Genomic DNA, 52,875 nt, shown 5'->3' with positions numbered 1-52,875 from the left:
AGGTTGGTATGGTCCTTTTTGTTTGGTAATCATTTGTTTTTTGGTTTTTGAAAATTGATTCTATGAACATTTGTATCGTTTATTGGTATATATGTTTGGTTGGATTTTAAAAGTGGTCATCCAATTTAGTACTACTCTTAACTGCAGAGTTCTGATGGGATCCAATCTTCCAACTTAATACTACTCTCGCCAAAGTATGCTTAACTGCGGAGTTTTGATAGGATTCAGTGTATTAGTGCTGTTATGGTCGCACCTGAATTTTAAGAGTGTTTTCTTGAAATCAAAATAAACTTTTTGAAAACTAAGAGAAGTAGCTAAATTTCAAATACTTGGAATTCAAATGTTTATAGGTATGAAATGTGGAAACCATGAATAAGAAATAGTAATAGTGTACAATTTTTTTTTTTTTTAATTGCAATGATGTTTCTAATATCTCACTAAATTAGAAGGAGTTCTCTAGAGCTCATCTCCAAATCTCTTCTTTGTATATATATTCTATGTTAATACAACTCAAATTAAACCACTTTGATTTTAAATTTTATGGACACAAATTGATTTTATAGTTTAAAGAGCAGTGAATATTATCAAGAATTCACAACATAAATTGTCATAAAGTATTTTTACTATCACAACAGAGAACTAATAAAAATAATAATAATAATGAGAGATGTCAGTAAAAAAAAAAAAAAAAAAACATTAAGCAAAGGACAAAAATTTAATGGCATGTGGAGTGATTTTTCTTTAGTTTTTGAAGGGAAGAGAAAGTTTTACGTAATAATATATATATTTATAATATTAAGAGTGAGATATGATTTGCAGAGTGTGGTAATGTTGGGCTTTGAGGAGTCATAATTTATGATATCAAGAAACGGGAGTTCCAATATTCCAACTTGGTAACATATAACATATAAATATATATTGGATTTTTCCAGTTGGATTTGAGGATTTGTCTTAGTATATCAATCTCAACTTTATCATATATTTTTATAATAAGCTTTTTAGGATGTCACACACATACACACACTCGTGTTATTTCTTTATATATCAAATCTCTTCTCTTCAACTATGTATTATTATAATATGATTTTCATTGCTTTGGAAAGGGTAAGTTTAGACCATCCTAGAAGGGGTGGTGACGAGGAACATTTTCTTTTCTTTTTCTTTTTAAAAGATATATATATATATATATGTTTGTTATATATTAATTAATTTAATACTTTGTATCTTTCCAAAACTTTTCTTTTTAGTCTCTTCATCTTCCTTATTAACTTTTAACTCTGTCTCCTGAAATACATGCTTCTCTTCTGAACTTCTACACACAAAACTTCTTCTTCTTCTTTTTCTTTTTTTTTTTTTTTTTTCTTAAGAAAAAACCCTAATTTCTTTGAAAGGGTATAGCCCTAGTCCTTTGTAATTTTATGTCCGTCATCTTTGGTTTCTATTTAATGAATTTCTATTCTTACTATTTTGCAGGACTGAAGAAGAAGAAGAAGAAGAAGAAGATTATGGGATCCATGAATTCAAACAATTGGCTTTCGTTTCCACTTTCACCCACCAATCCTTCTTTGCCACCACATCTTCAAACCACAACTCATCATTCCCATCATTTCTCTTTGGGAAATTTGGAGAATGATCATAATATGGATATCCCATTTCAAACCCATGGTAAATAATACAATTTATTTTATTTTAATTTTTTTCTCCAATTAATTAAATTCAAATTCTCATCTTCGAATTTTTGTTTTTGTGTTTGTTTGTGTGTTTTAGAGTGGAATCTGATAAGTAATCAAGGTGGTGGTGAAGTTCCAAAAATAGCAGATTTTTTAGGAGTAAGCAAAGCAGAAAATGAAACAGATCTCATTGGGTTTAATGAAATTCATCATCAAAGTAATGATACAGATTATTTGTTCCCAATCACAAGATTAGTTCCTCTTCATCAACAACAACAACAACAAACACTTACTCCTCCTCCTCCTTCTAATATAAATCTTGACTCTTCTTCTTCTTCTAACTTTGACCTTCAAGATAATTCCAACTGTTTACAATCTTTGACTCTCTCGATGGGTAGTGGTAAACCCTCTACTTGTGAAACAACCTCCACCCCTGATAATAACACCACATCCAACAACAGCAACAACAGCAATAATACCACTCTCGACGTCACCCCTCGAAGAACTTTGGACACTTTTGGTCAAAGAACTTCCATTTATCGTGGTGTAACCAGGTATTCATATATATACGTTTTTTATTATTACCTCTGGTACCATTTTAGAAATATTCATCTTGTGTGTTATTGTAGGCATAGATGGACCGGAAGGTATGAAGCGCATTTGTGGGATAATAGTTGTAGAAGGGAAGGACAGTCAAGGAAGGGTAGGCAAGGTGTGTGTAATATAACCATTTTTAATTTTCATTTTCATTTTCATTTTCATTTTTTCTAGGGTTATCGTTAGGGTTTTTTTTTTTTTTTTTTTTTTGGTTTAATTTAATTTGTTAATTCATTTGATTAATTTAAGATTTAAAGCTGCAAAGTAATTGACTTTGTTTGACTTTTTATTACATGTTGGAATGATCTTTGTCTCTCTGCCATGATCTCTCGAGCAGTCTATTTGGGTGAGTATTACTTTTCTTAATACTTGATCATCTCCTGATCCTTATCAATGTCTTTATATATAAATATTAAGTTCTTTCTTTTAAAATAATTCTTTCTTTTTGTTTGTTTGTAAATGAGGAATATTAATTAAATTATTGTTTGTTTGTGAATGATGGAACAGGTGGGTATGATAAAGAAGAGAAAGCTGCTAGGGCTTATGATCTTGCTGCATTGAAATATTGGGGAACATCCACCACCACAAATTTTCCTGTAATTTTACAAAATTTGAATTCCTATATACAAATTTTATTATAAGATTGTAAATTTATGCATACAAATTCAAATACGATGAAGTTATATATTATTTTTTGCAGATCAGTAACTATGAGAAGGAAGTGGAGGAAATGAAGCACATGACCAGACAAGAATTTGTGGCTGCCATTAGAAGGTTAATTATTTCATTCATAGAAGTTAACTAATAGCTAGAAATTAAACAACAATCAATTTTTTTTCTTTTCTAAATTGGGTCGTTTAATTTTCTTACAAGTTCTCTATATTTTGATTTCAGGAAAAGCAGTGGATTTTCAAGGGGTGCATCAATGTATCGTGGAGTTACAAGGTTTCTTATTTTTTAAATATTTTTCTTGAGAGGATGTGTATTATTTATATATAATTATATTTATATATACATATATATATAAACGTGTATGTGTGTGTGTTTGTGGGGTAAAATAAAAATAGGCACCACCAACATGGAAGATGGCAGGCTAGGATTGGGAGAGTAGCAGGAAACAAAGATCTTTATTTGGGAACTTTCAGTAAGTGTGTTTTGTTGACTTTAAATTTATTGCCCATGTTTTGCTCCTTGTTTTTCTCTCTAATGTTCTCCCATTTTTCAATCTCATTTTTAGTTTTTTTTTTTTTCTTTTGAATATTAAGTTTATTCCTTACTTTTATAAGAAAAGAAATGAGTGTTTTTGATCAACTACGTAAGTGTGATATGGGAGTATAAATGTACGTAGTTATGATTGATGGATGATATGATATGGGGTTGTAGGTACAGAAGAGGAAGCAGCAGAAGCATACGACATAGCGGCTATAAAATTCAGAGGGCTAAATGCAGTAACAAACTTCGATATGAGTCGTTACGATGTGAAAAGCATATTAGAGAGCAACACACTCCCAATTGGTGGTGGTGCTGCAAAGCGACTAAAGGAAGCTCAAGCCGTGGAATCGTCTCGAAAGCGAGACGAAATGATTGCATTAGGTTCCTCTTCGTCCTCCTCTTCTTGCTTCCAATATGGAACTTCTTCCTCTTCCACAACTAACTCTTCCCATTACCCTAATTTACTCCAACAACCAAATCTCAATATAGACCATCACCATCTTCAAACCCAACCTTTGCTCTCTCTTCAAAACCACCACGACATTTCTCATTACGCTCACCATCCTTCCTCGTTCCACAACCCTTCTTCTTCTTACATCCACCATTCATCTGATCATTCCTCTTACCCTAACAACAACAACAACAATCATCCATTTTACGGTGCCGGGTATCTTCATAATCATCCCGCTTTGCTTCACGGGATGATTAACATGAGCGGCGGAGGTGGTGGCGGAGGAGGAGGAGGAGCTTCTAGTTTGGACAATAACAACAATACTAATGCATTGAGTCATTATGAGAGTAATAGTAATGGAGGGGGAGGGTATCTTGGGAATGCATTTGGGATTGGTTCTGCATCCGGCAGTGCAGCGGAGGAATATGCCCTCGTTAAGGTTGACTATGACATGCCTAATTCCGGTGGGTACGGCGGTTGGACCGGGGATTCTGTCCAAGGTTCTAACGCTGGGGTTTTCTCCATGTGGAATGATTGATACATGTGATTCAAAAGTTAACTAATTATGGGGAAATTTGATGGGTTTTTTTTTCTCTTTCTTTCTTTCTTTTTTGGTTGGATTAGGAATGTGGGATTTGCCATTTGGGATTTGATTTTGGAAATGTAAACTTGGATTAGGGTGAAGTTTAATGGAGAAGAACATAAACACAGCAACAACGGCAACTAACGACGGAGAATATTTGTGAATCAAAGAACAAAGTGTTGTTTGTAATGACTGTAACCATCGCTCCCATATATTATATTATTTTAACCTTTCTTTTTTATTATTCTTTTGTTCTTTTTAATTTTCATCTCTCCATTATATTTCAACTCTTTTCTTCTCTTCCTAACAGTAAACTTTCATTAGTTATTGTTCTTGTGTTCAAGTTTGGTTTAGGGTTTTTACGTCCTCCACACATCATCATGATCATAACTCTAAAAGAAGTGAGTCTTTGTGATTCAAATTTGGCATCAGCACTTTGAAAGTATATTATTTTCTTTAGCAAGATACTAGAAGAAAGAAGGGATCGAGATGTCGCACTAGAATACTTCAACTAACTTAACACATCTTTAGCATCATTGACATATTTTGATCCACACGTTAATGATATCTTCTTTGAGTAATAGAAAGGGATCTCTCTATATGCACTTTGGAAAGGACACTCGAACCATAGACATTGAGATTATTATCGAATAGTTTTATTTTTTGTTACACACTCGAATCACTGACCCCATAAATATCCAGACACAAATTATATTAATTAATTAAGACATCTAAAAACCAAACATTTAAATCTTAGATATTTAATGTTCATACCCATAAAACAATAAAGATATTATTCGATCCAAATGGATTGTACATATGAAAGGGTATAAATTAGATACTATGGGTGTGTTTGGGGGAAGGAAAGAGTTATGGAGGAAAAGGATTATAATAATCCTAGGATTATGATAATCCTAGTGTTATGATAATATGTGTTTGGGGAATAGATTATTATTGGTAGTGTTATGGTAATATGTGTTTGGGAGAGAAAATATGAAAGGTAGTGTTATGATGGTATGTGTTTGGAGGAGGGATTATGATAGTAGTGTTATGGTAATATGTGTTTGGGAGAAGAGTTATGATTGTAGTAATTTAAAAAACAATAATAAATTTTTGATTGGATTGTTTGGGTAGGGTAATGTAGGGTTGTAAAAAAGTAAAAATAGGATAAGATAGGGTTATTTAGGGATTAGGATATCCTAATCCCCCTTTATCATAACCCTTGGGCCAAACACGGTTTGGCCCAATTTCCTAATCCTTTTCCTCCTAAAACCTCACCCCAAACATACCCTATATGTTTCTTTTATTTGATTTTAGCCAAGGATTTCTCCATGTTCAAACCCAAGAAAATGTTTCATTTTTAAAAGTGTGTCGAAAGTGATAAAATGTATAGGTTTTGGAATATTTAACAAAAGTTGTAGATTCATCAAAGTAAGTATAATTCAACCTAAATTGACATACATTTATTCTTTCGAAGGTGAATAATCAAAAATTTTATGCTCCAACTTAATATTCGAGGAAAAATATTTGTTTTTTAACATGTAAAATATTCATCGATAATTATTAACGTTTGTATTTACGTAAGCATAACTTTAGCAATATCAACATGAACATAACTCAATATTTATGAAACAAATATTATCAATTAAGAAAGATACCTTCGAGGTTTAAATCTTCCAATACATATTATGTTAAACTAACAAAGATAGAAGATTTTTTTTTTTAAAAAAAGGATAGTTGCAAAACAAATATAGTAATTAGATTTAAAATATTTATAAATATATATAACAACATTTGAAAAAGAATTACAAATGTTATAAAATTTATCAAAATCATCTATCACTTTGTTCTATTTGGATTGGGCCAATGCTTTCTGGTGGCCCAAAACTAATAATGTGGGCTTCAATATAATCCATCAATACATTCTTAATCTTTTACCACCTTGGAAGAAAAGTAATACAAATTAGAATTGAGCTATACTCGTTTTAACAAAAAAAAAATCTTTATAAATATTCTTTCTATTGTATTTCAAAAATATCCATTCAAAAAATAAACGTTGAATCGAAACCACTAAATCCGTAAGATTTTTCTTTTACGTACAGATGTGTTTTTTTTTTTACAATAATAAATTTGGTTAATTATTAGTCATGTGTCTTCTGAAACTTACCCTAAGCTTCTTTATAATTTTTCGAACTACATCTAAATTCTATTTGCTCTCCTTCATGAATTCTTTGACAAATCACGTATCATACGAATTGTCTCTAAACTTTCTCATAGATATTCTAAGTTCTTTTTATATTGAAATGCACTCGTAGCCTATACAATATACTCAAAAGATCAATAAGTTAAAACTTAGTTGTCATTGATACCTCATTGTCATTATTATTATTGGTGAGATTTTGAGAGATGAGATTGTTGGGCAACCTTAATCTTTCTTCAAAGCAAATTCAAATATATGTTTTCTCTTCAAGAAAAAGATATAAAATTTATGGTCCTTGTTTTCCGATCCTTCTGCGTCTAAAATTTTGATTCGGTTTTGTTATATTTGAAATAGTCTAAAAAAACATTTCTTTAATCGAATCTGTCGGCAACTTTAATAACATGAAATTATGATATAAAAATGAAATAATCAATGAATTCATAACATAATTGGGTGATTAAAATGCAAATAATGCATGAATTATTAGTAATGTATAAATTTGAAATGAGTAAAATAACATATGGTGTTGGTGTAATGATGAGTCTGTGTTATTTGAAATACTATATAACAATTCAAAATTTATCATCCTACCCTTTGAATTCAATTGGTGTCATCAATGTTTTCATTCCTAATAATTACAATTTTCACAAAAAGTAAAAAGAAGAAAAGAAAGAAATCTGTAATTACATCCTCAACCTTTTAATAATAACAATTGAATCCATAAACTTTTAAAATCATTTTAATCAGATACTTTGTAAAAATTTAACTTAATTCAATAATAGAGAAATTATCTCAGATAACAAAAAAAATTAAAAAAAGAAAACTCATAGCAGATCTTTTTTTTGCATATTACAAATATAACAAATACGACAAGTAATTAATGATATCATAGAGTTATCACGAGGCTATTAAAAGGTTATAACTTTTAAATTTACTATTTTTGCAATTTAAAAAATATAGTAACATGAACCTTATTATCATAAATTCCTTTGCTATTTTTGCAAGTGCTTTTTAAAAATATATGCATAAACTCAGGGGCTTAATTTTTAATTTTTGAAAGTTTTAGGATATAATTCTGACCATCGTTATATTTTAGGGATGATTTTTGCGATTTGTTAAAAAAGAAGAGCTACTTTTAGGTCATTTCATTTCGGGCAGTGTAGGAGTATATGATTGTGACAATTACTACACAATTGCATATATATATATATTATATAGTCAAGCAAGTGGATGTAGTAATGATGGTGCCCGTGTGACACCATGGAAGAAAATATATATTATGTACCATATGTTATAAAAATAATTCGAATCATATCCTATAATCTCGGTAGAACCATGATTTAATTTGCACCAAAAATTCGAACAAGAAAATGAAATGTCGGATCATATTTTTGTATTTTTATTTAATGATTACAAAGTGTACCCAAATATTTGAAATTGATATAGTCAATCAAAACATATACATATATATATATATATATATATATATATATATATATATATATATATATATATATATATATATATATATATATATATATAGGAAATATATTGTGGAGGTTGGCCTTTGTGCTTCCCACTTATAACCCATTATCCAATAAGTTTCATTTTTCTTTTAATATAAGATATTATAAACTATATTCCATTTGTTTTCCATCTATCTCTATATATGCTTAATTAATTATTAAATGTTGTATAGTAATCTTATAGATTTTAAAGGTTTTGTGAAATTTATAAGGAAAGTATATATCTTTTATTTCTAAGTTTAAGGTTTAATTTTTACTTGGTTTATAAATTTGGAATTATTAAAAAATTAATATCAATGTCTTGAGTTTTTGTTTAAATTTGATTCCTAGGAATTTCAAGATTAAGGGTGTGGTTGGATTGGTTTTTGAAGTGTTTAATTTTTAAAACAATTCATTTTAAGATAAATTGATGTGTTTGACATTCATTTGAAATAATTTAAAGGAAAAATGAGATTATGAAATAAATCATTTTAGAGAAAACGCATGCAACTAAATTTTAAAATAAATTTTTATTTTATGTTTAACGAGAAATCCTTTCCAAATATCTATTTTTCTTCCTTTATTTTTTCTATTCCTTTTTACTATCTATTTTTTACTCCATCCTTCTTTTTGTTTTTTGTTTTTTGTTTTTTCTATTTTTAAATATTTTGAATATTTTTTTCAATGTATATGAACACACATTTAAATTAGAGATTAGCAAATGTTTCTCTCTCAGTCAAATCTATTTCGACTTAACATCTGTGAAAGAAATCATGAGGACGTCAATGAAGAACATGATCGTTCAGTTCGTGAAATAAAGATGAATGAAAAACGTGATCGAATTGCACATCTTTTTGTCTAATTGATATTATATTGTTTCGAAAAAAATTATTTATCTTATTTATATTTTTTCGATGGAAATCAATTTTTTTTTATGACTATATATTTACATTTCAAGATATTTGTGCTTTTAAAATTGAATTTTTTTTAAAAAATTAATACAGAAAATAAAATTAATGTTCAGTTTCAAGGAACTAAAAAATTAATAATTTCAAGATAACGTTGAATTAATTTTAATATATATTTGTGAAAAAAAGATTCAAAATGTATGTATTTTTTTATTAAATTTGTTCATAAATATAAACCAAAGCAAATACAATTTTGTATATAAACATTTATAAAGAGGTCAAATCAAATATGTGAGTATTTAGATTTTAATCTCATTTTACAAAAAATATTTTTTAAAAAATGTATTCCTAAAAAACTTTTTTTTTCATAGACAATCCAAACGGACCTTAATTAAACTTATAAATGTATTCCTAAAGAGGTTTAATTTTTTTTATATGACAAAATTACAGAGTAATTTACATAAATGTAACAAAATCTAAAATATTTACGGTCTATATAACAAAATAAGAAAGACTCATGACGTGCAATTATTTTTCATAAATTCCATATATGTCATTGCGATTTGTATCTTTTTTGCGATTGGCCATCTCGATGCAATTAAGGCTCAAGAACAAATAGTTAAAGACAAAAGTCTTTTATCCCGGGACATCTAAAGGCAATGTATGCCCAATATCGAATAAAATAAAGGTAGAATTCTTTATCTCGGGTCATCTTAGTGCGATTAAGGCAAGAGATCCAATAACTAAAAGAAGAATTCTTTCATCTCAGGCCATCTTGGAGCATGATATGCCCAAGATCGTGTATCAAAATCTACACGATTGTGTATCGCGCACATGTGGTCGATTTATCGCGTGCTGACTAGGGTAATTTTGGTATTTTACCCTAAATCTAATTGGGTAATAAAAAGGAAAAGAAAAAGAGAATTAAATTTGAGAGGGGGGGGTTTATAAGAAAATAGTATTTGAAGAACTCATAATTAGAAAACACAAAAAGGGGATATCATTTTGATGGTGAATAATGATGGCCGACCAAGTGCACATTTAACTTTTATCTTTAAAGTACATTTGTTTCAAACTTTGACATTTGGTTGAGTGGAACCAATATTATTACTCCATTTTCTTTTCTTTTCTTTTCTTTTCTTTTCTTTTCTTCTCTTCTTCTTCTTTTTTTCTTTTTCTCTTTTCAAAATTACTAAAATATTTTAAGAATATAAAAATTATAAAGTTCCTTTAATTTAAACTTTTGTTGTGATATATTTATTTAATGATAATAGGTGTGTGACTGTGAGAAGAAGGTGTTATATATATATATATATATATATATCTTTCGATTTGATGATGCCCCGACAGGAATACATTTTATGAGACTTCAAGAAAAGTACTTAAGTTAATTTAATTTACCTTTAATTTCATATATATATATATATCCTTTTTCCTAAAGTATAATTAAAGTGGGGTTTTTGTGTCCCCAAAATTGAATTACTTCCTTAACATCTTGTAACCTAAATTTCGAATCCGTGGGGTTTCTATCTTACTATTAAATTCAATGTTCTTTTCCTAAGTTTTTATCTAATATGTGTTGTGTGTGTGTTTCTCTCTCTCTCTCTCTCTCTCTATATATATATATATACACACACATGAAGTTGTATTGTCAATAATAATAATGTTAAGATATTTGAATTATAATATATAGTTCGGGAACATATCCTATGGGTTTTGAAATTGAAATTTAAGTTTTAAAGTGTTACGAGATATTTGAATTTTGTTTTGATTTGGTTTTTAATTATCTCAATTTTTTACTAAATACTTATTTTATGTCATAGGTTAATAAATTTACAATAATTAAAAGAATTAAGATTGGTTAAGTTTCACTATTTTTTATGATCACTTTTGAAATTAAATTTCGATGTTTGTAAGTGAGTATCGATTGAAATGTATACCATTTTGAAATCTAATGACTAAATGAAAACTTAGATTTCATTGCTATCTACGGTATACTAAATTATTTAAACCCCAAATCTTATGTCTACACATATACTCATAGGTGAACCGAGTTGATATCATTCTTTAGAGTATATATATATATATATAATATATATATTCACTCCTTCATACTTTATATTTAATATTTAAAAATTTAAAAAAAAAATACACATTTCACAAAGGATAAGAGAAGTAAACAATATGGGGTGTCAAATCAAAGCATATTTAAACATATAAAGTAATTAAAATTGCACTTAAGGACAACCTAATTAGAAATTGTGTATGTGATTAGAAAGCCAATTTGGTAGTCTCAAACTTTTATTATAGACCCCCTTTATATGTAGCTCACATTTAATTAATTTAATTAATTCAAAGTTGCTTTTGCTTACATAAATGCACTACTTTAATAATGTAATATACATTGGTGGTAATGGTGCACTTTTAATTTTAATTTGTCATGTGTTGGTTTTGGTTATGCTTAAAAGAAAATTACTATATGAATCTTCTCTTTCATCAACTAACCAAACTACTTCACCATATTAATAAATTAGAATTTATTATTATGTTGTATTATGTTTAATTAGTAGACATTTTAATTTACAAATTAATGTTATGTGGAACTAACAAATATACGAAGATATCAAATTTATGACTATGATAATATTATAACACATTGTGATATAATTAACTAAGATTTGTCATAATATATAGTTTTAGTTTTCATAGATATACCGAACTTAATGAACATTCAATAATTTTGTACTAATAAATTTTTTGACATTTCTTTTTAATATAACTATCGAATATTAAACTAAAATAAATTAGTTATTCAATTATTACACACATTTCATCGATTATTGATTATATACATAATTATTGCTTGTGGTTGTGAAGTTTGCATAAATAATTAAATTCATGTGATGTGTGATGTAATAATAGTTTGACACAATTGAACTATTATGGTTGTTAATTGTTGACATAAATTAATTTTACCATACAATAATTAAAAGATATAAACTTTTTACCTCAAAAAAAAAAAAAAAAACAACAACATGCATTAAATTATCGTTGAACTATACTCATTTTCGATAGGTTATACCAATTTACAAATAGATAATATTCTAATTGAAACATTAAATTGAAGGATGAATTAGAATATCATTTATTTTACTAGCACGAGATAGTTTAAATTTTTTTACGATAAAAAGTATATATTCGTATTGACATAACTTTAATGATAGTGTTTTCTCCCTCTGTCTTATTGACATAACTAACACTACAAGAAACGGGGGTACTCCCGACGCACAAATACGTCGGCGAAAATGCAAAGTACGTCGGAAAAGGATATCCCGACGTACAAAACGGCGTCGGGAAGCACGTCGGGAGAAATGCGTCGCGAGAGGCTTTCCCGACGCCGTACCAAAGCAGCGTCGGGAAAGGCTTTCCCGACGCCGGAATATGCGTCGGCATGACGGCGTCGGGAAAACCTTATTCCCGACGCCGTCTATGCCGACGCATATTCCGGCGTCGGGAAAACCTGTTTTCCGACGTTTTTTTCCCGACGTAATGAACGTCGGGAAATATTTTTTTATATATTTTTTAAAATATTTTATTTTTACTTTTTTCCTTATAATATTTTGCTCAAACATTCACAATGATGTTCGGATTGCTCAAAAAAATTTCGAGACGTTTTGGATTAAATTAAATAAATTAATAAATATACAAACACAAATTAAAAAAATAGAATTAAAATTAATAATACGAATAAGTTGACTACAACAAAATATAGTTCTTAATATAGAAAAAACATAAACATAATGAAGCTAGGGATCATGTGGTGGTCCCTGTTGTGCACGAGTTAGGTCTTCAATCATCTTTTTCATAGCTTCCACTTGTGAAGCTAATGCTTGGTGATTTCTATCTTGTACTTCAATCCGTTCCAAAGCTTCATGAAGTTTAGCTTGTAATTCAATCTCTTTTTGTGTGGACTGCGAACAAGATGTCGACGAACTGCTTGCACTTGCCGTTCTGCGGGCCTTCGGCTTGGGTCCCCAACCAAGGCCTTTTGAGTAGCCTGGTCGTCTACCCAACACCTGATCGCATATCTCATCCTCAGAGAGTGGCTGACTACCCTCTGGGATAGGCTGGGATTGGAGTTCCAGCATTTGATTCTGCAACAAATTTAAAAATTATGTTAGGTAACGCGCAAAAATATATAATAAAAGTGGATAATTAATAAGGGTATAACTTACATGCGCATCCTCGGCGGCTTGCGACACGAATGTCCCAGCTCGAACGTGTGTTTCCCGGAACAATTCCACACGATCGACCGGCTGCCCTCTTCTTTCAGCGAGCTCATGCTGTCGTTGTAGAAACGACTTGGACCCGCTACTATGATTGTAAGGCTGCTTCTGTCTAGCAGCCTTGTTTGTCCGTGATTGCTCCTGCATTAAAACAATTATATTGTTTATTTCTTATACATATAAAAACTTGTTATCATAATTAATCATGACAAATACCTGGAATGCACGGCTGATATAATGGTCGCAGAGGAAGTGCCAATCCTCATCACGTCCAACCAATGCGTTTGGTGGGTTGGCACGAGCCTCCTCCGGGTCGCTGTACTTTTTGAAATGTTTATGACAGTCGGCCCGGAACTCTTTAAAGGTCGTGAGCATCTGATGCTCAACAAACCTGTTCATTGCTTGATCATTGAAATCAAGCACAAAGAATCGCTGCACATTACAAACATAACACATTAGATTGGCTAAAGTTAGATATGTTTCAAATGAAATCATATATAAATGTGTAGTGCATTTAATTACCTGGAGGTCGCCCTTGACGACCTCAATGTATTCTCTCCCAACGTCCGTCCACTTAAGACAGCGGACGGGAAATGTCTTTCGCACGCACACGCCTATCGCCTGGCTGAAGCGAACGGCGTGTGGAGAAATAGGCTTCTCTGCTCCAGGGGCGATCGTCATCGGAATGCGCCCATTTATTGCAACGTGGCGCTCTAACTCCAAGAGTCGAGACTGCGCACGTCTCCTAGGAGTCGGAGTCGTTTGTTGAGAAGAAGACTCTGCTCAATAAATAGACAATAACATATAAAGTTAGAAAAAAGAACATGAAATATTTGTAAGTTAAAATGAAGAAAATTCTTAGACTCACCCGTATTGTCGCCCACAGATGATGACCCTCCCGCGATGTTATTATCTAAATCGTCCTCAAACTGGAGGAACATATCGTCCGTCTCCATAAAAGTTGATCGTCGATATGACATAATGGCTATGGACATAGAAAACAAACATTTTCAATTTAACTTAAACCTCCCTCTCCCCAGATAAGTAGTAATTCCATTTCATAATAATTACACGACCACTGTACACAAGATAATCTTCCCCATAGAATTTCTATCAGATCAAGAAACTCTTGCATTAAGCAAGTCTTAAATCTAGCTTTGCTTTAAATTATCTCTTTGCTCTAATATTTTCAGAAACTTAGCATTCTAACACATTCTCATAAATCTCATGTTTTAAGAAATATGTTGAGTAGACCCATTAAAACCATCCGTATATAAGATTGAAGAATGTTAAACATTTTGTATAAACACAAAATTAAAAGTTTATTAGGTATTTCTCAAAGTTCAAACGACTAAGTAATTGGAGATCCTAAATCACAATCTCAAATTCAATAAACACCCCCCCCCCCAATTCAATATAACCTCAAAAATCTCTACACATTCAAATTTTTTATCAATCTCAAATTCAATTTCAACTTCAATCTCAACGTCAATCTTAAATCCTAAAACCACTTCAAATTCAACACTAAAACCTAAAACTAATTCAAAATCTATATCCTAAAACTATTTCAAAATCTAAATTCTAAAACTAATCCTAAAACTAATTAACTAAAGCAAAACTAAAACAAAAACAAAAAAGAACTTTAAACAATTTCAATAATACATACATTTTTTTAACTTTGAAACAAAAAAAAAACAAAAAAACAAACAAACCCTAAACTAATTTTTATCAAAAAAAACTCTAAAAAAACTAAATAAATTTACATATTTCACTTACCTAAAGTGGCAGACGGCGACGAGGAACAACGGCGAGGCGGTCGGCGACGGACGGCGGCGGAACAAAAGGATGGCGGCGACTTCTTCTTCTTCTCCTTTCTTTTTCTCCTCCTCTCGGTTTCGGTTCTGTGAATACAGAACTGAAACGAATTTAAAGGGGATTTCCCGACGCAGTGACGTGGCGTCGGGAAATCCCTCAAAACGCGTCGGGAAAAGGGGAATTCCCGACGCTCATTAAACCCCTTTTCCCGACGTTTAACGCGGCGTCGGGAAAAACCCCTTTTGCCCGACGCTGCTCCCGACGCACTGTTCACGGCGTCGGGAAAAACCCCTTTTCCCGATTTACTTTTTGCCGACGCCTTCATGTTGCGTCGGCAAAAAAGGTTTTCCCGACGCCGCTCCCGACGCACTGTTCACGGCGTCGGGGAAAAACCCCTTTTCCCGATTTATTTTTTCCGACGCCTTCATGGTGCGTCGGGAAAGATGGTTTTCCCGACGCATCGCCCGACGCGTTGTTGAGGGCGTCGGGAAAGCCCTTATTCCCGACGTTCTTTATGCCGACGTGCTTTTCGGCGTCGGGAATTCGCCATTTTCTTGTAGTGTAATATGTTGTTAGTAAATTTCGCATATATCTGTCTATCAATCTTTTTCTATACCGTAATTCATGCTTGTGTAATAAAGTGGTACACGCTTTGCACGTGTTGGGTCAATTTTATTGTGTTTTTTTTAAAAAAGAAAAGAATTATTGAAGATTTGTTGTATAATTGTGTTTATTAGAACAATAAGGTTTAAATTATAGATTAGGAATAATCATAGCAAAAAGAAGAACCTAAAAAGATTTAAGGATATAAAATAAAGTAAAGCAATACCTACGCACCACATGCATCCACTCTATTATCTATCCTCAACATTGTTAATTTTACGCTTTACTTTTTACCTTTAATTATGGGGAGGTTTTTTAGAAAACAATATTAATAATCACTATTTATACTTTAGAGAGAAAAAAAAATCAAAAGACAAAATAATCTATTATATTTTATTTTTTTATGGAATATTTTGTTTATTTTGTTATTTTTGATAATTTTCTGTATTTACCCAAGTAAAAAAGTAATTGTTGGGATGTTGAGAATTTCACGTTGGAAAAACCAATGTGAGTCACTTTTCTTATAAGTTATATGAGTTGTTACTTTTCTCATTATCGATTAGTTTTGAGATAGGACTACATATTATCAAATATGAATTAGTTGAGTTTTAGCAAATGTGTATATAGATTTGTGTAGGTTGTTCAAAATTTTGAATAACGTAATTAGTTTGTGCTATTCTTGTTTTGATCTGGAGGTCTTAGCTAGATTTGATATAGAATAATTGAGAGACCCAAACATATAAAGTGAGCTAAGTGAATTGAACTATAATAACACATTCTCTGTTGAAGATAAGATTGTGGCCAAACGTTCCTAATAGTGTACGATCTCGTTTCTAAAAAAAAAAAAAAAAGAAAGCTTTGGCCATGCTAGTTTGGATTTTTTTAGAAAAATTTATCTCATTTAATTAATTAGCCCATGAACTTTTAACGTTATATTTATGTTTTAACTTATTTTTTAAAATATAGTAAAGCTGAGAGATTTTTAGGGTTGAAAAATTAGGGAAAATAGTCATACACTTGGATGCAACAACCTACGTTACACTCGTTTTCATGCATCCCATTACAACGAGAAAGATGGAAGAAAAGAAAAGGGTGATATTAAAAAGATGGGGTTGTTATATATAGCATTTGAGGAAAGTGGTTTTGTAGATAAAAGAATATGGGAAGGGATGGGGAGGATGGGGTTGGAAAGAATGATTGGAAGTGAGGTGGGGGAGTGGGTAATGTAAGGGAGCAATAGAGCAGCAAAAGCTGCTACGTAGGACCGAAATGCCAAAGCATGTTTTTTCTTTCTTACAAATCATCTCTGTGCGAATGGTTATAATATGTTGAAATGAAATCTCATCCCCCCATCCATCCTCTCCCCTTATTGCCCTTCGGATATATATATATATATATATATATATATATATATATATATATATATATATATATATATATATATATATATATATATATATCCACAACCAATCTCAGCTTTCTTTTCCACACAAATTCCAAAAACCTGTTTCTATCACACACAAAAACCCAGCGATAATCCACATCAATTTAGAATAGAAACAAAAAAGAAATTGAGAAAAAAAAAAGTAAATTGTATTCAGAGAGAGACCGTTTATGTCAAATTAAAGCTCAAGGCGTACATGCTCGACTTTAGCATCGACCAAAGATCAACCCTAGTAAAATAGCTAACATTCGGAACATGTTCCATGTATGCCCCAACCAAAGCATTATTTTTAGGATCAAAATGGGCGTAGGAAAAAAACGATAGGCATTGACCTTAGGCAAACACAAAACTAGGGCATGTCTCTCTTGCAACCTAATAGGTTGTGTGATTATCCTAAAACGACTTCAAAGTTGCCCCCCTCTCTCTCTCTATATATACATTAATATAGTTTCATATGATCGGTAATTTATATTCTATCCTCTAATTAACTCCCTATTGTATGTATCCATGTTTTTTCTTTTGGAGGTTACATTCTTTGTTTCTTTAAAACAATGATGTCGCGTGAAGTTTAAATGTATTTCCACTATTAAAATTTTGACTATCAACGATCAATATCTTAAATTTACCTTCAATAACGTTATTTAAGGAGCATATAACTAATAATTTACACATGCAATGGTTATTATATTAACAAAAACAATTAAACACATTGTACTATATAATAAGTGCCTCATTAAATAATCTAATTTTCTCCCTAAACTCTCCTAATTCCCCTATATTTCCGTAGTCTCAGTTATTTCCTTAACTTTGATGATTGAGATAGTTATTGATTTGTGGTTTGTGGATGATTAAGGTCGATCTACTCACTAATGACGCAATTTAGTTTTTGTATTTAGTGCTAAATCACATGCTAAGGTAGCTTTAATTAATTATTGAGCCCCAAAATAAATGGATCTCACTATAAAACCTTTATATATATATATATATATTCCTAATTTCATTTAAATGATCAATAAGCTAATTCAAATAAATCATAAAAACCAAAGTTCCAGCAACAAAAAAAATCCTTCATGGCACGTTCCCATTTTCCCTTGGATCATGGCTGTCTCCATGTGAGAATCGTACGACGCAGTTTCTTTCTCTCTTTCTCTCTTTTCTTTAAAATAAAATTATTTTATACATATAGTGAAATTTCATAAAATACATACATTATATATATATTTCCTTTTCCTTTTCCTTTTCCTTTTTTGTTTTTTTCCTTGTTTTATGGTCTACACGTGTGCCCCAGCATTTCTTTGATTCTCTTTAAAAATTGAATATCTTCACTTTAACCAGCTCATTACACTCATCACATCTATACTCCTTCGTTGGCTGTCTCCCTCCCATTCCTCTTACTAATTAATAATTACATTTACCAACACTACGAACAATCTAATACAAAAGCCTCGTTGTTCGATCAATGAGTTGAATGAGGTCTAGTGATGATGTATGTTGGCGGAGTTCAAGAGCTATTCAAAAGTCTCGTTTGTTCGATCAATTAGTTGATGAGATCTAGTCACGATGCATGTTGACAGGGTTCAAGAGCTATTCAATAATTTTCATAATGTACATATAGATTTATTTATGAGTTATTTACGAGTTTGACATTTTTAATATTATCGATTTATGTTTAGGAGGGTACATGGTGTACTTGGAATTCAAAATTAAAATTATTATTTGTTGTAAGATGATACCCAAGTGGCCCTTCTTTTTTTTAATTTTTATTAAGAATCTGCATCTATTTCGATATCCTGCCATTTCTTGGCATTATTATGTTACTAAATATAAATAAAACTGATCTAATCCCTTAATTAAAACAAGCTTAATTTATATGAATATGGTAAACTATATGGTGTAGTTTAACCAAAGTAGTAGTTCTTCTTTTGTGTTATTTTTACTTTTGGTTTGTAACAAAATTCGTTAAAGGTGTTGTATACGAATCGCTTTTGTGAAAAGCAACTAATTAACAACTTACAAGAGAGAATCGAGTAGTAACTGTTGGAAGAAAAAGAAGGACCAAAAGCATTTGTTAAAAAAGGCGCAAAATACGCTTCTAATACCAACAAATCCAAATTCTTTCCTATAAATTCCAAAAAACAACAACTCTCTTTCTTCAACCTTTGTTGTTGTTGTTGTTCTTCTTCTTTCTCTTGAAGGTTTTAGATATGGATTCGTCTCACCCATCGTCCCCACCGGAGCTTGATCTTCACAGTCTCAGACCCATCAAGGTGCTTGGAAAGGGAGCCATGGGGACTGTATTTCTCGTCCACGATCGAATTTCTGACGAGTCTGCTCATTTCCCCTTTGCTCTTAAGGTCGTTGAGAAATCCTCTTTTGCTTCCAAAGTCGACGCCGAGCGGCGAGCTCGTTGGGAGATTCAGGTTCTTTCTCGTTTGTCTTTCCCTAAACCTCACCCTTTTCTTCCCGACATTGTTGGTTCTTTCGAATCCGATGAGTTTTTGGGTTGGGCTGTTCCGTACTGTCCCGGGGGCGATCTTAATGTCTTGCGTTACCGTCAATTGGACCGGGTTTTCTCTCCGGCTGTCATTCGGTTTTATTTGGCGGAGATCGTTTGTGCGCTGGACCACCTTCATAGTATGGGTATCGTCTACCGAGATTTGAAGCCGGAGAATGTGTTGATTCAACAATCGGGTCACGTTACTCTCACCGACTTCGATCTCTCGCGTACTTTGACACGTAGAACAGTAAAAGACGTTGTCTCTCTTGAAAATTCCGGTCATGAGAAGCCGCCGATCGCCGTAAGACGAAAACCGGGGCGGAACTTGACACGGTGGATCATGTCGACCTCTAACGTTAAAAACGGGTCAAAAAAGGCTAAATCGGCTCGGGTTAGTCCGGTGAGTCGTCGGAAGTCGAGTTTCACCAATGGCGAACGGTCGAATTCGTTCGTCGGAACGGAGGAGTATGTCTCACCGGAAATTGTTCGAGGAGACGGACATGAATTCGCCGTCGATTGGTGGGCTCTAGGGATTCTCACATACGAGATGCTCTACGGGGCGACACCGTTCAAGGGGAAAAACCGGAAAGAGACGTTTCGAAACGTTTTGGTCAAAGCTCCGGAGTTGATCGGAAAGCGATCGGATTTAACGGATTTGATCGAAAGGTTGCTCGTAAAGGACCCCACGAAGCGGTTGGGGTACGTACGAGGCGCGTGCGAAATCAAAGAGCATGCGTTCTTTAACGGTGTTAAGTGGGACCTACTAACGGAAGTCACGCGACCGCCCTTTTTACCTCATCGTGAAGAAACGGAATGGACGGGGAATTTAACGCTCGGTTGTGAGAGTATTACGGAATACTTTCACAAACAAAGATCACCGCCTTCGTTTCCACCGTCGCCGTCGTCAACTACACCGTCGACGTCTTTCAGTTGGCAGAATGACATGTCTTTGACAGAGTTCTAACCCACACGTGCGGGGGTTGCACGTGTAAGAGTTCAATATTCTTTAGCCTCTTTGTGTAATTTTAATGTACATAAATGGAATAATCCCACCCGGCAGTAGGTTAATTGAGAAAATTGACAAAGATTAATGTGTTGTTAAGGTAATAATAGGTAGGATTAGTACTATAAACTCGGGATTAACTTGGTGACAATTAAATCATTAATGTTTCTTTTGTAATTGAATGGAATATCAAGCAGCGCTGGGGAGGCGTATGCGTTTCTTTCCTTATAAAAAGAACAAAGGGAATCAAATTCCTTCACCTTTCTTTTAATTCATCCAATCAAAAAATTGTTCTTCTTTTCTTCAACTTTAATTCGTAAAGAAAAAAAAAAAAAAAAAAGCTTTTTTTAATGCCAATCAATGGATGGGTTTCATTTTTTCTTTCAAATTTACATTCTTTTCTTTTAACTCAACTCATATTGGACAAATTTGAATCTCTTTCCCAATTTGTGATAAAAGAACAAAATGAATTATTGTAATTATTAAAAAAAAAAAAAAAGAAAATAGCGGCTACGGAAAAGTTAAGAAGAAGGGCTATAGGGATTATTATGGGAAATTGCCAAAAATAGGTTAAAAAAAGAGATTTAAATGAATTTTGGGACAAGTTTTCAAAAGAAAGACTTTTAGGACAATTTGGGTGTGAATAGACAAAAATGCCCTTCCTTTCCTTTCCCTCTTCCACGTTGCTTTCCCTTCTCTGATTCGTTCTCTTTCGCGTATAGTTCCGTTTCCCTTCTCTTTTCTTTCGTGTAGAACACTTGAACCTACTCCGGCCATCGTCAGTTGTTCATCGTCACTTGCCCATCGTCGCTTGCCCATCGTCGTTTGCCCTTCGTCGCTTGCCCTTCGTCGCTTGCCCTTCGTCGGTCGTTGTCCAGTGCATTTCGTCGCTCCTATTCGGACCATTCAATCAACTTCGAGCGTCTTATTTAGGTGAGTTTCATGTATAACCGATTTTCAATTTATCTGCTGTAAGTAAATGTTTGTTAGGGTATTTGGTGCTATTTTCATCCGTAATTGTCTGGTTTTTGGAATTGGACTTATTTGCCGTAAATTAGTTTAGTCAAATTTTGGTTTTAGGTTCTTAGAAAGTTCAATGTTCAATGGCTAGTGAAAAATGAATTGAACTAGAGGATGAGGATTTAGTTGGATCAAATAGAGGAGGAGTAAGCAATAGGAATAGAAGGAATTAAGGTTTTTTTTTTTTATCTCGCATTTTTTTTTTATCTCGCACTTATCTCGCACGTATCTCGCACGTTCCAAACTTTCACTATTTATTTCAAAATCAACTTGGTACACCTCCTAATCCATTTAGAGCTATTCTTTGCATGTTTAGTAACTCTCTTAGGCCCTCATGCTTTATCTCGCACGTATCTCGCACGTATCTCGCACACATCTCGCACGTTCCGAACTTTCACTATTTATTTCAAAATCAACTTGGTACACCTCCTAATCCATTTAGAGCTATTCTTTGCATGTTTAGTAACTCTCTTAGGCCCTCATGCTTTATCTCGCACGTATCTCGCACACATCTCGCACGTATCTCGCACACATCTCGCACACATCTCGCACGTTCCAAACTTCCACTATTTATTTCAAAATCAAATTGGTACACCTCCTAATTCATTTCTTTACATCTTGCACGCATTTTGTAGGTTCTTAAGTTCAAATCAATTTTTTAAGATACAAAAGTACTTAAGGTAGTTTAAGGATGGCACATGTTCGGATTTTAGTGCGTCACGGTGGTGAATGGGATGAGGGACGAAGAAAATATGAAGGAGGAGTGTTAAAAGGCATTGTTGTCCCTAAAGAAATAACACACAAAGATTTACAGTCTGAACTATATGACCTTGCAGAAGTTGACCCTACAAAGTTTGACATAAAGATAAGATGTATATATGAGATCAAAGGGGAAAAGGAAGCTCCTCCATTTGAGTTAAGCAATGACCGTGATTTGAAGTTTTATATTCTTAGTGAAAATCCATTGGAGGTCCCCCTATACCTATCGTTTGAGCCTACAAGCAATCGAAGCATGAAAGTGTTAAACAAAGATTACAATTCAGTATCTGGGAGCAACCAAGTTCAAAATTTAAACCCTCATCCTCCTCCAATTGGAATGGATAGATTAGATGAGAATGAAGTTGATATTGGTGAAGTCGAGGGTGGCTTGTGTCATAACATGATAGGGACCAATTCGGCTATATGGGAATCATATGAGTCATATCATTCAATAGATGATACTTTTACATTGGAGTCAGTTGAGATGTACAATGAATTGTTTGACATCCCAGAACAAAGAGATGCTCCTACAAAAGATTGCAAAGGAAAAGGTAAAGTTGACTACAGGTCCTCTAGTCGGAAGTTGAAGACAAAAGGAAGTGGCTGGTCGGAAGAAAGCTCTACAAGTGAAGAGTTGGATGTAGGACAAATATTTTTTTGCAAGAGAGATTTGTCAATGAGATTAAGTGTGTTGGCAATGAAAAAAAATTTTCAGTTTGTAGTAAAAAAGTCTACAAAAGAGGTTCTTTTCGTTAGATGCATCGACAACAAGTGTGGTTGGAGATTGCGAGCGGTTAGACTGAAGGATTCAAATATATTCAAGATTAAAAAGTATGTGAAAGTTCATTCATGTTCTCTTGAGTTTTTGAATCGTGACCATAGGCAAGCAAAATCTTGGGTTGTTGGAGAATTAATCAAGTCCAAATTCAAGGGGCCCGGTCGCATATACAAACCACGTGATATCATAGAAGACATGAGGCAAGACTATGGCATAAATATGAGTTATGAGAAAGCATGGCGTGCCAGAGAAAATGCATATGAACGAGTGCGAGGGTCTCCTGAAGAGTCATATAATCTTTTGCGTAGATATGGTGAAGCACTCAAATTTACAAATTCAGGTACAATATTTCACATGGAACTCGAAGATGATCGTTTCTTTAAATATCTTTTTATGGCTGTTGGTGCATGTGTTAGAGGATTCTTAAATTGCATTAGACCGGTCATAGTCATGGACGGAACATTTCTTAAGAACAAATATCGGGGTCAGTTGATAGTGGCCGTTTGTTTAGATGGTAACAATCAGATCTATCCTCTAGCCTTTGGAGTAGTTGATAGAGAAACAGATGACTCAATACAGTGGTTCTTAGAAAAATTGAAAGGTGCAATAGGGGAGGTGCCTAATCTAGGCTTTGTGACAGATCGGAAAACATGCTTCGCCAAGGGTATTTCATCAGTTTTCCCATCTGCATTCCACGGCCTTTGTGTCCAACATTTGAGTCAAAATTTGCATGATAAATATAAGAATGACACGGTTGCTACTTTGTTTTATAATGCATCGAGAACATATCGTGAATCAACGTTTGTTGAAGCGTGGAGACATCTTCTTTCATTTCCTAATGGTTCAGGGAAATATTTAAATGATGTTGGAATAGCACGATGGTCTCGTGTTCACTGCCCAGGAAGACGGTATAACATGATGACAACAAATATAGCGGAGTCCATGAATTCTATACTGAAAGAACCTAGAGATTTGCCTATTGCTTCATTCCTTGAAAATGTTCGAGCTTTGCTACAACGTTGGTTTTGGGAGCGTCGAGAAGAAGGCATTAACTGTTTTACCTCCAAAAGTAGTCAAAAGAGTTGGTCGACCGAAGAAAAAGAGGATTCCAAGTGTTGGTGAAGCTCCGAAATTGCATAAGTGTGGTCGGTGTAAACAAATAGGTCACAACAGATTAACGTGTACCAATCCAATTTCATATACCGACAAGTCGAGCATACAAGATTAGAAATTTCCCTACCAATGTACCAAGTATTACACTAATTAATGAATGTTTGTTAATGATGTGTTTTCTTAATGATTTGTCCCAACATTCTTACTTTCTGTGCGTCCAAATGGATGAAGAAGACGAAAATAACGATTGACTTATTCATTTAAGAACACAAACACTGGTTTTATGATCGTTTAAAAATAACTAAATGTTCGTTTAAAAATATGTAAACGATCGTTTAAAAATAACTAAACGATCGGTTAAGAACAACCAAACGATCGTTTGAAAACAACTAAACGATAGTTTAAAACAAAACTAAACGATCGGTGAAACAAAACTAAACGATTGGTCAAACAAAACTAAACGATCGTTTAAAACAACCAATCGATACCTTGAAATTAACTAAACGATCAGTTAAACAAAACTAAACGATTGGTCGAACAAAACTAAACGATCGTTTAAAACAACCAATCGATCGTTTGAAATTAACTAAACGATCGACTATAAAAAACTAAACGATCGTTTACATAAACTAAACGATCTTTTGAAACAACGAAAGACACCCGCGAATTGTTTACAACCGCGATTCAACATTTCAAAAAAAGTATGCGAATTTACAATATTGCCCCTTTGGTAAAAACGACCGATATATATATACGTTCCGCCTTCTCACTTTTCGTTTTTCGTCACTACGCAATACACAACCGCACTGATCACACCTTCGTTTTCTCTCAGTCCATTGTTACCAAATATGAAACAACTAACGTGAATACACTTAACAGTTTCATTCCTAACCTTTCTTTGAAGTCCAATGTGCTTCAATATGGTTGACATCAGGCCCTTCAATTCGTCAATATCGGATTTTATAGTATTAAGTTGGCCTTCAACAACCGCTACTCGATCTTGGAGATTTCGAATAGCCTTTTTCATCTTAATCTTGGACTTCTGTTTCTTACTCTTTTTCAACTCATCTTCATCGTTAACAACTTCTCGTACTCTTTTTGAACCACCATTCTTCGACTGAATAATGGTAGATGAGCGGAAGTTTTCAAAAAGTTCACCTGAAGCAATTTTCAATTGCTCCTCTTCAGGTGTCATCTCAATGACCGCCTTAATTATAAACTGCAAATAGAAAAAGGCAAATGTATTTAGGACAAAGAAATAAGCACAAAATCACGCGATCCTTAAGTAAGTTACTATTGCTTGCTACTTACCATTGGCGAGTCAAACACCTGGCTTATAGTTTGGGACTTTGGTGATTGTTGGCACACCCACCTCAGCATTCGTGGTATGGCATGATCGTTTACTTTATCTACACCACATCCAATGATGGTTGGTATAGACTCATATGCCCAAACCTATTCCACATTTGACAAACAAGTTTAGAAAGTGCCACAAGATATATATAGATATATAAACAAGTGGTTATACAATCGTTTGAAAACAACTATACGATCATTTAACATAACTAAACGATCGTTAAAAAGAACTAAACGATCGTTTAAATAACTAAACGATCGTTTAAAATAACTAAACGATCGTTTAAAATAACTAAACGATCGTTTCAAATAACTAAACGATCTTTTTAAAGTTTTGAAGTAAGAAGTAAGAAGTCAAATACCTGTAATGCATGCGGAAATCCATTGATAGTATATTTTTTTGTCTGTGTTGATTTCTTCTTTCCCTTGGCATATTGCTTGTCCAAGGCTCTTTTCAATGCACTTAGCGTGCGTACAAAAACAATCCGACCCCAATCATAATTATTAAATGAATTCCAATCATCAGCAATCTTCAAAAAACCAATGTCCACTTTGGTTCGCCTATCTTTTCCCAACAAAGATATCTCTATAAAGTAGACTAAAGCTAATTTGACGATATCATCGTCATCACCCTCGTATTCCAAAAATATATCTTCTAAGTCGCTAACGTAAACACAGTCCTTGTCTTTGAAAAACTTCTCCAACAGTCGACTGTTCCCACCCAACTGAATATAGTCCTCTTTAGGACCCCATAGTCCAGTTACGATGTTAAACTCTCTCCTACCGAAAGTACAAACAACGCCCCCTAGTAGGAAACTTATAGAATCCTTTCCTTCATCTTCCACCTCCCTTAACAGTAAGTAGTGGATGAGTGGCCCATTGAAGACAATATTTAGGTCCAAAAAGTGCCCAAACTTTGTTTTCCTAAATAAGGCTAATTGATCGGGTTTGAGTTTGGCCTTAATATTATGTGTTGTCTTTTCCAAATGAGACAAACAGCTTACTAGGGAATAAAAATGATGGGAAGGATTAATCTTGTAGAAGGGTCCGTCGGTCGATGTTGAAGTCGATGTCATGATTCAAGCCAAGAAAAAGCAAATATATTGAAAATGGGTTACAGATAAAACTCACTGAAATAAGAGAACACGCTCAAAGTTGATTCTTAGGTTCGAAAAGGAGAAGCGACGAAATGCACTGGAGGACCGACGACAGACGAACAGTCGGAGTATCTTCGAAGAGCAGAGCGGGAAATTTGAAAAGCCAAAGAAAGGAGATGTTTTTTTTTTTTTTACTTCAGGTGTTCTATGCGAAAGAGAAGGGAAAGCGAACGTGGGTAGGCGAAACAATCAATAGAGAGCGATAGAAATTTAATGAAGGGCATTTTTGTCTATTCACACCCAAATTGTCCTAAAAGTCTTTCTTTTGAAAACTTGTCCCAAAATTCATTTAAATCTCTTTTTTTAACCTATTTTTGGCAATTTCCCGATTATTATTATTATTAGGGATCTAAGTAGGTTTTTAATTAAAATTTTAATAATTTTATGCCCAATTTTTTAATTTCTTTTCATGTATAGAAAATAGAGCTGATCCCTATCATTGCGAGACAAAATTTTCTAAAATTGCGGGATTTTATTTTTATTATTGAATGTAATATATAATCTAATATATAAATCTATAAGCCTGAAAATGTGGAATAGAGTTTACAAAAATAGTAGGATATGGAAAAAGGAAGAAGAAGATGAAGAAATTATTATATATATATAAAGTGTAATGAAACATATTATTGATTTTAGTTGGACATTGTTGTAATTTGATATGAAGAGAATCACGTGAATATAGATTGAGATATACAATTCAAAAAGTTGTTAAACATAGTTTATAAATATGGAAAAACATTGTCCTCTTTTGTAAATGTGGAATCAATAGACCCCTCTTGAAAAAAAAATATAAATGTTTCTTTTAGATTAGTAGTAGTAGTAACTTTTTTTTTTCTTTATATATATAATTTTAGTTATATTTTGATTAATTTTGATTAGACGAATGAAAGGAAACGAATCTAAAAGATAAAGAAGAAAAAAGAATAGATGGTGAAATTAAGTATTCTATTTGTCGGGTCAATCGAAGGTAGTGTCGAAGGCCTAATCAATATGTGAAGGTCCACAATAAAAAAGAACAGTAGTTTATTAGTTATGCATGGAGCCCCTAATTTGAGTGACCCTATGGGGATGGGCTCCATAAGAGAGGAAAAAATGGATGAAATTAGGGCAGTACCTTCCTTCCATTTTAAGGGCAAATACCCAAAAGGGTAGACTTTATCTTTGATTCATTTGTTTGGATGTTCCAAGCTTTAGGGTCATATGGTCACTGTTTACAATAATTCAGCCCCTTCCCCAAATTGTCTTTACCTCTCAATATCTTCAGGACAGATTCATCTTCTACTCTACTGTCTTTTTCTTCTTCCAATGTTAACTCTACGTCAATCACTCCTATGTTATCCTAAACAAGTAAAGAAATTGAACATCGGTGCAATGTCTAGCCATCGACATTCTAACACTTAGTTTAGTAAGAGAGTTAAAGGTGAATAGGGAATACCGATAGTAGAGAGTAATTAATATATTGTGTGTTTTTAATTAGTGTACTTTTGACAAGTGATTTGGTTTAGCTAATTATATAGATTGATGATTAGTTATTGTGTAATAAATATCTAGCTTTTTTCATAATGATGTCTCGTTAATCCATTAAATTGTTGAGTTGCTTTTGTTTGACTTGTTGGGATCTGTGTTGCAAAGTAGTCTCAAGATTAATTATTTAATTCTTTTAAGAAATCGATAAATGAAATCACACGCTTTTTCTATCGGGATTCAAATTTCCTTCGTGTACAATTATGAATTCACCACCTAAATGGGGTTGATGACACTTAATTTGCTCAACTTAAACTCTTTCATGGAAATGTCTATCGTAACTTAGTACTGCTTACCATTAGGGTTTTACTAAACTTTTCCATGAGTTGCCTAACTCACCTGAGATTCTCTTGTAGATCTTTTGAGCTCTTTCACAAATCTTCTGAGCTACCTCTGTCTATGCACGAGTGCTCTATCTTTCTAAATTCTTGTTAAAGTATATAAAAACAAGGGTGAAGAAATCACTTGAAGTTGATGTTAAAATGGAATGATGGTGTGTATATTTGTTAGTGTATTTCTTTCGACTTTATTAAAATAAAATCGAGCTGTGGAATGCACGTGCATACTTTCTCTCTTTTCCTAAAACCCATATAAGTTCACATTTTTTTTTTATCCAAAAACTTATGGCAAGGTTAGTTTTAATTAGTGTGTTTTTTTGTTATATAATTTAAATGAACAATTGAGTTATTATGAGTTTGAATTAGGCAGTTAATAGTTCTTTGCTTTTTGACTCCTTTATTGGTGAATGCTTAATTTAAAGTTACATAGGTAAAGTTGCAACCCCAAAGGATTACAATACAATTAATTTACAAATCCTAAATCATAGTTTTAAAAATAAAACCAAATGGGATGATTTATTATGGTTATTTTATATTTATGCATTGGAAAATTATAAAATATAATTTGGAGTAAAGATTGTTGATTGCTTTTTTTTGTTGGGAAACAATATCCCAACATCATGATGAGAAGAAGTGGCATTCATATTGGTGGGGGAAAGAAAAGCCTAATGTGTGACTTTCCTACCCACCCAATTCCTAAATATATTAAGAACTTTATAATATATTTTTAGTCAAATTAACAATTTATCATTTATTATTATTACTATTTACAAAAAAATTGGATCTGGTTGATGTTTTTAAGTTTTGAGTTTCATGTCGATTTAGTTCTTAAATTGTAAAATATTACAATTTTACTCTTTAGGTTTTAGCTTTGTTTCAATTTTGTCGCAAAATTTTTAATATCGACACTTTAAAAAAAAATTACATTATTATTTAATTTAGGAGTTATAATTAATTAATCTTTGGTGTATATTCATTTCTTTTAAAATTAGTTAAACATTTTATTTCATAATTATTTTTAATTAGTTAATAAATATTAATTGTTGATGATATAATATTAAATTTGTTTCGTAAAAAAATTTAAGTGTTTGGGTCGATATCATTGATTTAAAGATTAGTACTAGAACACGTGGTCTAGGGAGGTATGCAAGTTCTTGTAATGTTATTTTCTTGTCAACTAAAATTGATTTTTACTTAGCTCAGCAATAATAGACATACCTCCTACATTTCAGATAACAGGTGAGATGTTCAAATTATCATCCCACGACGGTTGTACTTGAAAAATGAAGCTATAAAAAAAACTAATAATTGTGTAATAATGTAATATATACAAAAAAAAAATGTTCACAAATATATAAAAATTATGAATTTTATTAATGATAAACATTGATGATGGACTATCCGTTTCTATCAATATTGTCGATAAATTTTTTTATTAGTATCTTAAATATTTCAGCTCATTTTGTTATATTGAAAACTAAATATCTCTACAATGTAATCTTGAAGAGTAAGAATAGCCCGAATCCAAATCAAATTACAAGAGTTGGGTTGGGTTGAAAATTTTGATTTTCTTTCAAGTTGGGTTGGGTCTCATGTTAGAGGGTTGAAAAATTCGGATCAAACCCAATCCAACCCGAATTAATAATATATATAATTTAATAAAAGTTAAACAATCTTATAATTACGATTTTTTTTTGATATACGAAACATATTTGATTTATGTTTAACGATTTCCATTTACAAACATTAAAATTTAGAAATAAAAGAAAATAATAATACAATACGACAACCCAACCCATATTTTACGGGTTGAGTTAAAAACTTAATTCGGATTATTCGAATTGATAACCAACCAACTAAAAAATATAGGTTAGACTAAGAATGTCTCACAACCCATTCGACCTATTTAAACTCCTACCCTAAACCCTAGACCTTAATCCAATTTCAAGGATTGGATTATAGGATATATTTGAATGAATATTCGGGTTGGTCTTGAAAATTCAGTTAACCCGGCCCATGTGACTGAATTTGAGTTTCGAAAAGCCCATTTGCTAGTGTTGGGCTGAAGAACTCGGAAACCCGAGGGGTCTTTTCTCTTGAAAGTGCGCCTGATCTGCTGACCCTCGTTCCCTCCCATTCTTCCTTTTTATCTCGTTCGTCCCTCCTGCTTCTCGCATTTCTCTTCCGGCCACCGCACGCTGCCCCTCCGATTCACCTTCCTTCGACGCTGCCCTCCTCAATATCACTTTACTGGAGAAGTCTCGCGGTGATTCTGCGCGGTTTGCTACCTCAACGCCGCGTTAAACCACCGTTTCGACGCTGCTAATTTATGCGAGTTTTAGGGGCGATCTTGTTAAGATAACTCCATTAGTTCATTGTTAAAATTGCTTTTGAAGTAAGTGGCATTACTTGTTTTTTTTTTTTTTTTTGGGTATGTGTTCTGAGTTATGTGCCGTGAACATTGAATTTGTTTAATATGTGTATTTTGAATTTTGATAAAGTGGCGTGGTTGTTTGAATTATTTTACTTGGATGTAAAGGACGAGTGTTTTATGTGCTATGAGTGTTGAATTTGTTGATATGTGATCTGATTATGTGGCGTGAATGTTAGATTTGGTGGATGTCTGAATTACATTACTTGTTTGTGGTTTGAGCATCTCGAGGTACAGGCATGTAGATGAGACTTTTGTTTAGGTTAAAAGTACATGGAAACCGGCGGCGGCTGCTGCTGCTGCTAAAACTTGGCATACCATGAGGTAAGAGTAAGAAGACCAAGAGGACTGCACCCAAATCTGATGATATCTACCTTTAGTTACTCGTCAAGCTTTACCGCTTCCTTGTCCGTCAGATTGGAAGCAATTTCGATGCTGTATTCTCTAGCGCCTGTTAATAAGCAAGGTTAACAAGCCTCCACTTTCGCTCTCTAGGCTATCCAGTCCATGAAAGGAAAGGAAAGTAGGATTTCTGTTGTTGTTGGGAATGTTGCCGATGAAATTCGCATCTGTGAAGTTCCAGCACTGAAAGCTCTAAGGCTCACTCAGACAGCAAGGTCAAGGATCGAAAAGGCTGGCTGGGAATGTTTGACATTTGACCAGCTTGCTTTTAGGGCTCATCTAGGTCAGAACACGGTTCTTCTTAGAGGTCCTAAGAACTCCCAAGAGGCATTAAAGCATTTCGGTCCAGCACCTGCTGTGTCACACAGCCATTCCGAGCCATATGTGAGGTCTAAAGGAAGGAATTTCGAGAGGGCTAGAGGAAAGAGGAACAGCAGGGGATATGGAGTTTGATTTGATCTTTTACTTTTCCAAGCCTAATTCTATGCCAGTGTGTTATTTTGAACTTCAATAACCAAATTTTGCTAGATTTTAGTTGCATGCCAGCTGTTCCGTCTCTTACGGTTTTGCCATAATATCGTTGATTTAGAATTTGATTGAATGATATTCAGCAGGACTTCATAGAGTTTCTTTTGCTTGAAAAAAGTAGATGGAAGATGCTGAGTTATGAGACTTCATGTTTGTTATGGTTAAAGTATGTTTAATGGAAGTGGCAAAATAACCATTTGAGATGACGTGAATGTAATAAGATCAAGTAGGAGAGTGAGCGGGAATTGGCTTCAAAGACTGGTTGCCAAGTCCCATTTGTCAAAGTAGAGTTCTGCTAGAGTTCATTTATGCACCATCAGAGAGCTGGTAACTAAATGTTTACTATGACTGAAGTGCCTTTGCTCTAGTTGGCTCCCCCTTTGGCTAACCGGGTGCCAACTACCATTAGTTGGAGTAAAGTCTCCTAGGATTTTTTACCAACAAATTTGCACAGCACAGTTTCTTAAGATGGTTTAGTTGTCCACTTTGGCTAAATAGAATTTTTGACTGAAATGTTTTAGGTCCACATAGTTACGTTGCTAGGTGCATGTTAATTGTTATGCTTGTGTATGCTTGTCTGACCCTTTAGTAGAGTTACCGAGTATTATGAATACACACCACCTTTCCAAACATGTTTGTTTTTAGGTAACGATAGAAACGTAGGAGGCATGTGGCAGGTGGTTGCTATGTGCGCGATGGGGGTTGTCTGCACAGTATTTTGTGCTTTTGATAAAACTTTCTATATTTTGTTGGTTAGTTTTTTCTTCTGGACATTGCTATGTTTGCAAATTTTTTTATGAAACAAAACCTAATTGTTACATTTTAATTATTGTTTTCCCTTGGGTTGGGCTGTTGTAATTTACTTTAGTTTATTTTAATGATTTGAGAATTAGTTGAGTTTAGTTTTGATTTGGTAGGATGCTCTTTCATCATGCATTATAAGACAAGCTTGTTGTTGATTAGAAGTCTTTATGCAAAGTTTTAGATTTGTACTGTTTATCAGGATTTATGAAAAAGGGTAGTTGTAACAAGCAACACAGCATACTCCATGTTTTTGGATAAATTTGGAGGCCGTACATATTATCTACTTCTGCTTTGTTTGATATGCATCTTCCCTAGAAATCTTACTAAAGACCCCTCCTGCTAATCAGTACTTTTTTTGTCTGATGGATAGATTTTAGGTTGGTGGTGAAAAGAAATTTGTGCTTACAAGCCATTTAGATTTTCCTACGGAGTGTCGTCAGATGGATAGGAAGTATAGCCGAGAGTCGTCAGATGAGGATGAAGCGAAAGGGAACAGGAGAGCAAGCAGAGACAATGACAGGCAAGATAGAGACAGAAGACATCAGGACAAAAATTTGCACAGAGAAGTAGAGAGAGGAGACAAGAAAAAATCATATGAAAGTTTTGATGAAGGTGAACAGAGAACTGAGAGAAACAAAAGTAGACATGATAGAGACAGAAGACATCATGATGAAAAACGCCATAGTAGAGGACACGAGAGAGAAAATCGAAAGGAATCATATCAAAGTTCTGATGAAGATGAGAGGAAGAATAGGAGGCATGACCGTAGACAGCGTGAAACTGAGAATGAAAATAAAAATATGGATCGCCGCTTGGATAATGATTCAAAAGATGAGCGTGACAAGGAGTTGCTTAATCGAAAGGAATCATATCAAAGTTCTGATGAAGATGAGAGGAAGAATAGGAGGCATGACCGTAGACAGCGTGAAATTGAGAATGAAAATAAAAATATGGATCGCCGCTTGGATCATGATTCAAAAGATGAGCGTGACAAGGAGTTGCTTAGAAAATCAGATCATCGGAGGAATCGGGCTGACAATGATAGGGAGAGAAGACATTCAAAACATGATTACAAGCATAACAATTCTCAAGATCAACGAGATAAGGAGACAAGTGGAAGGAGAGAGGATAGAAGAAACATTGGGGAGAAAGAAAAGGTGGGTACAGGGACTATTGACCATCGACAGCCTCACAGACAGGAAAAACAGACTGAAAACAATTTGAATCCTGATTCTTCAAATTTGGGAAAGAGTGGGGGTGTTTACATCCCACCATTTAAGTTGGCTAGAATGATGAAGGAGGTCCAAGATAAGAGCAGCATTGAGTATCAACGTTTGACATGGGATGCACTCCGAAAAAGTATTAATGGGCTTGTGAACAAGGTGAATGCTACTAATATAAAGAATATCATTCCAGAGTTATTTGCAGAGAACTTGATCAGGGGCAGGGGTCTATTTTGCCGTTCATGTATGAAGTCACAAATGGCATCTCCAGGGTTTACCGATGTATTTGCTGCACTTGTTGCTGTTGTCAATACTAAGTTTCCAGAAGTGGGTGATCTTCTATTGAGAAGAATTGTTTTGCAGCTCAAAAGAGCATATAAACGGAATGACAAGGTAATATTCATGATGATTGTAATTTTTATAATCTTTTCTATTTAGTTGTCAAACCTTCGATGTTAATTTTTTTTGCCGATTCTCATTTATTTTATTTATCTTTGACAGCCTCAACTACTTGCTGCTGTCAAATTTATAGCACATTTGGTTAATCAGCAAGTGGCTCATGAAATAATTGCATTAGAATTACTCACTGTGTTGCTGGAGAATCCTACAGATGACAGCGTGGAGGTGGCCGTCGGTTTTGTAACTGAATGTGGATCAATACTCAAGGATCTTTCTCCTAAGGGGCTTCATGGTGCGTATGCTATTGTCGTAAATTATCCAAATTTATTTATTGTATCTGCATTTTGCTGTGCTCAATCATTTTAGTTCACCATGTTCGCTGCTTTTTGTTTGCTTGGATCTGTTACATGAAATTATAATTGTCTAGCCATGTTCATTCTGTTTGTCTTTCTGGAAAAGCTTCTGTCTGTCTGCAGCAGATTTTCATCTTTGAAGTTGCCCATATGGAGAATGAGATTGTTGAATATTTTTTTTTGTATTTCCAATCATCTGAAAAATAATTTTATTTTAGTCTTTAGACTCAAGGACATTTTTCACCCTATTGAATAGATTTTGTTCGATCAAGTTTTATTTATTTTAGTCTTATTGTTTTAAAAAATAAATTTCCTCGCATGATCCCCACCTATTTAACCCAAGATTGTATATTCATATTTCTGCCATTTCTTGTCATTGATTGTAGGAATATTTGAGCGTTTTCGTGGAATTCTTCATGAAGGAGAAATAGACAAAAGGGTTCAGTTTCTGATTGAAGGCCTATTTGCCATAAGGAAAGCAAAGTTTGAGGTATAGTCTATAATTCTCACGATGGGATGAACCCTTAAATAATTAATTGTTTTAGCAACGAATCATTTGCCTTTTAGTACACAGCAGTTACCTTTTCAGTTGGTTTCTACATATATGTTTATAAAATCTACTTCAGTTTTCTAGTTCACCCTTTGCAATGTACCTGAAAATGTTGAGTCTGAAGAATTTCTTATTGTTTGTTTCCAAGCACACATATTTCCTTGTATAGCATTAGCAGAAACAGTGTTTTATTTTTAATTTTACTCTTTTTCCTTTTGGATTTGATTCAGGGCTATCCAGCTGTTCGTCCAGAACTCGACCTTGTAGAGCAAGAAGATCAGTTAACTCATGAAATCTCTTTGCAAGAAGAGATAGATCCCGAGATTACTCTTGGTATTTTTTGCCCTTAAATAATAAATAAAATATACACTTATGCATGGTTGATTTGTTAATCAGAGTAGGTCTTCTCATGATGTATGCTTTATTTTTATGTATTCTTTTATTCTTATATTTTTCCTATCTTGCTTCCAGATATCTTCAAGTCTGATCCAAATTTCCTCGAAAACGAGAAGCGTTATGAGGATTTAAAGAAAAATATACTTGGTGAGGAATCTGAGGATGAAGAAGACAGATCTGATGCTGGATCAGATGATGAGGAAGATGAGGATGAAGAAGATGAATCGGAAGAAGAAGATGAAGAGCAGATGCAAATAAATGACGAAACGGAAACCAACCTTGTGAACCTAAGGAGGACAATTTATCTGACAATTATGTCCAGTGTAGATTTTGAAGAGGCAGGGCATAAGCTTCTAAAAATTAAACTCGAGCCTGGTCAAGAAGTAAGTTCTTTTAGTTCTTTTAGTTCTTTCTGTTGGTCATACTTTTTCTAATTAATTTCATAAGCTTCATGCACTTTTTCTGAAATCAAAGTTTGTTTCCTGTTCTATAATAATGACCCATAACATTGATGGTTGTCTTGCATGATTGTCTGTTGCAATCGATATGTTTATACCAATGGTACAGGTGTAAGTGTGTTCATTCGTTTTTTGTGATCTTTGCAGATTGAGTTATGCGTCATGTTATTGGAATGTTGCAGTCAGGAGAGAACTTACCTTCGCTATTATGGTCTGTTGGGGCAAAGATTTTGCAAGATCAACAAAGTGTATCAGGAGAATTTTGAGAAATGCTTTGTCCAGCAATATTCGATGATTCATAGGCTTGAAACCAACAAGTTAAGAAATGTGGCTAAATTTTTCGCCCACTTACTTGGCACTGATGCACTCCCATGGCATGTTTTGTCATACATCCGCCTGACTGAAGAAGACACCACGTCTTCATCAAGGATTTTTATTAAGATCCTCTTCCAGGTATTTCTCGTCTATCCTGATCGTGATCTATATGATTCTTTTCCGTTGTTAATGTTTCTTTAGGATACTTAGTTGTTAATTTTGCTATATACTTAAGATAGAGTAGTTTGATGTCAAACTTATCGGTTGTCAAACTAAACCCCCCTTTCCAATCATCATCTATTTCTCGTCAATAACTAATGCTCTGCTTCTTTGTTTTGTTTTTTTAAAAGAACGATGGGTAGCTTAGCTGCCTTGTAAAGTTAGCAATTAGGCAATGAAATTAAGAAATTTGCGTTTTTCACTATTTTGGTAGATGTTAATTTTTGTATCTTGGTGTTAATTGTGGTGCAGGAATTGTCAGAACATTTGGGAATTCGACTGTTAAATGAACGTCTCACCGACCCGACAATGCAAGATTCGTTTGAATCCATATTCCCAAGGGATAACCCAAAGAACACAAGATTTTCCATCAACTTCTTCACTTCTATTGGGCTTGGTGGTCTAACCGAGAATTTGCGAGAATATTTAAAGAATATGCCACGGCTAATCATGCAACAGCAAAAACCGGTGTCAGATTCCGATGAGGAATCTCAAAGCTCAGATTCTTCGGATTCAGATTCAAGTTCTTCAGAGTCAGAATCAGATTCAGAAGACAGCGAAAGCAAAGATAGAAGACGCGAAAAAAAGAGAAGAAAAACTCGAAGGTGATATTGATATGTTTGTATATTTTCTCTTATTCACTCCAAGATGATTTATCTTCCTGCTTCCTCCTAGGTGTTGTGTTGTGTAATAACTTAACCTTTTTGATTGTTTATATGGAAATTTTGGCCCTCTAACGATTATTAGTTGTTTTCATCCCCTAAAATGATTAGATTTATCTGAAGATGTTTGGATTTTTACTTCCCAAATTGAATACAATCAATGATAAGAAAAGATGAGATCCCCATTGTTCAACTTCAGGCCCAATGGAGACTATCTTTGAATACAAAATAAACTATAAATAGAGGTCTAGTTGTCCACCATTATTATTATTATTATTATTATTATTATTATTATTATTATTATTATTATTATATAATTTAATTTTACAAAATATTTTCATTACCTAATGTCTGTGGTTGAGATGTGTATTTTCATATCTTTGCTTGAAAGCAAACAAAAAGAAGCTAAGTGGTGAGTAGCAAAAGCCATGATTCTGATTTGTGTGTTCTACCTACTAAGTACTAACTTTATTTAAAACCCCTTAATATTACACAACCAGCTTCGTGTACTCCATCGTTTGTGTATAACGATCTTTTCATCTTCTATTTTTTGATAATTAGTTACACGTTTTTCCTTAATTGTATGCATACTTTTTACGTGAGATATTTGTATGTCTGTACACGTAGAGACTTTTTCTTTTTTTTTTTGTTAAAGTCATCTTCATATTGGTTTGCTTGAAAAAAAATGCAATCATAAACCAAAATAATGAGTGTTTAAATGCTATAGAAATAATGCAAGTTGGCTATGTATAAGTAGTGTCACATATTTGCAAATGGATGATCATGTTATAATTAAATACCTCCACCCAACACAAAATATTAATAGTCACATGCCAACGTCCAAATTATGTGTCCACCTCACTGTTACAATCTACTACCATTATATGATATAGATATTTCTAAATATGAATTATTATTGGTCACATTTGGAACTTTTTCAAAGATTTATTTTGTAACTTCTTAGAATATTGGATTATGCTCCATGCAAATACTACTTGAATTTTTCCTCTTTGGTTACGGTGATCAAATTAAGCTTTTTATTTAGTATGATTTTGAAAGATTATTTCAACATTGACAAAACTATCTCTCTTATTTATGAATAGTTTGAGATCTAATGACATAATTGAGATTAAATAAAGGGGCGTGAGATCGATGCGCCCTAAGACAAGAAAAAGAAAAAAAATATGCTAGCGTGGTTCAGGCCAAGTCCTCGATCCATACTATCTCTTCACCAAATGGTATGCCCTAATTTGAGAAATTTAAGGGTTAGGTTGGTTTAGTTATAAAACCACATGTTTAGATGTTCTAGGTCAAACTCTCTATACAAACACATCATTATGGTTGAAAAAGGTAAGTCGATTTTTCATTTTAGAACTCTAAGTTAGATGCATTTTTCACCGCTCTCTCTCACTTATTTATAAGATTATATGTGGTAGCAAAATTTATTTTCGATTATAGGTTACATTATTCTCTTTTTAAACAAAGTGATACATTACGTAATTTAAACTTTAATTTAATCAATTGAGTTAATATTACGTAGTACACTAATTAACTACTTTATATGTTACTAACTTATTATTAAATTGAAATTAGCTGAGATACCAATCTCTTAATCCTTTCTTAGAATTTAAAAAAAAAAAAAAAATCAACCTCTCTATCTTGTCTTGTAATCCCAATACAACTACAATACATTTTAGTTAGGTCAAATAAAAATAAATGTTACCACTCTTTTTCAAACCAATAATAGTTTTGACATTGTCTAGTTTCTCCCAAAGTAATTATAAAAATAGGTAACTTAGCTTCTAATTTTTTTTTAAAAAAAATTGTCATTATATGTATGTTTTATTATTTAAATACCTAACAGTATCATTTTGTTTTGTATATGTGTTCAATTTATATGAATTTTGTTCTTGAGGTGATAAATTTTAGACACTCTAAACATTTTTTTTATTAATTAATTAAGCCAGTAAATTTTAAAATGATCAATAGAACAAATATACAAATATGAAGGAACCAACCAATGTAAGAAAATGATTAATTAATTTGAATTGAAAATGTCACAAGACAAGACTGTCGGGTGATTGAAAAATTTGTAACACTCATTCTCAAAATTATAATATATAGTTACTATGTTACCATATTTTCTTATCCTCTTTATTCTTTTCTTCTAAGCTCCAACTAGATCAACAAATATTCCTCTCCAAGAGAAAAAAAAATTAACTAAATAATTAAGCGAAAACTGTATTAAAATAAGATAAATTAACTCACAAAAAGTCGAATTTACGATTCAATTATAAATAAAAATTTTGCTATGTTTTCATTTTTGGTTAAACTACAAATTATCCGTCTAATTTGTGATCATACTTTAAAGATTAACATATTACTTAAATTCAACCTTTAAACTTAAATAAATTCAGAAACTATAATAGTTATATAAACGTTCAAGTTTTATTATTTGAGGTATAATTTTTATATCGTAAGTTTTGATCGTCCAATTTTAATCCAATTTTTCCAATGTTATAATATTTAGGTTAAAAGGCCATTTTTTTTTTCCATTTACTTTGAATTATCTAATTTTTATTTTTGTACTTTTAAGAAAATTTAAATTTAGATTTAATCTGTAATATATTAAATATTTATAGGATAAATTCTAATAAAGATCATAAATTTTTAATAAATAAACTCTAATTAATAGTAGGACTATAATTAAAATTTATTTAAATTAAATAGACTAAAATTAGATAAAATGAAATTATAATAATAAACTTTAAATTAGATATGAAAATGATATTTTAATAGTTAATTGTGGGAGAAATGATTACTATATCTTTTTAAAATAATAAATAATAACATTATTATTTTTATTATTGGTATTATGATTTATGATTATTATTATTATTAAAAATAAGCTTATGATTTATGAGTGATTGTCTCATAATTAAAAGAGAAAAAAACGGTTATTTTTTACTGTTTATGGAAAAGAAAAAAACAATTATAGATTAGAAGGTAAAGAAGATGAAGATGGCGCCAAGAAGATTGAGGAGTTTGATGGGAATTCTCATTTCCCAAATCCCAAATTGCGAAATGGATGAAAATTTGATTTCCAATTCCACTTTGTCTTTGGTTGTTTCTGTGAATGCGATTTACTCTCCAATGGCTTCAGAACCCATCTCCTGTATGTTGGAATCCATGCGAATGAGTCAAACCCTAGCAGAAAATGGCACCACATCCGTGATTCTAACTTGTCTTCATATACCCTCTTCTTCTCTCATCCACATTTACCGAAAATATATTATCTTTTAGAATTTTGGTTTTTGTTCACTATACTTTTAGTATACTTCGATCTACAAAAAGTAAGTAATTTGCCTTTTCTTTTCTTTTTCACTTCACCATTCTTGCCTTTCACGAGATAGCCTGAATTATAGCTTCATTTGTGGGGCTCTCTCTGTTCAATCATTCTATCTATATATATATAACTCCTCACATGTGCTTCCTCTTATTTACTCCTCCCAGCCTTTTCTTTTCATTATTCATTTGTTGGATTACATGCTTCTGAATGTGATCTTGGGTTATGTTCTTTCTGAAATTAGGAGTCTTGCATTCTGGGTTCATTAGTAACTATTAGATGCTTTTGATTCTTTTCACTGGGTTGTTCTACACCTACCAGTTTCTTTGTGTCTTGATCGTATCCTCTCGCTGAATTCAGATTTTCCATCTATTTCATATTAATTCAGCTCTGATTTGATTCTTTTTTCTCCTGTCCTCTATTTGGTTGTTATGAAAATTTGTCAGTTTCTTAAAATGTGGGTGGTTTTGGTGGTCTTATTGGCATTCCTCCTCTGTAATTGTGATTCTCTAAAGGAGTGTACAAACACTCCTACTCAACTTGGATCACATACTTTTAGATATGAGCTCTTATCATCAGGTAATGTTACTTGGAAGAAAGAGATATTTTCCCATTACCACTTGACACCAACTGATGATTTTGCTTGGTCTAATTTGCTACCAAGAAAAATGTTGAAGGAAGAAAATGAATATAATTGGGAAATGATGTATAGACAAATGAAAAATAAAGATGGGCTGCAAATTCCTGGTGGTATGCTCAAGGAAATTTCTTTACACGACGTACGGTTGGATCCAAGCTCATTACATGGGACGGCTCAGACAACAAATTTGAAGTATCTATTGATGTTGGATGTGGATAGGTTGCTTTGGAGCTTTAGGAAGACAGCTGGTTTGCCTACACCTGGAGAACCGTATATTGGGTGGGAAAAATCAGACTGTGAGCTTCGTGGTCATTTTGTAGGTTAGTCATGTCTTTTAATCGTGCTTTTATTTGTCCTTGGTTTTTGTTGTTATGTTCATCTTTTCTGGCATTCTTCCGTCTTTTGAGAATATACCATTAGACGAGTCATTCGCATTGCACAGAGGGCCCATAATAGCTTTGGAAAAGACATTTACCTTTAAGTATTAAAAATGAATTCATTTTGTTCATGTCAAGTTTGTCAACAGTATCCATCGACTCCATTCTTATCATTTTTTGCTCCATTCTCTCTCTCTCCCCAACCTGAATTCTTATTTTAAAGGGTTGGATGGCAGGAAGATTTAGTTTAAATAAAAAATTAAGTGACATTTTGTTACTAATTTGTTCTTTTTCAATATTAACCATCCAAGAAATTTTAAGACCTATACATTGGTAGTGCCCAATGCCCCTGCTTTAGCTAAGTGTCTAACTGAATTCAGAAGATGTCACTTGTCATTTCTCCTGCTAACTTGGCTTATACTTCCAATCTCAGAACTTAATCTCAAACAGTACTTCTATGTTTGGCCACTGGTGAATTCAGAAATCTAAATCTCTTTTTCTTTTTTCCCAAACACACACATTCATTGTTCTTGGATGTATTCCATTTGATTAAATTATAATTTTGGTTGTTTTCTCCCAAACACCCACATGCACAATCAAGTTTAATAGCTTAAAGTTTAAAAGGTGTCTAATTAATCACCAAGCTTTTGATCTTGTATCTAATTAGAGTTTTATGTCTAATATGTCCTTGACTATTTGGCACTTTTTTAAAATTCACGGAACTAATGGATAGTGGATATAAGATCAAAATTAGTGTTCTATTAAATAAAAAATTCAATGTTATGTTTAATAGATTAGCTAATGTTAGAAAAATGTTGAATATATGGACTTCTTAGACACAAAACTGAAAGTTCAGCGATTCATTATCTAGTTTTTGCGAAGGCAATTATTTTCTTATGACTGACTTGCTGCAGAATATGGAGGCCTTCTCTTTGTCTGACACACGTCTACAAATCTATTAAATGCAATTATGTTTTTATGACTGACAATATAGATTATGTTTTGTAGCTTCAGCCTATGTGATCAATTATTAATAGCTTGCTCTCTCAAACTGAAGGTCACTACTTAAGTGCGTCAGCCCAAATGTGGGCAAGCACTGGCAACCCTGTGCTTAAAGAGAAGATGTCTGCACTAGTTTCTGGTTTGGCTACTTGTCAGGACAAAATGGGCACAGGATATCTTTCTGCTTTTCCCTCCGAGGAGTTTGATCGTTTTGAAGCTGTTCAACCTGTTTGGGCGCCATATTACACCATCCACAAGGTAAAGTTTCCCATGGACTTAGACACAAAATGTCCTAAGAAGTTACCACATCATTTAATTTTGTCTATTGTGACAGATATTGGCAGGATTGTTGGATCAATATACTTTTGCTGGTAATTCCCAAGCCCTAAAAATGGTTACATGGATGGTTGAGTACTTCTACAACCGGGTTCAAAATGTCATATTGAAGTATACTGTAGAGAGACACTATCGGTCACTTAATGAAGAAACTGGTGGCATGAATGATGTGCTCTACCGGTTGTACAGGATAACAGTATGTGATTTTTCTGTTCTTACTCTCATTGCTTTAATGTGATCTATTATTTGAGGGTAATATCCATCAAATTGGATTTCCATTTAATATGAATTTTCATACATGTCTCTGGACAAAAGGAGGAGACCATTCAAACATTATGGGGGTGTTTGGGGCAACAATATTTTACACTTGAAACACATACTATTATAGCCCAAACTAAAACCACCACCTCAAACACAAACTATTATAACCCAACTATAATAACTTGGGACTATAATAACCAACTTTTTGTCCCCAAACATCCCCTATGTGATTCCTTCCACAAGAAAGAAGTCTAATTCTATCCAAGAAGTATACTATTGAGAAATCTGCCACATAGTCCTGTTGGCTTGATTCTAAAATTGTTTGGATGCCTTGCCTGACATCAACATGACACCTCATTGGATAATTAACTTGCCTTTGATAATTGATTTTAGCTTTCCGTATGTTTAGGTGTATTTGGCTATTGATTAACGAGTTTCTGAGTTTTGATGTACAAAATAAAAATGTTGGTATCTGTGCATAAGAGACTTATGAAGCGTGCTTTGTAAAATACATGCAGGGAAATACAAAGCATTTATTACTGGCACACCTTTTTGACAAACCGTGCTTTCTAGGCCTTCTTGCCGTTCAGGTAATTGTTTCTTGTTCAATCCGGAGTTGTACAATAGAATTGGTGTTTTATCGAACATTCACTGCCAAATATGAGGGAAAGAATGAAGTGTTGTGCAATCACCCTTTTATCATTTTATTAGAAATGACAATTTTTTATACTCCTTAGATTTGAGAACAAGAGCTTTAAAACAAGATGGAAACCGTTGGAATTAATTTTGCTTGTTTTTAAAACTAATTAAAAACTTTATATCACAACTTTTATTTTGCTGGATAGTAATATCTCGAGGATTCTCTCCTTTGGTTATAGGCTGAAGACATTTCAGGTTTCCATGTTAATACACATATCCCAATTGTTATTGGATCTCAAATGCGGTATGAAGTCACTGGTGATCCACTGTATAAGGTAAATCTCTACGCATTTGTCTGAATTTTTTTAATACTAAGTATTAACAATAATAAATTTTAATACTTAATTAATTCATTAAAATTTTTAATTTTCAAATACTTGTCTATATTCTTGCTTGCTTAGCATAGAGTTTCTAATGATGTGATCAGAGATTTCTTCCTACATTCATCCTTCATGAAAAGGGATGCTTCTTATGGATTGTTGTGGTGTGTGTTGTTCTTTGGGTTATGTGGGGGACAGAATAATAGAGATTGTTTACAGGTTCTTAGTGGGGATCTTTCGGGGTTTAGTGTGTTGTTACATATCATGTTTTCGTTTGGGATTTGGTTTTGAAGACTTTTTATGACCACTCTTTATATTTTGTATAGTTGTGGCCTCTTCTTTTAGAGGGAATTCTCTCTTTTAATGGGTTTTGGTTTTCGTATGCCCCGTATTTTTTAATTATTATCTAAATGAAAGTCGTTTCTATAAAAATAAATAAACTTTTTCTTTACAGAAATATTCTTTATGAATATTCGTAATATTACTAGAAAAGATGCGCATTTGGACACATAATTTATGAAGACAATGTAGTATTAGTTATGAACAATATATTTTTTAATTTCTTCCTAAGTTTGCTTGAAGCTTTCTTTTCTTTTCTTTTCTTTTTTTTTTTCTTTTTTCCTAAACCTTTCATTGAGTCTGTCAATGTTTAGTTGAATTCTAATTTCTGGTCTGGTTTGTGATTGAATGACAGGTTCGACTTAGAAAGCTATTTTTATTGAGCTATTTTGAATTCTTTATTCCAGGAAATATCCACATATTTTATGGACATTGTTAACTCCTCCCACAGCTATGCAACAGGAGGGACATCAGTGCATGAGTTCTGGTATGGACACTGGAGTCTTCTATTTAATGTATTGTAGGACTTAATGAACATCCATATGCATAGTACTCAGTCTCATTTTCTGTTTCTTTATTTGATTGTTTTTATATCTATAAATGCAGATAAAATCCATGTATATACAGCCTTTGTGCCTGTTTTTCGAAAATCCTTGTCTTATGTTTGAAATCCTCCATCCTCCTTAATTACGGTGTTATACAATTAAAAAGTGAGCATTAGGCTCCAATTAGTTAGTTGCTTATATTGTGCTTCATCTTCTATGAAAATTATATGACTTTGTGTGTGATTGCTGTTTCTATTCTGACATTTTCTTCTTCGAAGTCGGCTTCTGCATCTTTTTTCCATGCACTTTCTAACATCACACTCTTTCCTCCTCTGACCTATGAGCAGGAGAGATCCCAAGAGATTGGCAGATGCTCTAGGAACGGAGACTGAAGAGTCATGTACAACTTACAACATGCTTAAGGTATTACACTTTTCTTTGGCTATAGTTTTTGCAGAATTATTTGAATTCTCAAGGACCCCTATTATTTTGCTTTCTTCTGGGAAAAAAATAAGATATACTTTGAACTAGTAATTTAATAGAACCCAACTTTTGATATAAAAGATAAAAGGAATTACAATAAAACTCCCCAAGTATTATGGGGTGCTTTGACCCTCCCCTCTTGAGATATCTCTCAACCCCTAATTCACTATCATAATGCCTACCCTCATCATTTCCCACACCCAAATTTATAACCAAATACCATTACACACTCCCCATCTGTTTCATATTAAAATAACACACTCCCTATCTAAGTACTTATATACCCCTAATACTCTAATAATATTTCTAATAGCAATTCTACAAGTAATTGTGTAATATGCTGAAACTCTTTCCACCATCTCTTCTTCCTTTTGCATTTTGTCGACAATTTGTGTAGAATTTGATGCATCATCCTGATGGGGTGAGTGTTACACTTTATGTTGATTCTGTATAAGCATTTCTAGATGAACACATTTTTCTCGCAATATTTTTACTCTAGTTGATGATATTATAGGTCTCTCGCAACTTGTTCAAATGGACCAAGGAAATAGCATACGCCGATTACTATGAGCGGGCTCTTACAAATGGGGTGCTGAGCATCCAAAGAGGAACTAACCCTGGGGTAATGATTTACATGCTTCCATTAGGTAGTGGAAGTTCTAAAGCCAGAAGCTACCATGGATGGGGGACCCCGTTTGAATCTTTTTGGTGTTGCTATGGCACAGGTTTGACTTCATTATGCTCACGCATTCCTTTTCTTTTATTCTCTGCGATTACTTGAAAATGATCAGTTATATTTGCATAATCTTGTGTGTATATGAATGGAGATGTTGTCTGTAGAGGTTTCTGTCACTTGTTCTCATTCAATTGTTTCATTTCTTGCTCTTAATTTAGGAATTGAATCATTCTCCAAGTTGGGAGATTCTATATACTTTGAGGAGGAAGCACAAACTCCTTCGCTTTATGTTATCCAGTATATATCAAGTTCTCTTGATTGGAAATCAGGAAATGTTTTGCTAAATCAGGAAGTTGATCCTATTCATTCAGAAGATCCAAAACTCAGGATGACATTGACATTTTCTCCCAAGGTGGTATACTTTTTACATTTCTCACGAGGCAGAACACTTTTATGGCTTTCTGATATAAAGTTTTGTCCATGCGCATCATCAGATTACCTTATTATGACTGCAAACTTTCAAAAAGACAAACCATTAAATAGTATGAGCGTTTATTTACATATGTCAATGTCCTGGCCAATTTATGCATTTGATCAACTATATTTCCACAACGTAGGTATCCATCTCTCTAATCCCTTTATTTTTTTCATGGTTCTTCTTCACCCGGGGGTTTACACATGGTGGTTTTACATAATATTGAAATATATGGCATTGGGTTATAAAAGATTTAACAACACTTCTACAAAGCTAGGAGTGAGAATTTAACGTGGAAGCAACCGGATGTGTTAAGTAACACTGAAACTACCCATTTCCTGATATTTCTAGTCGTATTTCACTGATGACGAGAATCAAATCAACTGGGCTCAGGCTTATTAGCCAAGATAGACCGGTGGACCTTGGATTGTATATGATTAGGCTAGCTAGGAGAAGTTGTTCAAGAGTAGAAAAGATTGGGTGTAAAAGCTGCATTATTGTTTGACGTATTTGCACGGTTCAGAAGTAAGAATAAAATTTTACCCTGTGAAGATGAAACTGATTAGAAATCTGGAAAATTCTAAATTGAAGATTCAGTGAGTTCGTGGACAGGGATAAAAGATTTAGATTTCCATCTTTGCTTGGTCCCAAGCTGAGCAGTGAATACATAATTGTTTTACAATCTTTGGTTACTAACTCAGCAAGTCATCCTGTTTGTATTATGTAAAATGCAGGGATTGTCTGAATCTTGCGAGGAAACTTTCAAATCCAATATGTTTTCGATTTCTATGCTTGTTGAGTAGTGGTTTCCATGGGGAACTAACTAATTTCCATGTGACCTGAATTATGCAGGGATCAGTACGGTCGTCCACCATTAATTTGCGAATTCCAAGTTGGACAAGTGCGAGTGGCGCAAAAGTTCTATTAAATGGTCAGAGTTTGGGAAACAACCCTAATGGTATATACAGATATAACCCTCTGCTGGTTTCTCTTTATAGTAGGCAGGATAAAGCACTATCTGACTCGAGTTTCAAATTCGTTTGAATGCATCTTGCATCTTGTTCTGGCTCTTATATATTCTTGAACTACAATACATCCTGTTCAGTCTAGTTTCCATTGCACTTTCACCTGACGCTTTTACATGGCATCATTGCAACGAAATTTATGTTTCATACTCCTGTTTTCTCATGCTACAGGTAACTTCAAATCGGTTACCAACTCATGGAGCTCAGGGGACAAGTTAAGCCTCGAGATACCCATTAACCTAAGAACTGAAGCTATTGATGGTATATTATCCATCCAATCTGATATAGATGTTTCATTACAATGTTTAGATAATAAATCACTCTTGTGTGAATATACTCAGATGATCGATCTGAATATGCTTCCGTCAAAGCGATCCTGTTTGGCCCCTATCTGCTGGCAGCCTATAGTAGTGGTGACTGGGAAATCAAAACCCGACAGGCCGATTCTTTTTCAGACTGGATAACTCCTGTTCCTTCCGTGTACAATACTTTTCTTGTTACTTTTTCCCAAGCATCTGGGAAGACATCTTTTGCCTTAACAAACTCAAACCAATCAATAACAATGGAAAAATATCCTGAACAAGGGACGGATTCTGCTGTCCATGCTACATTCAGGCTCATCGTAAATGACCCATCTGCCAAAGTCACAGAATTGCGAGATGTTATTGGCAAACGGGTCATGGTAGAACCATTTAGTTTTCCGGGAATGGTTCTAGGAAATAAAGGAAAAGACGAGAAACTTGAAATTGCCGATGCAAACTCGGAGGCGCACTCCTCCGAATTCTATCTAGTTGAGGGATTAGATGGAAAGAATGGAACGGTATCGTTGGCATCCATAGACAATGAAGGCTGCTTTGTTTACAGTGGAGTGAACTATGAATCTGGTTCACAGTTAAAGCTAAGCTGCAAGTCAAAGCTGTCATTAGATGATGGATTCGATGAAGCGTCCAGTTTTGTGATGGAAAGTGGAGCAAGTCAGTATCATCCAATAAGCTTTGTTACAAAAGGATTGACAAGGAACTTTCTTCTTGCACCATTGCTGAGTTTCGTAGATGAATCTTACACAGTTTACTTCAACTTCAATGCTTAGCCATGTAGGTTGAAAGATTGAAATAGTCATCAGCTTTTTACGTTTACAATTAGTGGTAGGGTAGGTAACTATATCGATTATTCAGTGATCCTCTTTTCATTTTTCATCAATTTCTCATTAGCTCTGAAAGCAATGCACGTAAGTTGATCCGGATATAAAAAAGAAAGATGTTTATAGCTTGAATTGTGTTTTTAATGCTTGATGCAGTGTACCCAAGTTGTTGTCACTGTATTAGATACTCATTTCATTAATATATATAGCAATGCAATGAATAAAATTCTTTAGCATGGGGACAGCAGCAATGAAAGAGAGTTTAAAAAAATGGTGGATGACAATATTCTATTCGTTTGAATGCAAAAGCAAGAGATGAAAGAGTCATTTTCTGAAAATAAAGGCTGTTCACGTGAGCTCTGTCTTTCTTTTATTTCTTTTGTGAATTTCACTTAAACTGATTGAAGGATATTCGTCCAAATCGACAACCTTCCAAATAGTGCCTTTGCTTCTACTCACTGACCTCATTTGATAATCATTTTTGTAATGAACTCTTTTGCTTCTACTATTTACGCTAAAATAGTTTCTATTTCAAACACGTTTTATTATAACTCAAACTAAAATAATCCATACCTCAAACACAAACTATTACAACTCGAGTACAATGATCAACTTTTTACTTCGAACATCTCCAGATGATATGAAGTGAGAACTTTGGATCGTAGTTATCAAATCTTAGGCTTAGTCTTGTCTTTTTTTTCACCAATAATTATTGAAAAGACAGCTATTATCCTGTCCCACCTCCCCACATGGTTTTGTTTTGTGTTATCCTTTTCAAATTCTATCTTACTTTTTCTTTTCCTTTTTAATGCAAAGCCTCCTCTCGACACCGCTATACTATAAACTCTAATAATACCATAACATTTGGATTTGCATTGCAGATGCATACATCAATCAATATGGTAAAGATTCATCCTTTTTAGGTGTTTCTATTTAAAACTTTATTCTTTGTTACATTTCCCCTATTAAATGTCCTTCTTTACTCTCTAACTCCTCAAATCCAACCCCATATATTTTGCTTTTTCTAAATTCAAAAGCCTAATCTGATCTAATCTATAATGGAATTTAACAGTTTCAATCAAATGCCCATTTGCAATTGCAGCCCGTGAAGATATGTTATGGTCTAAAGTTAAACCCGTGAGATTGGTCATTGGGTTTCGTGAAAAATATTATTTCATTTTTCCACCTAACCATTGCTTGATGTAATATTCTAAATTACAATTACAAAGAGCAAAGAAGGAAAAATAAAAAATAAAAAAAATAGCAATGTTGTCGTCTTTGTTTATATTAAACTATGAATATCTCAATGAAATTTTAGGACACCATTTGACCAAAAACGCATTCTTTAAAAAGAAAAAAGCATCTTCTTACGACAACTTAACTCTCAAACTTCCACTCCATAATAAAATTTTAGATCTATAAAAGAGACACTATCATTCATTTCTAATCTCTCCTAATTATTAGGTATTAAAAGAATTGTAATCTCAAAGAAAGAGAAGCAAGACAAATAATCAATTATTTGGGAAATTATATTCTCAAACAACTCAAATACACACAACTATGAACCTTTGAATCATTGGATTCAAAGGTTTATATGAAGATTATATAATACAAGTAAAATAAAATAAAAACTACATTACTAATAATAATAAAAAAGAAAGTATGAGACCAACTAAGACCCATTTTCCAACACATTTCACTATCAAATATAATGCATATTAATGCAATGATATTAGACTTCTTTTCTTTTTTTTTTTTTTTCCCTAATATCATGCACTACACTCACAACCAAATTTGGCTCTAATCAATTCGTAGATTATTATCATCATAATAATCAATCAGTTAAAAATTTAAAAAAGAAGAAGAAAAAAAAAAGGAAGCTTTTTGAAAAGTAAAAGTTTTTAAACATCTTTTTGTTTTACATAATAATACAAACATGAATAATGATAATAACAATTATAAGGTTTTAGTAGAAACCAAATTTTTGTCTAACAAGCTTTCAGCGGCTTCCCACAAAGACAGTCATTGAAAACAAACGATGCTGCTTCTAAATGATCGAATGGTGCTCCGGTCGGTATCGGACCACAAAGATGGTTGTGGCTCAAATCCAAATGTCCGATATATGAAGCTTCCGATACTGATTTCGGGATGGGTCCTTTCAAGTTGTTGTACGATAAATCAAGAACTGTGAAGTACGATCTTTGCCCGAAAACATCCGGTAAGTTTCCGGTTAGGTAGTTTCGGCTTAGATTCAAATCGCTTATTCCCGAAACTAAAATACTCGGTGGAATGCTTCCGGAGAATTTGTTGCCGTCAAGATTCAATGTAGCTAAGACCGCCATTCTTCCTATCCAACTCGGGATTACACCGGATAGTTGGTTTTGAGAAAGATCCAGGTCTGCGAGTCGGTAGATCTTTGAAATGGAATCGGGAAGTGAACCGGAGAATTGGTTTCGGCTAAGTAAAGCTCTGCTCAACATCCTCAGATTCCCGAAATTTCGGGGTAAACGACCGGAGAATTTGTTGTTTCGGAGGTCCAGATGCATCAAATTCGTAAGCGCCGTAAGCGACGATGGAATCGAACCGGAAATCAAATTATCCGCAACGTTCAAAACCGTGAGTCGACGGAGTCGACCAATATCCGCCGGAAGGTCGCCAGAAAGACGGTTACCAATAAGGTCTAGAATCCTGAGAAACGGCAAAGAAGTTATACATCTCGGAATCTCGCCGGTGATGCCCTTCCAATCGGCGATAATAACGCTAGAAAGACGAGTAAGCTTGCAGATCTCAGGAGAAATATAACCGGTCATATAACCAGTACGGTGAGCCCGTTCGAAAATGGGGTCCTCAGCTTCTCCCCGGAGATTAATATCAGCAACCCGGTGGGTGACCTGGTCACAGCTAATACCGTGCCATCGGTTACAGCAGTCATCTCCAGTCCAAGAGTTAAAGATTCCTAAATAAGGCTCATGAAGGGCAGCTCTGAAAGCCAGAAGAGCTGCCCGTTCCGAGGGTGGGCAGGCATGAACGGCCGAGGAAACGGCGAGAATCAGTAAAATGGATAAGCACCGAACGGCGGTGGTGCGCATTTTGAGGTGAGATCCGTTGAGAAATAAATGAATAGGTGGGGTGGTATCAGAGTGGAAACTGAAGCACGCGGCCATGGAAGTGAAGGTTGTGAATATATATATATATATATAGAGAGAGAGAGAGAGAGAGAGTCATTGAAGAGAGTGACGATGGAAGAGAATGACGAATCTACCCCTAACATGGGTATGTGAAATTAGTGTTATACTTTAAATATGCTTATGTCCTTTTTCGAATTTTCCATCGCGTCTTATCCACGTCATCAGCAGGCACATGTGGAATCGTAGAAGTGTGCATGTGTATGATAATGATGTATGTATGTATGTATGTATGTGTTGTGTAATGTTGATTAATAGTTTAAATATTAGATTTTTTAAGATAATCTTTTAGGCAAAATCAAAAAAAAAAAAAAAAAAAAAAAATAGAAATTATAAAATTGTTTGGCAACTAACAAGTTGACTCAAAATGTGAAAAAAAAAATCATTCATAAATCTTTACTGAATTTGAATTTTATTTTGCTTAAATTTACAATTGAAGTTAAGAATAAGTATATAATATAATTTT

At 33.4% G+C, this 52,875-nt stretch overlaps 7 protein-coding genes and 1 pseudogene across 7 annotated transcripts; 5 read left to right on the top strand and 3 right to left on the bottom strand.

Annotated features, from left to right (window-relative positions):
* Window positions 1-1,364: 1,364 nt before the first annotated feature.
* On the top strand, window positions 1,365-4,722 carry LOC103503191 (AP2-like ethylene-responsive transcription factor PLT2). The gene is made up of 10 exons (XM_051085056.1): window positions 1,365-1,392; window positions 1,474-1,665; window positions 1,768-2,224; window positions 2,300-2,382; window positions 2,605-2,613; window positions 2,775-2,863; window positions 2,968-3,041; window positions 3,162-3,212; window positions 3,335-3,411; window positions 3,651-4,722. The coding sequence occupies exons 2-10, from the start codon at window positions 1,506-1,508 to the stop codon at window positions 4,466-4,468; spliced, it is 1,818 nt and encodes a 605-aa protein (XP_050941013.1). The 5' UTR covers window positions 1,365-1,392; window positions 1,474-1,505; the 3' UTR covers window positions 4,469-4,722.
* An 8,119-nt stretch (window positions 4,723-12,841) lies between these two features.
* LOC127149478 (uncharacterized) lies at window positions 12,842-15,383 on the bottom strand. Its single transcript, XM_051085055.1, has 6 exons — window positions 15,189-15,383; window positions 14,281-14,397; window positions 13,935-14,191; window positions 13,629-13,844; window positions 13,362-13,553; window positions 12,842-13,280 (listed from the first exon to the last, which is right to left on the bottom strand). Exons 2-6 carry the CDS (start codon window positions 14,390-14,392, stop codon window positions 12,933-12,935), a joined length of 1,125 nt encoding a protein of 374 aa, XP_050941012.1. The 5' UTR covers window positions 14,393-14,397; window positions 15,189-15,383; the 3' UTR covers window positions 12,842-12,932.
* A 3,952-nt stretch (window positions 15,384-19,335) lies between these two features.
* Window positions 19,336-21,039, top strand: LOC103491526 (serine/threonine-protein kinase UCNL). The gene has a single exon (XM_008451512.3). It carries the CDS (start codon window positions 19,479-19,481, stop codon window positions 20,733-20,735), a length of 1,257 nt encoding a protein of 418 aa, XP_008449734.1. The 5' UTR covers window positions 19,336-19,478; the 3' UTR covers window positions 20,736-21,039.
* Window positions 20,964-27,270, bottom strand: LOC127149382 (uncharacterized). Its single transcript, XM_051084596.1, has 3 exons — window positions 26,163-27,270; window positions 25,749-25,899; window positions 20,964-20,998 (listed from the first exon to the last, which is right to left on the bottom strand). The coding sequence occupies exons 1-3, from the start codon at window positions 26,874-26,876 to the stop codon at window positions 20,964-20,966; spliced, it is 900 nt and encodes a 299-aa protein (XP_050940553.1). The 5' UTR covers window positions 26,877-27,270.
* A 1,834-nt stretch (window positions 27,271-29,104) lies between these two features.
* Window positions 29,105-33,346, top strand: LOC103491673 (60S ribosomal protein L18-2-like; annotated as a pseudogene).
* Window positions 30,915-37,640, top strand: LOC103491527 (uncharacterized). The gene is made up of 8 exons (XM_008451513.3): window positions 30,915-31,214; window positions 33,355-34,600; window positions 34,709-34,898; window positions 35,346-35,449; window positions 35,740-35,842; window positions 35,981-36,288; window positions 36,511-36,816; window positions 37,150-37,640. Exons 2-8 carry the CDS (start codon window positions 33,425-33,427, stop codon window positions 37,504-37,506), a joined length of 2,544 nt encoding a protein of 847 aa, XP_008449735.2. The 5' UTR covers window positions 30,915-31,214; window positions 33,355-33,424; the 3' UTR covers window positions 37,507-37,640.
* A 2,930-nt stretch (window positions 37,641-40,570) lies between these two features.
* LOC103491528 (uncharacterized) lies at window positions 40,571-49,460 on the top strand. The gene is made up of 12 exons (XM_008451515.3): window positions 40,571-41,865; window positions 42,980-43,182; window positions 43,259-43,456; window positions 44,040-44,111; window positions 44,400-44,495; window positions 45,287-45,366; window positions 45,772-45,847; window positions 46,422-46,632; window positions 46,802-46,995; window positions 47,911-48,016; window positions 48,255-48,344; window positions 48,425-49,460. Exons 1-12 carry the CDS (start codon window positions 41,337-41,339, stop codon window positions 49,171-49,173), a joined length of 2,604 nt encoding a protein of 867 aa, XP_008449737.2. The 5' UTR covers window positions 40,571-41,336; the 3' UTR covers window positions 49,174-49,460.
* Window positions 49,461-51,105: 1,645 nt separating this feature from the next.
* Window positions 51,106-52,528, bottom strand: LOC103491529 (DNA damage-repair/toleration protein DRT100-like). The gene has a single exon (XM_008451516.3). The coding sequence runs from the start codon at window positions 52,386-52,388 to the stop codon at window positions 51,213-51,215; it is 1,176 nt and encodes a 391-aa protein (XP_008449738.2). The 5' UTR covers window positions 52,389-52,528; the 3' UTR covers window positions 51,106-51,212.
* Between the last annotated feature and the right edge of the window lie 347 nt (window positions 52,529-52,875).

This window comes from Cucumis melo, chromosome 5, assembly GCF_025177605.1.
Source record: "Cucumis melo cultivar AY chromosome 5, USDA_Cmelo_AY_1.0, whole genome shotgun sequence".
Taxonomy (NCBI): domain Eukaryota; kingdom Viridiplantae; phylum Streptophyta; class Magnoliopsida; order Cucurbitales; family Cucurbitaceae; genus Cucumis; species Cucumis melo.
This window is presented reverse-complemented; position numbering and strand designations above follow the sequence as displayed.

Coding starts and splice junctions, on each gene's coding strand:
- LOC103503191 (XM_051085056.1), top strand. CDS start 1,506: ATGGGATCCATGAATTCAAACAATTGGCTTTCGTTTCCACTTTCACCC. Junction 3,213..3,334: donor ATGTATCGTGGAGTTACAAG/GTTTCTTATTTT, acceptor AAATAAAAATAG/GCACCACCAACATGGAAGAT. Junction 3,412..3,650: donor TCTTTATTTGGGAACTTTCA/GTAAGTGTGTTT, acceptor ATGGGGTTGTAG/GTACAGAAGAGGAAGCAGCA.
- LOC127149478 (XM_051085055.1), bottom strand. CDS start 14,392: ATGTCATATCGACGATCAACTTTTATGGAGACGGACGATATGTTCCTC. Junction 13,554..13,628: donor ATATCAGCCGTGCATTCCAG/GTATTTGTCATG, acceptor GTTTTAATGCAG/GAGCAATCACGGACAAACAA. Junction 13,281..13,361: donor AAGCCGCCGAGGATGCGCAT/GTAAGTTATACC, acceptor AATTTGTTGCAG/AATCAAATGCTGGAACTCCA.
- LOC103491526 (XM_008451512.3), top strand. CDS start 19,479: ATGGATTCGTCTCACCCATCGTCCCCACCGGAGCTTGATCTTCACAGT.
- LOC127149382 (XM_051084596.1), bottom strand. CDS start 26,876: ATGACATCGACTTCAACATCGACCGACGGACCCTTCTACAAGATTAAT. Junction 25,900..26,162: donor GATTTCCGCATGCATTACAG/GTATTTGACTTC, acceptor AATGTGGAATAG/GTTTGGGCATATGAGTCTAT. Junction 20,999..25,748: donor TGACTCGCCAATGGTAAGTA/GCAAGCAATAGT, acceptor TCTTTTTATAAG/GAAAGAAACGCATACGCCTC.
- LOC103491527 (XM_008451513.3), top strand. CDS start 33,425: ATGGATAGGAAGTATAGCCGAGAGTCGTCAGATGAGGATGAAGCGAAA. Junction 34,899..35,345: donor TTCTCCTAAGGGGCTTCATG/GTGCGTATGCTA, acceptor CATTGATTGTAG/GAATATTTGAGCGTTTTCGT. Junction 36,289..36,510: donor AACTCGAGCCTGGTCAAGAA/GTAAGTTCTTTT, acceptor TGATCTTTGCAG/ATTGAGTTATGCGTCATGTT.
- LOC103491528 (XM_008451515.3), top strand. CDS start 41,337: ATGAAAATTTGTCAGTTTCTTAAAATGTGGGTGGTTTTGGTGGTCTTA. Junction 45,848..46,421: donor CAACTTACAACATGCTTAAG/GTATTACACTTT, acceptor ATGATATTATAG/GTCTCTCGCAACTTGTTCAA. Junction 48,017..48,254: donor TTTGGGAAACAACCCTAATG/GTATATACAGAT, acceptor CTCATGCTACAG/GTAACTTCAAATCGGTTACC.
- LOC103491529 (XM_008451516.3), bottom strand. CDS start 52,388: ATGGCCGCGTGCTTCAGTTTCCACTCTGATACCACCCCACCTATTCAT.